The sequence below is a fragment of the Ziziphus jujuba genome, chromosome 1 (genome assembly GCF_031755915.1).
Source record: "Ziziphus jujuba cultivar Dongzao chromosome 1, ASM3175591v1".
NCBI classification, from domain to species: domain Eukaryota; kingdom Viridiplantae; phylum Streptophyta; class Magnoliopsida; order Rosales; family Rhamnaceae; genus Ziziphus; species Ziziphus jujuba.
In genome coordinates, this window is record NC_083379.1 from 3,162,533 (window position 1) to 3,232,796 (window position 70,264).

The window sequence follows — 70,264 nt, forward strand, 5'->3', positions numbered from 1 at the left end:
TATATATATATATATGTATATCGTCATGAAAGTTGTATTAGCTCGCTTGATGGTCGTAGAAGATAGTGGGATGGCCAGGGACGTTTCTATCCTTGCTATCCTCCGTAGCCTCCTTCACAGGCAAGGTGCTATTGTTTGACTCAGCAACACCTTCTAAAATATATATTACAGGGAGTATATAGTTTTACATAACAACTTCACCTTGATTTTCAAGAAGGTAATGAAAAATACGTTTTTATATTTTCAACAATAAATTAATAAAATAAATGTTTTATTACCACTTTCAGTGATGTATACTGGTGGATTCTTGTATCTATGCTTTTTATATATTAAAAGCTCTTCAATTCCTCCCGGGATTTGTAACGCCAATTGACGTTAGTCTATAATACCATTCAACTAAATATCAATAAAATTGCATATATATATATATATATATATATGTAATTTTTCGCTAAATTAAAAGATGAGAGTATAATACATACACACTGATAGAGATTGCGGCTCCATTTTTTTCTCCTGTGGTGAAAAAATGAAAGTGATTATAATTATATATATGCTTGCATTGGATTAAACTATTTTAAATTCAAGTCAATCAACTTAAATCATTTTAGGGGCCAAATGAAGGTAAAAGCTGTATATGAAGTTGTGATGAATAGGGTAACATTATATACGTGATAGATTCTTTGTTTTCCGAATTATTTAATAACTAATTAGGAAATGTCTTTAAAATTTGTATTAGCAAAGCTATTATTTTCTTGTATAATGATCCCAGTTGATTTAAAAAAATAAAAAATAAAAAAATAAAGTAAGATGAATATTTTATTTAGTTCTGTCTAGCTCAAAAACTCAAAAGTTAGATCGATCACACCATTCAAACACTCATAGTTTTGTGCGTGGTATAGTGTGGGATCCACAGAATGAGTTGCCAACCACGCTAAAAATTTGGACTATATTGAAATTTTTATAAGTCATTGTTGGCCCTTTTTTTGTCGTTGACAATCGTTTATATAGATTAATACAATAAAAAAAAAATGTAAAACATAAAATAAGTAAAAGAGTAAATGTGAAGATTCTCTTATTTTTAATAAAAAGAGAGGTTTTTTTTTTTTTTTTTTTTTTTGTGGCAAAGTAAACAAATTCTATAAAAATTCACCTGTATTGAATGGCAACAACACACATGAAGAAATTGGGCTGAGTTACGGAGAGTGTCTGGCAACAAGGAGGAGTGACACAGTAGCATCAAAATGAACAAAACTTTTTTTTTTCAGGCCCAAAGTTTTGGAAAGCCCATGCATGTCTAAGACTTCGGGTAAGGAAACCAATTTTATTTATTTCTTTTTCATATTAAGAGTGGTGAATTAAAAAACAGCTTTCCTGCACGACATAGCAGATGAACTACGTTTTTTTTTTCTTCTCTTTCTTTTTGAGTAAATGAGAAAGCAGAAGACTTCGATACTGAATAGGATTATACAAGGTGTCTATCTTAATTAATAAATTATTAACGATAATCGACTACCAGTCAAACTCACCACCATCATCATACACCAATGAAGTTCTATTACAATAGATTTGGTAAAATCTCAAATAACGAAACATAAAAACTGCATACTAATTTATGTATTTAGGTTAATGATATTATATTAGATTTATATTAGTATTATCTAATAAAATTTAATAAATTAATTGTTCTTAATTGGTAAAATATGATGAACATATTATAAGCCTATTAAGGAGGAATATTATTTATAAGTATGTAAGTTTTATAATATTAAAAATACTTAGTTAAGTATTTAAAAATTCATTAATTTAATTTTTTTAAAAAATCAACTTGCAACATTTAAAAAACTTCATTTTATTATTTGAAATATAGCTAAATTTGAATTTTTTAATTTGTATATATTTTTAATGGATGAACGAATCGAACGATAGATTAGACAATAATTTAACAAATGAATTCATGTTTATTTATTTATCCATGAATACTTAACGAATCGCATTTAAATAAACTAAATTTTATGTGGATATAATAAGAATATGATTCAACAATATAGGTTGCTCCATCTAATTATTACGTTTCACTAATTAATTGTTGTATTAACCATAGTTTCTCATAAATTATTGTTCAAATAAATGTAAAATAGGTGTTCACGGGGACAACATGTAGCTTTTCTAGTGCAATGATATTCTTAATTCAAATATTCCCATCTCGTACATAAAAATATAAAATAGAAATATCGTCTTAATTAAAAGATTAATAATACCGCAGAAATATTATCAAACATTTAAACATTCCGCTTATTCATTTTACAAACGAGGCGGGGCAGGCCGGGTGGATCAAATATTACAAATGTTATTTCAGTTGAGGAGGAATATTTTCAACCAATAAGATGAATACTTGAGGTATCTTTTCAAATTGTTTTTAAAGTCTATGTAAGTGAGGCCAAACCGAATAGTATAGCCAGAAGCCCATTCAAAATTGTCATGGAATGCCCATGCATAATATCCTTTCACATTTACACCCTCCCTGTATTCAAAAATTAATAAAAATGTTAAAATCCATTCTTTAATTTGGATAAATAGATTTCACAACTAAAAAATATTAATCTTTTAATTATCAACCTTTGCCTCATATTTAATTAGAATAATAATTGTAGCGCAAAAAAAAAAAAAAAGAAATTAGAATAATAATTATGCACTCACTTGATGGATTTTGAAAGATATAGGAGATGGCCATGAGGTATTTTATCCTTCTACTATCCTTGAGGGCCTCCTTCACAGGCAGTGTGCTATTATTTGCCTCAGAAAACCTGCAACATTATTCAATGTTCTTTTAAAGGCACAACAAATTGTTCTTTTAGAATATATATAATTATTTAAAATTTTCTTTAAAAAAAAACAACTTTTAAATTAAAAATATATATATTAGTATTTGCGTAATATTGGTTCATATATGAATAATGATTGGTTTACCATTTTCAGTAATATAGACTGGCGGATTCTTGTAGTTATTCTTTATATACAACATGAGCTCTCTAATTCCTCTTGGATAATCAAAAAGCAAACTCACAGCAGTCTGTGACACAATTTCAAACATAGTCTTCGTGTTAATAAAATGGGAATTTATGCTAGGTTACATAAATTACCAAAATGAAGTTATGAGGAACTGATTTACATTTATAACATATTTCTATTTTTAGCAGCTAAACGAACACTCTTTACACCAATTAATGAAGGAGATAAGAGATCTTTTCAAACAATTACTAACAGAGTCTATTATTTTTCAAATAAAGAGTTTGAATTCGAATTTTCTACTTCCAATGTCAGTAAAATAAAATAAAAGAGAAAAGAGGAAATAGCCATACCGGTCCACCAATAGAGACTCCATCTTTGTGGGCTGTGGCAAGAATGTGGAAATTATTTTTGAGTAAAACAGGAGAGAGAGAGAGAGAGAGAGAGAGAGAGAGAGAGAATCATATATGATTTAGAGCATACTCGTAATAGTAGCTTGAATATCAGTGAAATAGCTATGGTTGACTGGATTGGAATTTGTGTGTTGAACATAATTTGCAGTGTAATAATTCATGCCAAGAAAATCGATCGAGCCTTTCAGAGTGATAGATTGGGCCTTAGTGAACTTGGGCAGCCGACTTCCCAATAAGGATCTCATGGTTGGGGGATAGTCGCCATATGTAATAGGATGCAAAAACCTACCAAATTAATCACTTTTTGAATAAATTCAATTAAGCGCTTGGAATAATTAAAACAAAAGAAATAATTCTTTACATTGTTCATAATATTAATTAGAGATTTTCAGATTAATTCTTTTAGGTATATTATACATAATCTATGTTTACTCAGCATCCTAAATTGAATTCCAGGGCTCTAGAGACTGCCTTGCGGTTGGCATCAGTATTATATTTGGGTTCAAACCATCTCGTCACTAATGTAATTCCAATTCTTCCCTTTTGAGATACCTGCACCAAGTTTTAATACAAATTTCTCTATTAATTATATTAATAGTACCAAATATTAATATATGTTGCCAAAAACAAGAAAAATATTTGCAGTGTCTAAAAGTGCTTACTTTTTGTAACTAAAGGTATTAGTCACAATTATAAATATAGGAACCTCATACTTTTCTCTGTACAACTTCACAGTAGCTGCATGAGCAAAAAGTAAATGATGGCCAACAATGTAGGGCTCTTTGGCAGAATCTCCGGCGGTACAATTTCCGACGTAGTTTGAACATCTGCCAGGTGCAAAATTACCTCCATTGTATCCGTACACTGTAAAAATACTTGGTTCATTTATAGTGACCCAATGCTTGACCCGATCACCAAATGTTTTGAAGATAAAATCTGCATATTCTCGATAATCTTCCCTGTTATTTAAAATTTCTCATCAAATTTTTTTGGATAATTTATACATGGGATAAATTGATTTTGATTGGTCATGATAAACTTACACAATCTTCTCACTTAGAAATCCACCATATTCATCTTCAAGAGCTTGTGGCAAATCCCAATGAAAGAGTGTCACAAAGGGTATTATTCCTGCCCCAAAAAAAAAACAAAGGAGTATAGTTAGAGACATTAAGGCCTTAATCATTCAAATTGGACCAGATTTGGTTTTAAAAAAATCAATGGGCTTGTGTGATTTTAGGGAAAAGTTGAATTAGTTGTACCATTCGAAAGGAGCTCATTGATTAGATTATTATAGAATCGAACCCCTTGTTGGTTCACTCCCTCTTTAACTTTTCCAGCTGCAGAACAAAGAATTTGACCAAAAAGTCTCAATATTCACAGTAAAGTTAGGTGGCTGCAATTATCAAATTAGATTTTAGACATCCAAATGGGTCGCAACGAAAATATTTCGCACGTGGAGCTTAATTATAGGAAATTTGTTAATTTTATTTCACCAAAAAAAAAAATATATATATATATATACACGGTAATCTTATTAGGCAGTACTCTGGACCACGAAATGGAGAATCTGAAAATGTTTAGACCAATCTTTTTCATTAGTTTAATGTCCTCCTGTATGTTATATTATGGCATTAGTTCTAAATTGCAATATATCATTATATATAAAAATCATGATTTATCCAATGATCATATGATATATACAAAATAACAATGATTTTCAAATCGAATCCTATATATATATATATATATATCATGATTTACATATATGTTATATGTAATATAATTAAGGAATTTGATTAAGAAATTTAATTACTTTGTAACGATGATAAAAATCATCAGCTTTGACCCCTGAGCTTCCGTCTGAAATTTTTTCTGCCATGCCATCATAAAATATGTCATATACATGGGATTTAATTACTTTGTACAGCATTTTCAACCAAATTGCTGAAGAAGGAAAATCCAAGAAAATCCATCAACTATTGTGGATAATGACATTAATAAAGATCTTAATTAGACAACAAACAAAACGATAAATTGCATATATATGCTTTTTTTATATTCTGATATCCATTTATTTTAAATTAGAAAGCTTTAATTTAAGAATTTATGTCAGATGGCCAATGCATCGTATTTTGATAATCAATCTAAAGTTCTCGAAAAAAAATAGCTAGCCATATGGATTGAATAGAATACTGTAGGTGGTACTTATAATATTAAATTACTATAAAGCTTTTGGTAATAGAAAAGTATGTCTTGAAGCATAAAGATTAACAGCTGGAATTGCAATAGCATATGTAATATTATAAACTATAGGAAAAAAAAAAAAAAAAGTTTCAACCTTTTCTATACCTGGATGTTTTTTAGTGAAAGTATCCCATATACTTGGTCCTCTTCCATAAAGAAGTGCTGCTCCTTCACACTGAAAATTTGTATATGTCGAAAACAAAACAAAGTAGAGACGATAATATATATTATTGACAGTTAAAAAGCAACGGTTTGCTCTCTGTCTGCATATATAATGCGACGTCCAACTTAATGATGAATAAATATTAATGAGAAACTCCAATTCATGACATTGAAGGTTCATACCTGGTAAGCTGAAGAACCAGCTCCGAATACGAAATCGGCCGGAAAACTGCTTCTGTTAAATGGCATTGAATAATGACTCGGCTTCACAGCTTCAGTAGTGCTTGCCAAGGCAAAGGCTAGGAAGAAGACGGCGAAGAAGAATAAAGGACCTTCAATCGCCATGGTTTGCTACTTTTCTGCTTGCACAATCTCCTTAATCCTTCATTTATAGAGCCAAGAGTTAGCTAGAGTTAAATTACCAATATTTTATTTATTTTTTATTTTTTTTTTTATAATATTCCTCTTAAATGTAGGCCAGATTTCTTTTGGATCTTTTATATATTTTTTTATTTTTGAATGCACTGTTGAATTCTGAATCTATGATTTATAATCATCATTTGTTTTAAAAAATTTAAATTCATAAAAAATGGTTCAAATTAATTGCCATTCATTTATTTCTTTTATAATTTTCTTTAATAGTTAGTAGGCATAGGGAGAGACATTCATATTATATACTGTGACAATGTTAGTAGGACCAAAAGTCTCCATAGTTTTTTTTTTTATTTTATTTTTAAAAAAATTCTCCTTAAGCTCGTGTTTAACACATGGGCCAAAAAATAATAATAATAATAATAATAATAATAATAATAATTATTATTATTATTATTATTATTAGGAAACGTTAAAGTAAACCATCTATTGTACTAATTTAGCAGCTTTGTATTTTCTGAAATTATATAAATCCTACAAATTTAATTTTTGTTGCAAGGTCACCCCTCCATATATTATACACGTAGTTTTATGAAATTTTCACATGTAAATCATGTGAGTAAAAATATTTTAAAGTTAATTATAATTTAATTGTATTTATATGAAAATATGAGTATTTGTAGGTGAAGAATTATTCAAAATTTTGAATATATATAAATGTACAAAAAAGATGTGATATTGTAAAAGAAAGAACATAATTATTAAAGGGTTTTATTGTAATTTACCAAAATATAGATACATTTCTGATAAAATAAAGGTGCCACTATAGTTTGCCCTCATTATTATGGATTTTTGTGCGCATAGTACATAAAGAATATTAGATATAGAGATTTATTTTGTAAATTTTTAAAACTTTATAGACCGAGTACAATGATTTTTTTTATTTTTTTTTGGAGCTATAAGAGTACAATGAATTTATATTACGAATGTTTGTGTACATAAAACTTTTTAATACATGATACAATAGTATATATATATATATATTTCATAATTTTTTATTAATCATAAAAGAAGAATGTCATTTAGTTATTAAAAAAAAAAAAAGGGAAGTTCCTTAACCAATACCTGGATTTTTAAAAAAAAAAAAATAGAGGACCAAAGAAGAAGAACACAAGTATACTTCATAAATAACATAAATATTTAAGCCAAAAAAAAAAAAAAAAACCATAAATAGAATAGATTAGCCCAACAAAGAAAAAAAAAAACTAATTTCTCGAACTTCATAATTGTGTATCTTCTTTTTAAACGTACCTCTCACTGATGGTACGTTAGGTGCAAGGCCTAATAAAGGCGCACAGAACAACTTGTACGCCTTTAACAAGGGGAATTTGGCCCTTTGCCCTCACGGGCAGGGCTTTAACTGAATATACCCCCTCTTTTTTTATTTTTTTTATTTTACCTTTCTATTTTTCAATAATTCTAAAATACTCTTATATCAAAATTAAATATTTTTACCTTTTTTTTTTTTTTTTTCCTTCACCGGCCTTTCTCTTCTCCTTCATCACCTTTCTCCCAAAGCTGGCTCACCTCTTCTCATTCATGAAGATTTCTTCACTTAGTTGCCTTTTTTTCCAAACAACCTGATTTTATCTCTCAGGTCACTAAAATTCCATACATACCTGTTCAATTTGATAGTTCGGAATTCGAAATTAGGGTATTGTGAAGAAAGAGAATTTTAAAAGAATTAGGGTATTGCGTTGCCACCTCGTTACAAAAAATTCCTTTTTCTTCCACGCAATCCAATACCCAATAGCCCAAACCCCTCTCCATCATCTTTTCGTTTCCTCTACCTTTTGTTTTTTTAAGAAAAAAAAACATTACATTACTCAAAAATTTAATTTAATATCCTTTTTCAACCTTCTCGTTGTTATTTCTTTTTGTTCCTTTGGTGTTTCTTCAACCCTTGTTTTATGTTTCCGCGAACTAGAGAATCAGCCAAACTGTTTTTCTAGATTGTTAAGGCTTCAGAAGAAGCTGCGTACGTCAGAGACCTCTCAGATGATTTGCTGCAGCCAACTACAAAACGGTCTCACAATGTCTCAACCAAGGAAGTCATATTCTGGAAAATTTTTAAGTGCCAACAATTGAAGTGTTCCCTGCAGCTGCTCTAACACCTGCACTAGCAGCACCAGAGATGAGAATGAATGAGTGGTCCTGAACCTCCTTTCATTTTGTCGCTTTCCATCATTTTTTGGGTAGAAAATTTGTTAGTATATGCAGACTTTCAATTGTTGCAGTAATTATGATGTAGTATCAAGTCTGTATGCAACTATAATTAGTGCCAGATTAATAAATTCCATAAGCAAGGAAATTTATCTTGTTCTATTGCTTTCTTTAAGTACTCATCAGAAAATCTGTCTTCAATATTGCAGACTGAGGGAGGAATCAGAAGCCCTTTGTTGGAGAACCCGAATATATCCCCCTAGAAAGGTAACCATGCCGAGTAGATATTGGTAAAATGCATTAGAAGGTTCTTAAACAGTCATGACATGAAGGGGTTAAAAAAAAAAAAGTTTAGAGAAGAAAGAACAAACTTCTGAACAATAATAATTATAATTAATTTCTCAATACCTTTGTCCAAATTTTGTGTTCATCTTTGGTCATAATGAAGGACCTCTGTTTGTGTTAGGAAATCACTCTAGATTTTTTGAATAATTTCTTAGATGCTATATACATAATTTTAAATGTTTTGAGTTTCAGGCCAAGGTGTTATTACTCTTTGTACTGACTATTTCGAATGTGTTAATGGATGATGCAGGCTTGCCAGACAAGGCATCAACAACAAGATTTGCATTTGGTTGGGTAGGTTCTTCCCTGTGGTACTGTCAAATAGCTGGTGAAAATCTGAGAGTTTTGATATGTTTGCCTGCATTTGGGAAGCTTCACAAAAAAGTATTGCAGATGCCTTCTGTGGGTTTGGGTTATCAAATGTTGAACTAAGCGAGCTTGTCTTGTCCTGTGCTCCCTTTTTGCTTTGTATAAACATTCTTTTTGGAAAAAGGAATATATATATTTAGGAATCAATTTCTAAAATGATTAATAGGAAGAGTAACTCTTGGAATCCGTCATTTCTATTACAATAGGTATGACTCAAAATTTGATATGCAGCAATATTTGGTGGTGATTATACTGAATGTATCATTTTTTTAGGACAATGACCAAGATTTTTTCTTGCAGTCTTGATATTACAGATAATAAAATTCAAACCATGCCATGGGCAGCGACTCTTGAAAAGGTTGTCCAGTTACAAAGTTTGCAACAGCTTTGTGTGGTTAAGGATCTTTCTGCTCATGATGTGGTGATGCAATTGATGCAGAAGGAAAACTACTTGATCGGAATGCTTAAAAAGGGAGTACTTGCATTTCCAATCTCAAAATGGGTCCCTGGTGCTGGTCCAACTGTCAAATCTGGTTCAAAGGGAAAGTGCCGTCGTTTGATACTGACTAAAACCCTTGAGTGGACCTTAAATTGGTGCATACTATAGAGCATGTTTGATAGGTATGTTAAACTTGACCGTGCATTTCTTGTCATGGATTTCTGTTCATATTTAAGATACATATTTTGATTGGTGCGTACAGTTGGACATATGTCAATATGTAATATGTAAAATGTCCATTTCATATTTTTGAGACAATATGTAGAAGACAAGAAGTTATTTTTAAATTTGGCAGTTCTTACAAGTTTGTTCTTTTCAAGGGATGGTTTCTTCTTATCATAGATGCTTTATTGAACTTTATACCTTGCCTTTTAAAAGACAAGGTGGCAATGCAAATTAGAGATAGCCCTCAAATAGTCAGACAACCCTTTATAACAAGGAAATTTAAAATATTTAAAAACTTGATATAATTAAACCTGTGATTTTATCCAAAGATTTGACTTTTGTTCATTTTCCAGTAAAAACATGTCACGTTTAATTTTCTGTTTGCAATTTGATATCTTAGAATGAATAAATTTTTTGCAATCAATTTATTTAGTTTGAATTCTGATTTTTCCTTATCTTATTTACAACTGATAATTTAAAAACTTGGAACCCAGTGGAGTTGGAAGGTTTGAAAAAAGCACACATTCGAGATGGCATTGCAGTGGTGCAATATCTTGTCTGGTTGGATAAGCAAGTAATCCATGAAACTTGTGCATTTGTTTATTTCTTGGACAAGTAGTCAATATACCCTTTTTTGAGGAAAAGCTTTTTATGAAAACAATAAAACTAAAAAATAAAAATAAAAAGATGTCTAAGCTTTTAGTGCATATACGGATGTAGGAGATATATGGGGTTTCTGGTTACTTCTTGGAAGGAGACGAAGTGACTAAGAAAAAGCAATTGTAAGTTCATTTTTTGTTTTTCGTTTTTTTTTTTTTTTTTTTGGTTTTTTTAGGTTGTTATGCAACATCTAACATTTGATTGAGATACCAGTTGAGATGTATTGTGGCCTAAATATTTCCTGAAAGAGGAATGTAAAAAGACATAAACCGTATCAGACAATTTGTCAGTACACAACTTGTGTATATTTCTATGTGTTTGCATGCAATGCTCTGCTTGTGCAGTTTCAATACACACTAATCAAATAATGATGGAATGATTGCAAGCATGGCAAATTTCACCATATAAAGATAAATAAAGTGTTTTCCAATTTCAAATGAACTTTGACATGGATATGCTAATTCCTACTTTAGCAACCACTTTCAAAAGCTAGCATGACATTCGATGCATAACAAATTCCAATATATCAAGAGAAATAAAGGGTTGTCCACTTTTAAAATGAACTTTGACATGGATATGTTAATTCCTACTTTATTAACTACTTTCAAATGTTCTTGTTAAAAAGTGATATAGTTGAAAATGCTATACTGCAGTAAGTGCTAATCTATTTTGTTTTTCCTTTTTATTATCATTATTATTATTATATTTTTTTGAGTCTTGCAAAGTAATTTTGTTTGCTTTATTTTGCAAGTCCTCAAGGGTCATATTGAACTTGGGAATGCTCAATTTCCTAATGGAACCAATGGTATTTTATTTTATTTTTTAAATTATGTATTTCATTTTAAGTGAAATGTATTGACTATATTCTTGTAAGTGAAATGTATTGACTATATTTCATTTTAAGTGAAATGTATTGACTATATTCTATCCATTTATTGTTGATGTGTTATCCAGGGTTCCAAAGAGTATTAATACTGCTGGATGTGTTGTGAATAGGATACCTACAAGTTCAGGATTTATGACTAATGCCCCACTATCTGCAGTTCCTGCGATAGCTACTTGTACCTCTAATGCCAACATGCAGTCCCCAGCGACCAAACTTCATGTGCCAGAAACTCAACCTGGATTCTCTGAAAATCAAATTTGTGAAAACAATGTGCAATCTGTGGAACATGATCATGATAATGAGCACTTCGACATTAATGATATGAATGAATATCGTGGACATGATTATGATCAAGATGAACAATTTGAGGTTGAGGTCAACACTGATCGTAGTGAAGATGGGTTACGAGACATTTGTTGGACCCAACATTCTGGACTTTCAGCTGGTGATAGTCGACATGGTGAGTCTCCTTATGGTAGTAGTCCAATTGATAATGTGAATGATGATGGGCTTGCCTCTCCTTGTACCGAAAACCATTTGGACATTCGACAGGATTCTACCGCAACCATGGTTGAACTTAGGGTTAACCATCGCTTCTCATCCGTCAATGCCCATGAAATCATTCGAATCAACCAAATCTTTGCGAGTAAGAATGCGCTACAGAAGAAGATTAGTCTTTATGCACTAAGGAGAAATTTTGAATTCAAGGTCAAGAAGTCGGATAGAGTCCGATATAAGGTTGTATGTGCAAACGACAATTGCATGTGGCGAATGCGTGCTACCAAACTACATGGTGATAATACAGATGCCTTCATGATTAGGGCCTTCAAGGATGAGCATATTTGCTCTTTAAATATCATGAAAAGGGATCATCGTCAAGCAACAAGTTCAGTTATCGGAGACATCATCCAGCCAATGTTTGATGGGATTTCAAGGCAATACAAACCTCGAGATATCGTGCATGACATTCGCTCTAATTACGGAGTAAACATAAGCTACAACAAAGCATGGGCCGCTAAGGAAGTTGCACTATCAGGTTTGTGGGGCACGCCAGAAGATTCATATGCAAAATTTCCTTTATGGAGTCACGTTTTGAAGAGCAAAAATCCGGGCATGTTTACTCGAATTGAAACTGATGATCAAAACAGATTTTTATATTTTTTCATGGCACTTGGAGCTAGCATTAGAGGGTTCCAGCATATGCGGAGAGTCGTAGCTGTCGATGGAACTACACTGAAGAATAGATATAGAGGTTTGTTATATATTGCATCATGTTTAGATGGGAACAATCAAATTTATCCACTTGCTTATGGAATAGGCCCTGGGGAGACGGATGCGGCTTACACGTGGTTTTTTGAGAGCTTTAAAGAAGCGTTTGGGGATGATCCAAATATAGCTTTTATATCGAATAGACACAAGAGTATTGCAAAAGCAATACATACAGTTTTCCCTAATAATCACCATGGCCACTGCACATATCATCTTGGTACAAATTTACGTGCTAAGAAGTTTAAAGGTAATGTCAACGCGATTATATCAACTTTTAATGATGCAGCTAGAGCATATATTGTTGAGGATTTTGATAAGGCCATGCTTCTTTTAGAAGGGGTTAGTATTGAAGCTGTACAATATCTCAAGGATGCAAGTCCTTCAAAATGGGCTAGATCACATTTTCCAGGCAATAGATACAACATAATGACAACTAACATTGCAGAGAGCATGAACTCTGTGCTTATTGATGCTAGGGATAAACCTGTTTTGCCATTACTAGATCACATTCGTGATGTCTTGCAAAGGTGGTGGTATGAACGTCGAACTAACGCTGCTGCAATGCAAACTCCTGTTACTAATTGGTTGGAAAAAATCATGCAGGACCGCTCAAATAATGGCAGAGGCTTACGTGTTATGCCAATGAACTTATATGAGTTTCAAGTTGTTGGCCATGGCATGTTCGTTGGAGTTGTTAACTTAGAAAATAAGATGTGCTCATGCAAGGAATTTGACATTGATGGATTTCCTTATGTCCATGCAATTGCAGCATGTAAGCATCGACATATCTCTCCATATTTCCTTTGCTCGGCGCATTACTCAGTTGACTCACTCCGTGATGCATATTCGGAAACCATATATCCACTTGGAGATAAAAGTCAGTGGCATGCTCCAGATGATATCATAAACCAGGTTGTACTTCCACCTCAAATTGACAAACAGTAAGGAAGACCAAGAAAGAAGAGGATTCAATCTCAAGGAGAGGAGCGTCATCAATATAGATGCGGGAGGTGAAAACAGGTTGGTCACAGCAGCCGATCATGCTCCGCCGCCATACCTCTTGATAGCACTAACAACCAACAACACCACTGAAACGAACGCCCATCAATCGCATGATGCTATATTCAGACAATGAGGCCATGTTATGTGGTATGCGTGTGTATGAAATGTAGTCAAGAATGCAATTAGTTGGTCAACCGCGTAACATGTGTTTTGGCGTAATAGACGTTGGCTTTATGTATTCTTTTATTGTCAAATTCATCTGTCGTATTATTTGATAACATATCATTCCGTCTTCAGTTTTTGGTTCAGTTGTTTGTATGTTTCTTACTATTGCATGGATGATATTACTGCCCAATGGTAATGACCAATGCATCATCGGTAATTGACATTTGTACACCATCGTAAAAGACTCACAACAATTCCATCCAGCAACTTCAATCATGTGTGTTCCAACCAATAACATGCTAAATGTAGCATTATTAATGATAAATTCTGGCAAAGTAAGTGATCAAACGGCATTAAAAAATGAAAACGTTCAATTTGTTTTTTATTCAAAAATTACCGAAGGTTTCGTCGGTAATTACCAAAACCCTATGGCAATCACATTTTACCAATTTTTTGGGGCCCCACAAGTCCCATAACGTGTGTTGAATGCAAAAACATGCCAAATAGGGATTCTAAAATTATACTAAGGAGAGAAAATCCCAAAATTTCATAAAAGTGTCGCAAATTTTGCAAAAAAATTGGATGACTGTTCACCCTCGGTAATTCTCGAGGAAATCGTCAGTAACCAACAAATACCATCTGGAAAAATTACCGACGGTTTCGTCGGTAATTCCCGAGGGTGTACAGTCCATAACATTTTACCAATTTTTTGGGCCCCACAAATCCCATAACGTGTGTTGAATGCAAAAACATGGTAAATAGGCATTCTAAAATTATGCTAAGTAGAGAAAATCCAAAAATTTCATAAAAGTGTATCAAATTTTACAAAAAATTTGGATGACTGTTCACCCTCGGTAATTCCCGAGGAAATCGTCGGTAACCAACACATACCCTCTGGAAAAATTACCGACGGTTTCATCGGTAATTCCCGAGGGTGTACAGTCCATAATATTTTACCAATTTTTTGGGCCCCACAAGTCCCATAACGTGTGTTGAATGCAAAAACATGGCAAATAGGGATTCTAAAATTATGCTAAGTAGAGAAAATCCCAAAATTTCATAAAAGTGTATCAAATTTTGCAAAAAATTTGGATGACTGTTCACCCTCGGTAATTCCCGAGGAAATCGTCGGTAACCAACACATACCCTCTGGAAAAATTACCGACGATTTCGTCGGTAATTACCGAGGGTGTACAGTCAATCACATTTTACCAATTTTTTTAGGCCCCACGAGTCCCATAACGTGTGTTGAATGCAAAAAAATGAAAAATATGGATTCTAAAATTATCCTAAGGAGAGAAAATCCCAAAATTGCTTAAAAAGTTCTCAAATTTTGTAAAAATATTGGATGACTGTATTCCCTCGGTAATTCCCGAGGAAATCGTCGGTAACCAACACATACCCTCTGGAAAAAGTACCGACGGTTTCGTCGGTAATTACCGAGGGTGTACAGTCCATCACATTTTATATGTTTTTTGGGCCCCACAAGTCCCATAACGTGTGTTGAATGCAAAAACAAGCAAAATAGGGATTCTAAAATTATGCTAAGGAGAGAAAATCCCAAAATTTCATAAACGTGTCTCAAATTTTACAAAAAAATTGGATGACTGTACCCCCTCGGTAATTCCCGAGGAAACCGTCGGTAACCAACCACATACCCTCTGGAAAAATTACCAATGGTTTCATCGGTATTTACCGAGGGTGAACAGTCATCATATTTTTTTGCAAAATTTGAGACACGTTTAGGAAATTTTGGGATTTTCTCTCCTTAGCATAATTTTAGAATCCCTATTTTACATGTTTTTGCATTCAACAAACGTTATGGGACTTGTGGGGCCAAAAAAACTTGTAAAATGTGATGGACTGTAAACCGTCGGTAATTACCGACGAAACCGTCATTAATTTTTCCAGAGGGTATGTGGTGGTTACTGACGATTTCCTCGGGAATTACCGAGGGTGAACAGTCATCCAATTGTTTTGCAAAATTTGATACACTTTTATGAAATTTTGGGATTTTCTCTACTTAGTATAATTTTAGAATCCTTATTTGCCATGTTTTTGCATTCAACACGTTATGGGACTTATGGGGCCCAAAAAATTGGTAAGATGTTATGGACTGTAAACCCTCGGGAATTACCGATGAAACCGTTGGTAATTTTTCCAGAGGGTATTTGTTGGTTACCGACGATTTTCTCGGGAATTACCAAGGGTGAACAGTCATCCAATTTTTTTGCAAAAGTTAAGACACTTTTATGAAATTTTGGGATTTTCTCTCCTTAGTATAATTTTAGAATCCCTATTTTGCATGTTTTTGCATTCAACACACGTTATGGGACTTGTGGGGCCAAAAAAATAGGTAAAATGTTATGGATTGTACACCCTCGGGAATTACCGACGAAACCGTCGGTAATTTTTCCAGAGGGTATGTGTTGGTTACCGACGATTTCCTCGGGAATTACCGAGGGTGAACAGTCATCCAAATTTGTTGCAAAAGTTGATACACTTTTATGAAATTTTGGGATTTTCTCTACTTAGCATAATTTCAGAATCCCTATTTGCCATGTTTTTGCATTCAACACACGTTATGGGACTTGTGGGGCCCAAAAAATTGGTAAAATGTTATGGACTGTACACCCTTGGGAATTACTGACGAAACCGTTGGTAATTTTTCCAGAGGGTATTTGTTGGTTACCAACGATTTCCTCGGGAATTACCGAGTGTGAACAGTCATCCAATATTTTTGCAAAAATTGAGACACTTTTATGAAATTTTGGGATTTTCATGTATTTGTGTGTTTGTGTAAAGCCGTTTGTTTGGTTTTTTGTATTTGTGTGTTCGTGTAAAGACGTTTAGAAAAAGTTGATTTTTGTTTGGTTTAAAATATAATAAGATATGTAAGTAATTGTTTTTTTTTTTTGAAGGTTACAATGGATATTGAGAGGTAGAACAAAAAAGATATCAAGTGAGGGGGCAAAAATCATTAACCTCGATCCTATGAGGGTATTGGGCCAAATTCCCCCTTTAACAAATTTCCTGGGCCCACCATTTTAGTCCACTTTTAAAAGCCCAAATTGATCTAACGAGCCACCCCGACACAAACTCTTCCCCCCCCCCCCCTTAAAACAAGGTTTTTAATTTATTTATTTTTTAGGCTTTTGCTTGGCCGACTTGATGTTAGTATTTATTTGTTTTGACTTTTAAATTTTTTTATTCTTTTAATATTATATTACTCTAGATAATGTAATCATTTGCAAAAGTGCTATATTTCATTTTTTATATATTTGTGCTTGGTTATTTAATGAAATTTATTTAATAACTCTTTTAAAAATATTATTAATTTTTTAAAGTTCTAACGTTAAAATTTTTAATTATTTTAATATTTTAGATAACATAATTATTATCATGAATAGAAATTAAAACATAATTCAGTATATTATGAAAAATATAATTATGTATATATATATTTATATTACTAAAATTTATAGTGCAACCAATACATTCGTATACCAAATATATTGTACAATATCAATACAAAACTAGGCAATACAATTCAATTCAATATAGGTGACTACAACAGATGTAATAAAGCACAATAAATTGATAAAAAACTTTGCAAGGAGTTAAAAAAGGAAAAACTTGCTTGGAAACCACAGAAGAGAGATAGAGTTAGAGATACAAGCTGGATGATTCGTGGTGGAAGTGTGCCATACGCTGGGTTCCTTTCTATATATGGTAGAGCTGCTACTTCAGAGTGAGAAATCAAGTACAGATTATATGAAATGGAAATGAAGAATTTATTAACTTCATATATAATGTTTGCAAAATTGCGAGTATATACACAACTGATTTCTATCCATGGAAGAGATTGAGCTCTAATAGCTATAGCATGAGGTATTTACATATATATATATATATATATATATATATATGTTGGAAAATTTAAATTATATTAATTATTTTTTCAATATTGAATGGAAGTATCAAATGGTACCTTTTCATTTTATATAAGTTTCATAGCTTCATAATGGTTGCTATCTTTTACAAGATATTAATTCATAATCGATGCTACATTTAGAAATGTATCATTTTATTATTTAAAGGTGCTTTTACATAAAATATATATATATATATATATATCTTTATATTTAAAGGTATCTTTATTAATATATATTTCATTGATTATATACTTTTTAAAACTCTATAAATAGATATATTTCATTTCAATTATTATTGAGTTTCAAAATTCAATACAATTTATATATCCATAACATTTAGAGAATTAAGTGTTGCATATGTGGGGAGTTCAAGTCAAATTTAATTCGTTGATTTTGATAATTCGAAGTGCTACTATCATCAAGAGAGATCGTTATTTCTTGGGAAATGATTACCATAAAACCATAAGCACTTGAGTAGGGCAATTCATCTTAAGAACATAAAATTCAACTCTAACCTCGACCTAAACTGATTTTCTATAAACTCTATTTATTATAATATGTAATTATTTTATTCGTTTAATCACATTTATGTTTAATTATTTTTTAATTTAATACTTAGTTTTTACATACTAATTTCCCCAACAATATATACCTAGTAAGCTACAAAAGCAGCGCCGTGTAAGAAATGAGTTGAAAACTGGATCTATTGAAGGGCATTGAATTATGACTGAGTTTCACAGCTTCACCACTACTAGTACTAGTAAACACCACGAAGGCCATGAGGTAGAAGATCAAACCTCCACCTTCAATTGCCATGTCTCACTCGACTTCTCTAGCTGCTTAAACTGAGATCGATGTTACCTTGTTCCCACTTAGTTGGGTAGAGATAGGAACAAAAATAAATAAAATAGATTATTTTAATTTTGGAGTCCTTTGTTTGGTAATTTACTCATGGATGTCAGATTCAATAACATTAGACTTCATGTAAAAATAATAATAATAAAATAGAAAAAAGAAAAAAGAAAAAAAGAAGAAGCTGTAGTGAAACGGCTTCAGCTGCTCATGGCATGTGGCACCAGTTGTTGTAAGTTTGTAACCGGCATAGCGCCAGGTAAAAAGGTCATTCTCACGGGTGGACCACATTTTACCATCTAAAATGAAAAATTGATTTGGCAGGTTTTACTTTCTATGTTAACTTTATATTGATATATATATATATATATATATATTTTTTTTTTTTCTTCTTCTCTACAGATTTTTTTTTGGGGGTAATATTTACTGATATTTCTTTGGTAAAGTATCCATAGATATAATAAATGAAACTTTCCATTAACAACAAAGATGCAACATACAATTATAGTAGAATCCATCTAGTTGGATATTGATTGGTGGATAAAGAAGATGTTTATCTCCACCTTATTTTAAGAAAGAAAAGAGGGTGTCTGAATTATTATTATTTATTATCATTTCAGTTGAGGAGGAACATCTTCAACCAATAAGCAGAGTACTTGAGATGTCTCTTCAAATTGTTTTTGAAATCAATGTATGTGAGGCCAAATCGAATAGTGTAACCAGAACTCCATTCGAAATCGTCAAAAAATGACCATACATAATATCCTTTCACATTCGCACCCTCCCTACAAAAAATCACACATTAAAATTATTTAATGCTTTCACCATGCATAGCATATATGGTCCAATCACTTTTTTTATTTTATTTTTTTGACCTTGTAGGCAGAAACACTGACATCAAAATTGTTAAAATTAATGTTTCTTTGATTTCCCTCTACTTTCTAATAAGAATATTATGAAGAAGTTTATTCTAGAATTAATATATTATTAAATGGTATATATATGTATATATGCATATATATATATATAGATAGTCATGAAAGTTGTATTAACTCACTTGATGGATTGTAGAAGATAGGTGAGACGGCCATGCAGGTATCTTATCCTTGTACCATCCTTGATAGCCTTCTTTACAGGCACGGTACTAGTATTTGCCTCGGCAACACCTTCGAAAATATGTATTATACATAGTATACTTTAAAATAATAACTTCACCTTAATTTTTAAGAAAGTAATAAAAAAATATTTCTATCTATTTTCAACAATAGGTTAATGAAATTAATGTTTGATTACCGTTTTCATTGACGTATACTGGTGGATTCTTGTATTTATGCTTTATATATATCAGAAGCTCACGAATTCCTCTCGGATATATGTAAAGCCAGCCGACATCAGTCTGTGATACCATTCAATTAAATATCAATAAAAATGCATATATATAATTTTTTGCTCAATGAAAAAAAAAAAAAAATTGGTAAAAATGTGAGTGTAGTACATACACGTTGACCGATTGATACCCCATTTTTCTCCGCTGTGGCAAGAAAATGAAAGTGATTATAATTATAAATGCTAGTAACATAATTTCATTGATCTAATTAGATAATGAGATATAATTTTGATCAGCATACCTGTGAGAGTAGCTTGCATATCTACGAAGAAACTGTGGTTGACAGTAGCAGGGGTTGTAGCATCCGCGTAATTGGTAGTATAATAATTCACGCCAAGAAAATCTATTGACCCTTTTAGAGCGACCGATTGAGCCTTTGTGAATTTGGGCAGCCTACTTCCCAACAACGATTTCATGATTTTCGGATAATCACCATATGTAATAGGATCAAGGAACCTACAAAATCATTGATAAACAAATGTTAATGACAATAAGTAATTGATCCAACTTTAATTTACTCTAATTTTTATGAGATATATTGCACGGAAACATTGGCAACACTATTTTTTTGGATTATGATTTAGAATTTGAATCCTCAAACGTATAGTATAAGAAAGAATAAAATAAAAATAATAAAAATAAAGAAAGAAAATCATGAGACATAAAGATTAATAATATACATGATTTTGTAGGCATTTAAACAACATTGACTCACCATCCCAGAACAAAGTCCAAGGCTCTAGAGGCAGCTTTGCGGCTGGACTCTGTTTTGAGTTTTGGTTGATACCAGTTGGTAACTAATGTAATTCCTATTTTTCCCTTTTGAGACGCCTGCATGTACTCAAATCTTGTAATTAAGCTCTGGGTCTCCATAAGAAAAATATTATGATATATATTAAAAAAAATGTTAATTAGAAGTGAGAATATAACATTATTCGATTATTTGTTTCTTTTTGCATAGTTTGGAGGTAAAAATTAAATGTGTCATCAATAAAATTTTATCAATCAACAAATTAACGTATAAAATTCAATCAGAAAGAGATTTTGAATATGATTGATGAATGATGTAAACTAGCATACACAAACCTTGTACTTTGGCTTATACAGTTTGACAGCCTATGCATGAGCAAGGAGGAGATGATGGCCCACAATATTAGGCTCCGTGGCAGAGTTTCCGGCCTTACAATTTGCCACGTAGTCTGAACACCGACCAGGAGCTGACGCACCACCATTATACCCATTTATGCAATAAGCACTGGGCTCGTTCAGGGTGGCCCAATTCTTGACCCGATCTCCAAATGTTTTAAACGCAAGCTGTGCATATTCTCTAAAATCTTCTCTGTTTTAAATTAGTGATAAAAACACAAATTCAAAATGGTGGAGTGTTAATCAATTAATTTATGGTGTTACATTAACTTGATTTGTAATCTTATGTGACTTACACAATCTTAGGGCTTAGAAATCCACCATATTCATCTTCAAGAGCTTGTGATAAATCCCAATGGAAGAGTAGGGATGTCAACGGGGCGGGGCGGGGCCGGTTTTTAAAATTCTGTCCCCGTCCCCGCGGGGAATTTTACATCCCATCCCCGCGATTTTCCCCGTTTCTTTAGGTGCGGGGCGGGATCGGGGATTTTGCGGGGCGGGGACGGGGCGGGACGGTTTTCCCCGTTTTGTTTTTTAATTGATAGTTTTAAAAAAAATTTATATAAAAAAATTATTTTATGATTAAAATATAAAGAAAATGACTATAATGCAATAAAAATATAATAAAATACATCAAGGAACAAATTTACAATTATAATAAAATACATATTTAGAAAAATAAATATAAAAAAAATAAGAAAATGATTTTACATAAATAAAATTTTATAAAAAAAATAATAAATAAATATATATATATCGGGGCGGGTTCGGGGCGGGGTTATTATTCCCCGTCCCCGGCCCGTCCCCGACTCGGTTTTTAGATATTTGCCCCGAGCCCGCCCCGCATCCCCGAATTTTCGGGGAAAAACCGCCCCATTAGGGGCGGTGCACTACGGTTTCGGGGATGGGCGGGGCAAATTGACATCCCTAGGAAGAGTGTCACAAAGGGCACTATTCCTGTTTAAGAGTATAACCAATTAATTAGAGACATATACTTAATAGCATCATTTTTGTGAAAAAAATTTTAGATGCAATGAAATTGAATATGACCATTAGAAAGGAGCTCATTGATGACGTTGTTATAGAATTGAATTCCTTGTTTGTTAACTCCACCTTTAACTTTTCCAGCTGCACATAAAAATGTTAAAATTTATTTGTCACATTTAATTACAGGGTGAATTGGGTTGGGCGTAATTAACCATTTTAGATATACAAATGGTCTAAAAATTAAGGTTTATAGGAAATGTAATCTTACTAGGTAATAGCCTGGGCCATGATATGGAGAATCTGAAGGAGTCCAGACCAATTTTTTTCATAAGTTTTATATCCTCCTGTGTAACATTAATTTGATTTATTCGTGAACTTATTTGTAGATAATTTTCTGGCAACATTTCGTGTTTAATTATCATAGACTATAAGGCAGGGCAATACCTTGTAATGATGATAAAAATCATCAGCTACAATCCCTGAGCTTCTATCCTCAATCTTTTCTGCATATCACCATTAAATTTGTCCAAAGACTTGCATAATCAACTGAACAGTATATTAATTAATAGGAAATTTTAGTAATTGGATTATCATTATTGTTGTTGTTGTTGTTGTTGTTATTATTATTATTATTATAATCAAGCTTAGCTTCTTCTTTTTTTGTTTTTTTTCCTTTTCAATTTCTATAAATATTCTTTCAAAATGCTATTTGTTACCATTTATGACAATCATTAGTTGAATATTTATATGTTATTTGATAATTTAAATAAATGATTGTATGTAAAAGTTTATTTTTCTAAATTAGATTTTTAAAATAAAAAATCAATACATAATTAAAAACAAACAACAAGCAATAAGCATGTTAGCAATGGTCCTATTGGTAACAAAATTATCACTTGTGATAAATGTAAGACTCAACATCCTCATTCATTGAGCTTAACAACCAACTACATTAATGATTACCAAAAAAAAAAAAAAAAAAATTCTTAATTTCCTCAAACATTTTTGTTGACTCATCATTGTCATATAAAAAAATATTATTTATCATTAGTAATGAACGATAACTAATGAAACTTACATATTATATGACAATTTAAATCATAACTATTAAATAGTTTAGTCTTTAAATTTTAATATAAAAATAATAGATTAAATACCCGCACTTAACTGCGACAAATAGCAAAACTGTTCACATATAAAAATTTTGGTTTTTATTTATATTTTTTTGTACATTAATTATTCACAAATATGCCATCATCTGTCATTGGTTTTTATCTTAAGCTTCGCTGGCTGAGTAGATTTAAATTTTATAATGCTTCCGGCAGGAGTTTTACTAAAAGTGTTTTAAATTTTGCAAAGATAAGATTACCAAAAAGTTGTGTTTAAACATATTACTATTCATGAAAAACATGTCCAACAATTATTAGAAAATTTTGAAGTACCAGAATTATTCAGAAATGTCCAAAAAGTTGTGTTTTGACAAATTACTATTCATAGAATTATTCATGGAAAACATGTCCGAATTAGAAAATGTTCAAGTAATAGAATAAACTCAGAGAAAATAATATTAAAATGGTTTGAAAACGTTTACCTTCTTACCTTATTTTCTTTTAATTTTTTTAAGTAGATCGGTAAACAAAATGACATACCCAAAGTATTTTGTGCCTTCCGACTATTCAACTAAAAACTTTAATACATGTTTCGTTTAATTAGTAAGCACGCCAGTGAAACGACAACGACAAATAATAATAAAAAATAAAAATAAAAAACAAACAAAAGGGTAAGGATCACTCTTTTAATAGTTGTTTTTAAATTTTTATTATTATTATTTTTTTTTTTGACAATGTAGATTCCTTAATTTGATAAAAATTAATCTTTTGATAAATTACTTTGTATTACAATTTACTGGTAATGTATTATAAGATCATTAGACACTATCAAAATAGTCAGTAGGCAATGTGTCAACCAGCAAAGCAAAGCGACTGTCCTACCTAGCAGAAAAAAGCAAGACTGACGAAGCACCTGCCTTAATTTTGATTTTAGGCTACGAGCATCCAATGTCATTTCCAAATTTTGGCATTATTTTTCCATTGGATGTCCACAATGAAAAATTTGAGGTCAAATTTAGCAGCACATTTGGCACCATTAAATTAAAGTACGTGGGTCCGATAACTATATTCTACTTTCAACATGACGATTTGCTTTTGGTTGGCAAAACGTGGATCCTATTTCAATAAAATAGAATTGATAATTTAACAATAATATCTGTTAGCATTTGTTATTGGAAGTTAAAATATTAAAATTTTAACGTTGTCGTTGCATTTAAATGTTCAATAATCCATGCAAATGTTGAATTCTAAAAGTGATATCTACCATTAAAATGCCTTTTTATTTTCAATAAATCAACTATTGAAGAAAAAAAAAAAAAAAAAGAATGACTGGCTGTCACTCGAAACTTACCTATTCAACTATTAATTCGCCCCCCCCCCCCCCCCGAAAAAAAAAAAAAAAGAAAATCACTTTCTTTCACGTTATGCATAATTGTGTATAAAGAGACATTAATTGAATGGATTAGAGAAGGAAATACTTTCAGATAGAAGAGAGACAAAGAGAGAGAGAACCTGGATGATTTCTAGTAAAAGTATCCCAAACGCTTGGTCCCTTTCCATATTGAAGAGCTGCTCCTTCAGACTGAGAAATCAAATTCAAGATCTCAATATATAAATTATAAATGAAGAACTTATTAAATTTTATCCCAAAAAAAAAAGAAAAGAAAAAGAACTTATTAAATATTATTATTTACTTTGAGATATATATAATTCCCTGCAACTGCATGTATATATGTATATCCACTGGAAGAAATTGAGCTGCAATATGTGTACAACATATAGCGTGAAGATGAAGATTTATATACCTGGTAAGCAGCAGAACCAGCTCCAAATATGAAATGGGGTGGAAAACTAGTTCTGTTAAAGGGCATTGAGTAATGACTGGGTTTCACTGCTTCTCCACTGCTTGTAGTGCTGGGAAACACCACTAAGGCCATCAGCCAGAACACCGAAACACCACCTTCAATTGCCATGTCTTACTTCTCTAGCTAGTTGCTGAACGGATGTCACCTTGTTCCGTCATATATAGACTTTAAAGCTGGAAAGAGAGGAAAAAAAAAGAAAAAAAAGAAAAAATGCTTTAGGTGTCGGGTTCAATAATATTAAAGTTCAATTTGACAAAATTTCTGATAAAAGTAATTTTTAAGGTCTAAACCTTTTAGTATTTTTGAAAATGTTTAGACAATTTTTTTTAGATTTTTAAAATAATTTTTAACTAAAATCATAAAAAAAACTATTTATGAAAAATAGAAATAAAAACAAAAATTATTTGAAATAGAAATTAATAATAAAAATAATTTTACGGTACAAATCGATCCGAATACAAATTACATCAAAATTATTTTTTTTAAAAAAATATTAATTTTTATTATATATATTTATATTATTTTTTAAAAAATATCAATTTTAAAGTTTGTACAATAAAATATTTTCTAATTATAATTTTTATGAAAAGTTTAAAAGTCGTTTGCTTTTTCGTTCATTTTTGTTTGATAGCACGTTGCCCGTGTCAGGCCATTTGGGTGGACTTTGTGCATTCTTCATCTATCGTTTTCTTTATCTATTTAACTTTACATATATAGATATACATATATATAGATATATGGCCAACGTGCTATGCACGTGTGTACTCATAACGTTATAAGTCTAAGCCAACTCCTGTAACTGTGTATACAAAAACCCTAATAAAATAAAAAAATAAAAATAATCATTTTTTGAATTCGAGAAGATAGAGATAAAGAACAAAGCCAGTATTGGAATTCATAGAACCTAATTAACCAAGCAAATCCACCATATAAGGTAAAATTGTGAAATCCTTACTTGGTACGGTTTTGATGGGCCACAAATTTTAAATGTGGCATATAAGGTAATGCTATCAGAACAAACCCAAGGCTAGTATTGAAAAAATGGTAACAAAATGAATTAGCCTTGAAATCAGTAAAATAGTCAAAGAATTAAAAGATTAAATAGCAAACACAGGTTATAGAAGGCAATTTTCATTCATAGATTACATATATTATGCTACATCACCGGCTCTAAACCAATTTCTCCTTTTTATTCCATTTCCTTGCCAAAAGTTTCCCTTTACATTTTATTAACCCAAGGCTAGTATTGAAAAAATGGTAACATAATGAATTAGTCTTGAAATCAGTAAAATGGTCAAAGAATTAAAAGATATAAATAGCAAACACAGGTTATAGGAGGCAATTTGCATCCATAGATTGCATATATTATGCTACATCACCACCGGCTTGAAACCAATTTCTCCTTTTTATTCCATTTCCTTGCCAAAAGTTTCCCTTTACATTTTATTACCAAATAAATGCCTAATTATAAATAAACACTCTTTTATAGTCTCACTCTTGCTTTCTGTCGCTGAAAAGCTGAAAAAACACATAAATCTTTCATTAGTTTCACCACTTTGGTCCATAAACATTTTCTGTTAGATTACTTAACAATATGAAAACTTTGTTTATTTTTCAATGTTTTTTGGTTTGTGTTTCTCTGTAGTCTTGCCCCTAGCAGCTGTACAACGAGGCTATATCGCAAAATTGCAAACGGGCAATTGGATACGTCTCTCCCATTTCACAAGGTCTAAAATTGCTTTCCTTTCTCTTTCTTTGCTTGTTTTTCAATGCATTTTTTTTGGCTGACATATTAAATATAAAAATACAAAAACAAACATGTAAATTTTTTGTTAGCATTGATTAGGAAAAAAAAAAAAATGGCTTCCTCTCAGGTTGAAATGGCTTCGTGTGCACCATTTGGTTGTGTTTTGAGGGATCACAACCGGCGAGATCGATGCAGAGCAGAGAGTAATGCCAGAGCCACGCAAACAGCATTGCAAAAGAACTTGAAGAACTTGGTCAGAAACCACCTCCAGACTTGCGTTTCAATCTCTCTTGAAACCTCACAGAACCAACAACAAATCAACGATCCAGATTCTTCATGGATTAGCTCAAGACAGGCACGGATTCTCGGAAGGTCGGGTGCAAGAGATGCTAAAGAAATGGTGCCGACCATTGAAGCACCACCAACAAACGACGTCAACACCTTGGGGTTGGCAAATTCGCCAACTTCATCACCAGGGCCATCAACTTCTAGGAGAGAAGATAACAATGTTCTGGTTAGATCAGATAGTCTCGGTGAAATCTCAAGCCTTAGGGCTTCTTCTCTTGTACAAATATGGGAGAGAAGGCTAAGCAAGTCTCATAGTATGAACTCCAATGCAAGCAGGTGTGATTCTGGCACTAGTTGTAATGAGATTGCATCCTCTGCAGCTTCATCTGTTGATGAAAGATTCGATGTTTGCCCCGCGAATGAGGATTCTTTTTCGGCTTGGAATGGCGAAAGGAATGCCCAAAGCGATCAACCATGTTGTTCTTCGTCTCAAGAACAAAGTCTGGATTCAGGAGAAAGTGAAAGGGTAAGAGTGGCAGATATTATTAGGAGATTCACAGCTGCTAATCAGGTACAGAGTTCATTATCTTCTTTGAGTGATGATAACTCTAGCACCAATGCATCACCGTCTGGCGAGCACGAATGTTCCTCTACTCCGGATCAATTAGAGCACAGAGGCTTTTCTCCTGTTAGATATTCACCTCGGATCAGAGGGAGACAGGCTTTTAATGATTTGCCTATGCAAATAGAGCGTGACAGGAATGGAGAGCTTGAAAAATTGGTCGATCGCAGACTGGTTTCGAGATTCCCACAAAAAGATCAAATTCAGGTAATGCAGTCTCGTTTGTACCAACACTTTTAAGGGAACCACAACAACTCAAGTGGCAATGATTGTCCTGACTTTCATATCGAATAACATTCCATTTATTGATTGCTATTGAATTTAGTACTATTTCTAAGAACATAGCATGCTCTGTTTTTGCTTATTTGTGTGCAGTCTTTATTGCGGCATAGATTGCTACAGAGCAACATTGCAATTCACGAGCAAGAAGGCCCAGAATCAAGATCATCTCAATTCAATAAACAACCACAAAGTTCTACCATCATGCATTTGAGGTAAATCCTTTTTTCACTAAAATCTTGTATTTTGAGAATGTGCATTTCATTAAAGGTTTGAATGCATTATTTGTAACAAACATGTGTGTGTATTTGTATCATATGCATTATTTTTGTACCATTACTAACATAAATTATCCCTCCATCAAGAAGGCCTCAAAGGGAGATAGCAAACGACACCATAGATTCGGACAATTCTTCCATCCCCATTACACCTAATGAAGGTGCACACAATCATGAAGCTAATTGCACTGAGCAGCAAAGTCCAGTGCTTGAACAAAATTCATTGTCGTATGCAAGTGAAGATCTTCAAGAAAATTTGAATCCAAGTTCTGATGTTACATGGAAAGGAACAATTTCAGAGACCGGAAACCTTGAGTCGCAAAAAACAACAGATTCAACCACGTTGTTTGATGGTTGGTATACAAATGATGCAGCAGAAGAAGTCTGCAATTCAGAGAATGAGATGTGTCGGTTACGCGAAAGGTAAAACTTCCTCCACCCTTTTCCCATTCCCTTATTTTAAACTTCAAGATAGGTCTAAGTATAGTGAATTCAAAAATAGGTAGCATGGGTGGATTCACATATGAACACTGATCATCTAATCTACAATTTCATGACTCATAATTAGAAAAATATTTATAGAATATGTGTTTTTATACATTCCATCACTGAGATGAGTTTGTGATCTGCGTATGCATCCATTGCAGAAGAACAGTATCAAATATTCTTTGCAGTGCCTTTAGAGACAGAATCGACAGATTAATGGTGACTCACTTAGAAAGACAAGTACGTCAAGAAAATGAAGAAGAAGATGAGGAACAAAACAATGAACAATTGATGACTTTCCTGCAAAGGCGCGTGCATCTGGCAGAAACTCAACAACAACATCAACAAGAATTGGAGGAGGAGGAACAAGAACAACAGCAACAACAACATCTACAAGAGGAAGAGAAGGAGAAGAATGATGAGGAAGAGGAAGAGGAAGAAGAAGAAGAAATCGTAATTAGTGGTCAATATCAAGAGGGCAGTGATTATATTAACCAATCCACTTCTTCACTGCAAATCCCTCCATCATCTCTACTTGGTTCATGGGGATACCAGGACAACGAAGTGGGTGATGAGTCTGATCTGGCTACATCCACATCTCCAACTCCATCTCCACACCAACATTTACCTTCTCAAACTTACTATCATGGTACTACGCAATGCTCTCCGGCCAGAATTACTTCTTCAATTGTAAGTACTTTTTAATTTTTCTTTTTAAATCTGTTTCAGTATGATTCTCAATTTTATGTTGAAATTAACAAAATTCTATTGGATTTTTGTTAACTGGATATAGGAACTGGAAGCGATATACGATTTGAGAAGGCATATGGAGCAACTGTCTCATGAAATGTCTGAGCTGAGAAAATCAATGAAGGTTTGCATGGACATGCAGATGACCATGCAACAATCCATTAAACAGGAAGTTAATTCAGGTTTGTACATTTAGTTCTATTAATTTCTTCTAATTATGAAATAGGCTCATTGTTAATCTTTCTTCTTCCATTCATTTATACTCCAATAATTCAACAATTAAAAACTGTGTTCTTTTTGGTACGTAATTATTATATAAAAAGTATATATGGAAACTGAATATTGCAGCTCAAGGAGAAGGAACATCACGTGAAGGGGCACCAAAGAAAGGCAATTGTTGTATATGCTACGAGGTGAAAGTTGACTCACTTTTGTATAGGTACTTGCTTAATTTTGAAGTTTACAAACTTTTTTCCTTGATTAAACATTCAAAATATATTTGGATATATATATATATATATATTTGTATGTATGTATAAAATTTTGTTGTATTGTTTCAGATGTGGGCATATGTGCACTTGTCTAAAGTGTGCACATGAGTTGCAGCGGAGCAGTGGAAAATGCCCAATTTGTCGAGCTCCAATAGTGGATGTTGTGCGGGCCTATATGGATACAAATTATCCCTCCATCGAATCCAGGGAGCGATTCGATAATGGTGTCGATCAGCAGGGTGCAACAGCTCACAGTGATAATCAGACTGATTCAAGAAGCCCTCAAAGGGAGATAGCAAATGACACCATAGATTCGGACAATTCTTCCATCCCCATTACACCTAATGAAGGTGCACACATTCATGAAGCTAATTGCACTGAGCAGCAAAGTCCAGTGCTTGAACAAAATTCAGTGTCGTATGCAATTGAAGATCTTCAAGAAAATTTGAATCCAAGTTCTGATGTTATACGGCAAGGAACAATTTCAGAGACCGGAAACGTTGAGTCGCAAAAAACAACAGATTCAACCACGTTGTCTGATGGTTGGGATACAAATGATGCAGTAGAAGAAGTCGAAGACAATTACCAGCAATATTCAGAAACCAACTATGATTGGATTAGTGATATCTCACGTCCAAGGAGCCACTGGGAAGATCGTAGGAAAGCATGGTACCAAAAGATGCTTAACTGCAATTCAGAGAATGAGATATGTCGGTTACTCGAAAGGTAAAACTTCCTCCACCCTTTTCCCATTCCCTTATTTTAAACTCGAATATAGGTCTAAGTATAGTGAATTCAAAAATAGGTAGCATGGGTGGATTCACATATGAGCACTGATTATCTAATCTACAATTTCATGACTCATAATTACAAAAATATTTATATAGAATGTGTTTTTATACATTCCATCAACGTGATGAGTTTGTGATCTATGTACGCATCCATTGCAGAAGAACAGTATCAAATTTTCATTGCAGTGCCTTTAGAGAAAAAATAGAGAGATTAATGGTGACTCACTTGGAAAGACAAGTACGTCAAGAAAACGAAGAAGAAGATGAGGAACAAAACCATGAACAATTGATGACTTTCCTGCAAAGGCGCATGCATCTAGCAGAAACTCAACAACAACATCAACAAGAATTGGAGAAGGAGGAGGAACAAGAACAACAGCAACAACAAAATCTACAAGAGGAAGAGAAGGAGGAGAATGATGAGGAAGAGGAAGAGGAAGAAGAAGAAGAAATCGTAATTAGTGGTCAATATCAAGAGGGCAGTGATTATATTAACCAATCCACTTCTTCACTGCAAATCCCTCCATCATCTCTACTTGGTTCATGGGGATACCAGGACAACGAAGTGGGTGATGAGTCTGATCTGGCTACATCCACATCTCCAACTCCATCTCCACACCAACATTTACCTTCTCAAACTTACTATCATGGTACTACGCAATGCTCTCCGGCCAGAATTACTTCTTCAATTGTAAGTACTTTTTAATTTTTCTTTTTAAATCTGTTTCAGTTGCTTTCTGTCTATGATTCTCAATTTTATGTTGAAATTAACAAAATTCTATTGGATTTTTGTTAACTGGATATAGGAACTGGAAGCGATATACGATTTGAGAAGGCATATGGAGCAACTGTCTCATGAAATGTCTGAGCTGAAAAAGTCAATAAAGGTTTGCATGGACATGCAGATGACCATGCAACAATCCATTAAACAGGAAGTTAATTCAGGTTTGTACATTTAGTTCTATTAATTTCTTCTAATTATGAAATAGGCTCATTGTTAAGCATTCTTCTTCCATTCATTTATACTCCAATAATTCAACAATTAAAAACTGTGTTCTTTTTGGTACATAATTATTATATAAAAAGTACATATGGAAATTGAATATTGCAGTTCAAGCAGAAGGAACATCACGTGAAGTGGCACCAAAGAAAGGCAATTGTTGTATATGCTACGAGGTGTTCACTTTTGTATAGGTACTTGCTTAATTTTGAAGTTTACAAACTTTTTTCCTTGATTAAACATTCAAAATATATTTGGATATATATATATATATGTATGTATGTATAAAATTTTGTTGTATTGTTTCAGATGTGGGCATATGTGCACTTGTCTAAAGTGTGCACATGAGTTGCAATGGAGCAGTGGAAAATGCCCAATTTGTGGAGCTCCAATAGTGGATGTTGTGCGGGCCTATAAGGATACATAGAAGACAAATTTTGAACGAGTTCTTGCACTAGAGGACCGTCTGCTTTTTATTAAGAAAATGTTAGAGTGAAGCGCATACATATTCAAGGAAAAAAGAAGAAGTTTAATTTGTTTGTTAACATCATATATATAAGTCTACTTTGCTCTATACATGACTTCTTTTTGTGCATGTCTAATCAGTATTACAACCATCAGAAATGGTTTCTCTTTTCTGCACACATATATGTTTTTGTAATGTGTTTTTTGAAGAGAAACCCACATTAGCAAGCCCGGTTATTCTCTATTTATATAGTTTGAGAAAAGACAAATCTCGTGGTTGTTATCTTACACATGTTTTGTCTTGCTTCAAAAATTATTGAATGAATGTCATGGTTTAAATAACAATATATATAATGTTACATCTCATTACACTATGGATAGGGGTTCCCCCCCCCCCCCCCCCCCCCCCCCCCCAATCTTTTGTACTTAAATGTTTGATAATTTGAGAAAATCTTTCATATGTGTTTGTTTTTTAATTTTTCTATGCAAATCTACTTTCATTTTCTCTTTAAACCTAAGTTAGAATGCAACTTTCATTTGCCTTCAAATACAGGTGTATTATTATTGTATGGTGGTAATAATTTTAAAATTATTTTTCGCAGAAAGGAAAAAAATAAAAAGGATAAATAAAATAAGAAGGATGGAAAGTGAGAATTAAGGAGAAATACATTTTGATTTCTTATGTTGTTTGGTACGTTAGAAAGAAAGAAAAGTATCATCTCGGTTGTTTTGTATTTGAGGTAAAATTAATATATCAGGAATGAGTAGATTTATTTTTAGAGCTAATTCTATAATTCTCCATTTAACTGACCAAAAAAAAAAAGGAAATTGAAGCAAATTTTCTTAGCATTTCTCTCTCCTCACTCTGACTCAAACAAGCTTTTACTTGAAATATTTTGGTTTTAGAAGCAACACTAATTAAAGTACATTAAAATGTATCTACCCTTTCAGGTGTATATTTTGCAAATACCTAACTAATACACAGACACATTAACTCCGTGATACTATTTTTTTTCTCTCTCTAATTTTTTTTTTTCATGCCAATAAGACTTGAGGTACTAAATAGAAGCTAGCTTATAAATATTTGGTTGCTAAAATGCGAATGACCAATTTTGTATTGTAAAATTGGCAGGTTTATACGTAAAATTGACCAATTTTCTCTTTATATATATTAGTAATTTTTTTTCTTTTTTTTTAGGCCATAAAGCAATTACATTTGTGAAATAATAAGATTATGTTTCAAAAGATAAAATTTCATAAAAGATAAAACTGCTTTGTGAAATAATATATTAGAGAATCATAACTTTTTTTATTATTTTTTAAAGTACATTATAATTTGGCCTACAAATGTTTACCTAAATAGAGAAATGAAAAAGAAAATAAAAAAAAAATCTGATTCTATATAATTATATACTAAATTAAGTGCTATAGGTCTATGTTCTTTTTTTTTTTTTTTCTCCATTGGAACGAATTGTAGTTTAAAAAAAAAGAAAAGAAAAAAAACACAAGTTGCAAATGATGAAAAAAAATGATCAGAAACAGAATCTCACTTTTAAAAAATATAACAAAAAAAGAAATTTTCTTTTTATTCGGGTTGTTGATTAACATAAAGAAATAAAACAAATGGGTAACTTTTCTTTTTTTGTACAAGGTCTATTATTTGGGTTTTTTATCATTGATAATTGTTAAAGGTAAACTAATTATTTCATACACTTTTGTGTTCTTACTCTAAGGTCAAATCAGCAATTGCACCGATCAAAACAGTCAAATTTATTTTGTGTTAAAGATTGATAATGGATGCACAGTCCCAAAAAAAAAAGCAAGAATGAAAAGAATACAGATTAGATCTCAAAAGCGCCAAAGATCACATTGTACATATGATGATTAGTTTATTTTTCATTATTTCTTTATTAATCCAATCTTTAAATTCTTGGAAGCTTTTGTTAAATAGATATAAATATATATATATATATATATATATATATATATATATATATATATATATATATATATATATATATATATATTTTATTATATACTTTGTAATTTTATATTTAGACTATTATTTTGTATTTTAAATGTTCATCATTATTCTTATTATTAGAATTTATTATGTAACATAAATAATTAGTCAAAAAATTGAGAATACAATTTAGTAGAAAAATAGAAGAAATGCTTGGAGCATGGCTTTAGCTTTATAGTATATTCTAAAATTATATTTGTAAAATATTTTTGTAAAAAGGGCAAATAAATTTGTAATTTTTTTTTTCTTTTAAGGAAGACTATGTTATGCAAATACAAAAAGAATATACATGTTGTATACAATGATTTACAATTTCTCTTTGTAACATGCTCATAGTAACTATATTTGGTCAACATACAGAAAATATACCGTCTCAAACAAGAGCATTAGATGGTTGTTTTGTTTCACCAAACACAAAGGCTATTTGTCAAAGTCAAGATTTGTTAAGAAGCTCACAAAGTTGCTCAAGAACCCTTTTTGAGTGATGCCACATATGGTATGATTATTTATTTATTTATTTAATTTACATTTTAGCAGTTTCAAAAGATAAAGATTTACTAATAGAAAATATCAATTTTGTGGCACTTTTGCAAAGAGAAGGAGGGCATTGCACATTTGTCAATAATACCAACTTCTCTCAAGGGAGTTTTGGATATGATAAATGCAACAAAGCATCTACACCATTAAATGCACTATCTTTTGGGAAGCACATAATAATAATGGATCTACCGTTGAAGGTTTTAATGCAATGTCAAATACTTCTTCAGATAAATATGTTTCTCAAGGTTTTTCAGAAAACACATGCAACTTAAATAATGGTACGGCGCTTTATAAAAAAAAAAAATTCAGTTATTTAAATTAATACTATTAATTTACTTTTTTAGTTAAATCCATAATTATTGTTCCAGAAGTGATCATGGAAATAGATTTGCCAGTACATAATATTCAATCAAATATTATTGGTGTATTCTAACCTTTTAAAGTACATTAGTTAATTATTTTAATTTTTTTAATTTAAAACTATATGATTATTTATTTAGTCTCATTAGTTTGCTATGTTGTAGGTAATGAAAATCCTATCAATTCTGATTTCACAAGGAGTGGTGATTGCGGATATGATGGTACAATTATTGTTATACAGAATTCCAATTGTCATAAGCAAATGTACTATTATAATTTGATTATTTACTAATTGTTTTATCTTTTTTTCGGGGATGAAGTGGAATGCGGTGACTTCTCAACTATGGGTATATTTTTAGGATTTTATTGTTTTTATTTCAAAATTGCTTATATTGCTTATATGTGAATTTTAATAGTATTCACCCTTTATGAATTTAATGCAGACTATTAGGATATCGGAGATCCTTGCAATAAATGTGAATTTTGTGGTGCATTATTTTGGTATGATGAAAGGGTTAGAAAGGATTACAATTCATCAAAACCAAAATTCTGTTTGTGTTGTATGCAAGGGAAAGTGGAGCTTCCAATGATGCAAGACCCTCCTTAAATTCTTAAGTATCTACTTTATGGTGCAGACGACAAAAGCAAGCATTTTCTTGAAAATATTCGGTCATACAACAGCATCTTTTCTTTTACATCCATGGGAGGAAAGATCGATTCAAGTGTAAATCGTGGATGAGGGCCTCCTGTATTTAGGTTACATGGTTAAAATTACCATAAGATTGGAATTTTATTGCCGCCAAAAGGTTCACTGCCAAAGTTTGCGCAATTGTATATTTATGACACTAAAAATGAAATATCAAATAGAATACAAGCTGTCAGGTAATCAGTGTTTTCCGAAATTTTTGTTTTGCATACTAATATATATAACTACTTATGCTAACAATGATTGTTATTTTTATATATGTATCAGCCAAAATTTCGACATCAAAAAACTGCACACTGAGATTGTTCATGACTTGAAGATGATGCTTGATGAGCATAATGTTTTAGTTAAGTCATTTAGAATGGTAAGGGATACAATTCGACAACATGGCTCCTCAAATTTGAAGTTCAGACTCATTGCAAGGAGAGAAGGAAACGGAAGGATGTACAATTTACCAACTATAGCAGAAGTTGCAGCTTTGGTAGTTGGCGACTTTGAAACATCTCCGGCTGATAGAGACATTATAGTTGAAACTCAAACTGAAGAGTTGAAACGGATCAACGAATTAAACGCTTCATATCTTGGACCTCAATTACCCTTTGGTTTTTCCATATGGCCAGGATGGATATCGAGAGGATGTTCCACTAAAGCAGTCAGACACAAAATCATCTGCTAGAAGGAAATGGTTAAGCATGAGAGAATTCTTTGTCTATAGATTGCAAGAAAGAGATAATGAGTCCCCAAATATTTTATTCTTAAAAAGATTGTTCCAGTAATTTTTAGTTGATGCATATACGATGGTTGAATCATCGCGTCTATCATATATACGTACCATAAAAAAGAATTGAGATCCGAAATGTATAGAGGTTTGGCGGAAGCAATTTTAAGAGGAGAAACAGATGTTTCTTCACAAAGAAAACGTGTTAAATTGCCTTCTTCTTTTTATCACACTTACATGTAGACCAAAATGGCCAGAGGTTGTTCGTTTTGTAGAAAGTAGAGGTTTAAAACCTGAAGACTGGCTAGATATACTTTGTAGGATATTCAAAGTCAAGCAAGATCAGTTGGTAAAAGATCTTAGACAAAACAAGATATTTGGAAAAGTCAAAGCACGTAATTTTTCATATTTATTTGATGAATGTTTTTTTATAAATTGCATCCTTTAAATAATATTATTTAACTAACATAAATATAATCTTACAACAATATATATATATAATTGATGATATATGTTTGCTATCATAATTTTAATATTAAAATACGTTGCTCCAATAATATACACCGTTGAGTTCCAAAAACATGGATTGCCACATGCACATACACTGCTTTTTTTATATCAAGAAGACAAATGTCCAACAGGTGAAGATATTGATAAGATCATTTCAGTCGAAATTCCCGATGAAGCAAATGATCCAGAATACTATGTTGTAATTAAAAATTTGATGATGCATGGCCATGCGGAAGCTTAAGAAAAAATTCTCCATGTATATTGGATGGAAGATGTACAAAATATTTCCCCAAAAGGTATGTTGATTGCACTACAATTGATGAATATGGATATCCAATATATAGAAGGAGAGACAACGGAAGAAAAATTGAAAAGAATGGAATTGCCTTGGATAATAGATATGTCGTTCCGCATAATCGTTACTTACTTTTGAAGTATGGTGCTCATATGAATGTTGAGTGGTGTAATCAGTCAAGATCTATTAAGTATGTTTTTAAATATGTCAATAAAAGACATGATTGGGTCGCCGCAACTTTTTATGGAAGCGCTAATGACAGTAATGTGCATGGTCACATGGATGAAATAATATGTACTATGATTGCAGGTATATTTCACCATGCGAGGCAGATTGGAGAATTTTTGGTTTTGATATTCATTATAGAGATCCTGCGGTTGAGCGATTGAATTTCCATCTTCCCAATGAGAAAAACATAATATTTCTAGACACTAATTCGATTGATGCTATCATAAATCGAAATACCGTGAGCAAATTGATGTTTTCAGCTTTGATGATGCAAATAAAAAATATGTTGAAGCGAGGGAGTTGACTTATGCAGAGTTTCCTACTAGATTTGTATGGAAGAGTTCAGAAAGGGAGTGGCATCCAAGGAAGCGTGGATTTGCAATTGGATGAATGTTTTTTGTGCCTCCAAGATGCGGTGACATGTACTATTTGAGAATACTTCTTAACATAGTTCGGGGATCAAGAAATTTTGAAGAAATAGTGAATATAAATGGCATTCAATATAATTCTTTGAGAGATGCTTACTATGCACTTGGTTTGTTAGATGATGATAAAGAATATTTTGATGGTATAGCTGAAGCAAGCCATTGAGGATCTGCATATTATTTGAGAAATCTATTTGCAACTTTGTTGCTGTCAGATTCGTTAACGAGGCCTGAATTTGTTTGGGAACAAAGTTGGCGGTATCTATCAGATGATATACTCTACAGACAATGCAACATGCTCCATCATCAAGGTTTTATATGTTCTTTAATGTTTTTATTTACATAATAATAATGATTAGTATAATTTAATTGTTTATTTATTCTACTTGACAGATTTGCATCTAACTAACGAAGAGATAAAAAATTACACTTTTCTAGAGATTGAGAAGATCTTACGGAGCAGTGGAAAAAGTCTTCGTGATTTTCCAATGATGCATTTCCTTGGTACCATTGATGTTTCTTGCTGCCAAAATAGGCTTATACAGGACGAGCTGCGTTATGATAGAATTGCTTTGGCTGAAGACCATAATAAGTTTGTATCAAATCTCACAGTTGAATAAAAAAGTGTTTATGAAACAATTATGGGTGCTGTTGAAGGTATCAAATCTGGTATATTCTTTGTGTATGGATATAGAGGTACTGGGAAAACTTTTATCTAGAAAACTCTATCAGTAGCATTGAGATCAAAGGGAAAAATTGTGTTGACTGTAGCATCGAGTGGTATAGCATTTCTTTTTCTAACAGGAGGTAGGACAGCACATTCAAGGTTTGCTATACCTTTTGCTCCAAATGAAGATTCAACTTGCAACATTAAACAAGGTAGTCCACTTGCTGAGTTGATTGTCAAAACCGAACTTATCATTTGGTGTAACACCCCGTCCCAAAGTACAACGGAAATTTTCCAACTTTGACCGAGGTTGACCGTTGACCGAAGGGGTCAAAAGTTGACTTTTTGACTCGGATGGAATTCTAGGATGAATGAGGTACCGTTACGAAGTACACATTGGCACAAGTTTGTAGACTAGTAGTACGTCGAAAACGGAGCTACGGTTTGAAAGTTATGGGCAAAACAAGTCGGGATTCAAACTGTCGAAAAGGTGCCTAGAGTTGACTTTTTATGGTTGTAGAATTTTGTTTTGACTTTCACGTGGTTGTAAAGTACTCGTCGATATGAGTTCCTAGACTAGCGGCACTCTTAAATTGGACATCTGGTTAAAAAGTTATGGACGTGTGAAGTTTCCGACTACCGAATATTTTAATATTTTTGAATCGGTGAACAGTGAAATGCCACGTGTCGACGTCTGAGAGGTCCACGTGGGTGAACAGTGTCACCCATGGTGGCTTTTATTTTGGCAAAATGGTGGGTGGCCACATGTGCCAGCCACCCCTCACCACCTCCTCAATTCCGACCGACCACCCAAATTTCACGGCCAACAGGCCGGCGATGGCCATTTTTCCCCTCCACCACCGGCCACCCCAAGCCACACGCAGCGGCCACCGATGAAGCCCAGTTCCCGGCGACCCTGAACTCCAAGTTTCCCGGCCAGACGCCACCGGATGCGCCCAAATCGGGCCGGTGAAGTCGGCAACGGCGGGTTAAGTTTTTCCGGCGATTCTCGCCGTTTTCGGCTAACCCAGCTCACTCCATACCTCTATCCCACCATTTTCGACCCTTCTGAGTCCATTTCAGGGGCTAGGTTGCCTAAAATCCCCACCGTTTGAGAGATCCCTCAAGTTTAAATTCGGCCGAAGCTTTCCGGCCAAATTCCTGCCACCGCCGGTTGAATTGAGCTCAATGGAGGTCGGTAATGTGATCCTTATCTCACAAGCTTTCCATAGACTTATAATTTGTCAATTTTGGTTAACGTTTGTATTTAACCCCCGGGTACCGAATATTATTTTATAAGTACGTATATGTTTATTTGTGCCAAACGGAATTTTGGGTTGTTAAGAAATCCTTGATTTTTATTATTGTGATTTAATTGTATTTATTACACATGAGCAAAGTATTTTCATTAATTAATTGTGTTTGGATTTTTATATTATTTTTTTTGGGCACAATTGGTTTAAATATTTTAAGGAAAATATTTGTTTGGATTGGTGGTTTTAAATATGATAATTATGCCCGTGGAATATTATTTGATGGACTTTGTGCTACGAGAAAAATTATTTGTATATCGTTATCGATGGTTTCGTACCGGAAATGTTAAAGGAAAATGTGGGATGGTGAATTTGAAAACTGGTATATTTCCCGCGGTGATTTTTGGAAAATCGGTACGGTAATAATTAATTTAGTAGTTGGTTTTAGACGCACTCATACAGTATTGGTGTTCTGGTTGTATATGTGGATTAGCGCGCAAGTTATTATGTCTCCCGTGAGTTGCCATTGGATCAAGAGCAGGCAAGTCTTATATATTGCGCATCAGCTGTCCCCCTCCGTGGCCGGGATGACGGTTTCAGCAGCGGCGCTGTCGGGACGCCGAAGCACCGTATGCAAGTTTCTCTCTTTAACCTCCTCACCAGTCGGTGCTCGGGACGCTGGATATCGGAGGGCATCACTGGTATATGGTGTGGTGCGTCAAGTATAAAATTTCGGATAGAAATTTCAAACCCTAAAGTGTTCAAAAATTATTTATTATATTTTATTACATTTTATTTATATTTGGGTTATTTAATTATTATTTATTAAATTAATTGATCTCTTGGTTTTCGGGAAATACAAATAACGGGTTTTGTGAAAATGTTTTAAAAGGGAAACATTTCCAACGGAGTGAATAGTGAGGGTTTTGAGAGAAAATATTACTTTCAAATGTTTATCATTTATTTATTTATTTAATTGTTGGTATTGAGTAATTAAATTCCTTTTATTGTTATAATATTAATATTAAAAGTGTACAGTAGATAGGGCACTCACTGAGATGATTAGCATCTCATATTTTTAAATGTCGTTCCCCTAGGTCCAGGTTGGGAGACGTTGATCGTCCGGAGAGAGCCCGACGTCTCGGTTCAGTGCCGAAAGTCCAAGAAGTATTTCTTCCCTTTTTCCTCTTCATCTTGTATTACTTCTTTATCTGTCATCGTATTAATTTCATATTTATTTGTATAATGCTCTGCATATTGTATTGGACATTTATTATTAATTATGCACTGATTACTGTTATTCATTTGTAGTGCTGTAAAGTTGTGGAATCAAATTGTAGTAACGTGGTAGGAATAAGGAGATGTTTACAGAAGTGTGTTTTCAGTGCAGGAAATTTTTGGTTAGTCCTACCCTTAGGGGAGGTGCTACCAGATTTTCCGTTGGAAGGTTCGGTGGTATTTCCCTGGGATCAGGGCTTGTCTAGGGTTCCGGTGAGGAATTTTAGATGGGTCCTGACATTTGGGATGAAGCACCTATGATGAATAGATATTGTTTTGAAGTGTTGGACAGGACTATGAGGGATATTTTAAGATTTAGCAATCCACTAAGTTTGGAGCAATCTTTCGGAGGTAAAACGGTTGTGTTTGGAGGAGATTTCAGACAAATTTGCCTGTTATCCCAAAAAGAAGTAGGCAAGACATTGTTCTTGCAACTTTAAACTCATCATATTTGTGGAAATATTGTAAAGTTTTGAAGTTGACAAAGAACATGAGACTTCAAAGTATTGACTCGGACATTGACAAGGATGAATTGAAGGCTTTTTCAGAATGGATATCAAGTAGTGGAGATGGAACAACTGGCGGTCTGAATGATGGTCATGCAATGATTGATATACCTGATGATCTTTTGATAAAGGATACAGAAGATTCAGCTGCATCTATTGTAAATAGCACGTATCCTTCTTTCTTAGAGAATATTAATGACCCATCATATTTGCAAGAAAGAGCCATACTTGCTCCGACTCTTGACATTGTTGAATCCATAAATAACTATGTAAGTTCCCTTAATCGAACTGAGGAAAATACATATTTAAGTTCTTATGCAACTTGTAGATCTGATTCGAACATTGATCTTATAGGAGATCTTCATACACTTGAATTTTTGAATGCTATAAAATACTCCGGGATGCTTAATCATCAGTTGAAATTGAAGGTCGATGTCCCCGTTATGCTATTAAGAAATGTCGATCATTCTTTGGGGTTGTGCAATGGGACTAGATTGGTCATTACAAGGCTTGGCAATCATGTTCTCAAAGGAAAAGTTATTTCAGGAAGCAATGCCGGGGTTTAAAGTTTTTATTCCAAAAATGACTTTAACTTCATCGGACCCAAGGTTGCCTTTTAAGTTTAAAATAAGACAATATCCTTTGGTTGTATCACATGCTATGACTATTAATAAGAGCCAAGGTCAACCTTTTTCGCATGTCAAAGTTTTTCCTAAAAAACCAGTTTTCAGTCATGGACAGTTATATGTTGTAGTCTCCAGAGTTATTTTGTGTTCTTACTCTAAGGTCAAATCAGTAATTGCACCGATCAAAACAGTCAAATTTATTTTGTGTTAAAGATTGATAATGGATGCACAGTCCAAAAAAGAAGCAAGAATGAAAAGAATATAGATCAGATCTCAAAAGCGCCAAAGATCACATTGTACATATGATGGTTAGTTTTTTTTTTCATTATTTTTTTATTAATCCAATCTTTAAATTCTTGGAAGCTTTTGTTAAATAGATATACATATATATATATATATATATATATATATATATATATTTATTATATACTTTGTAATTTTATATTTAGACTATTATTTTGTATTTTAAATATTCATCATTATTATTATTATTAGAATTTATTATGTAACATAAATAATTAGTCAAAAAAATGAGAATACAATTTAGTAGAAAAATAGAAGAAATGCTTGGAGCATGGCTTTAGCTTTATAGTATATTCCAAAATTATATTTAACAAATACTTTTGTAAGAAGGATAAATAAATTTGTAATTTTTTTTTTCTTTTAAGGAAGACTATGTTATGCAAATACAAAAAGAATATACATGTTGTATACAATGATTTACAATTTCTCCTTGTAACATGCTCATAGTAACTATATTTGGACAACATACAGAAAATATACCATCTCAAACAAGAGCATAAGATGGTCGTTTTGTTTCACCAAACACAAAGGCTATTTGTCAAAGTCAAGATTTGTTAAGAAGCTCACAAAGTTGCCCAAGAACCCCTTTAAGTGATGTCACATATGGTATTTTTATTTATTTATTTATTTATTTAATTTACATTTTAGCAGTTTCAAAAGATAAAGATTTACTAATAGAAAATATCAATTTTGTGGCACTTTTGCAAAGAGAAGGAGGGCATTGCACATTTGTCAATAATACCAACTTCTCTCAAGGGAGTTTTGGATATGATAAATGCAACAAAGCATCTACACCATTAAATGCACTACCTTCTGGGAAGCACATAGTAATAATGGATACCGTTGAAGGTTTTACTGCAATGTCAAATACTTCTTTAGATAAACATGTTTCTAAAGGTTTTTCAAAAAACGCATGCAACTTAAATAATGGTACGGTGCTTTATGAAAAAAAAAATCGGTTATTTAAATTAATACTATTAATTGACTTTTTTAGTCAAATCCATAATTATTGTTTCAGAAGTGATCATGGAAATAGATTTGCCAGTACATAATATTCAATCGAATATTATTGGTGTATTCTAACCTTTTAAAGTACATTAGTTACTTATTTTAATTTTTTTAATTTAAAACTATATGATTATTTATTTAGTCTCATTAGTTTGCTATGTTGTAGGTAATGAAAATCCTATAAATTCTGATGTCGCAAGGAGTGGTGATTGCAAATATGATGGTACAATTATTATTATACAGAATTCCAATTGTCATAAGCAAATGTACTATTATAATTTGATTACTTACTAATTGTTGTACCTTTTTTTAGGGGATGAAGTGGAATGCGGTGACTTCTCAACTATGGGTATGTTTTTAGGATTTTATTGTTTTTATTTCAAAATTGCTTATATGTGAATTTTAATAGTATTTACCCTTTATGAATTTAATGCAGACCATTGAGATATCGGAGATCCTTGCAATAAATGTGAATTTTGTGGTGCATTATTTTGGTATGATGAAAGAGTTAGAAAGGATTACAATTCATCAAAATCAAAATTCTCTTTGTGTTGTATGCAAGGGAAAGGGGAGCTTCCAATGTTGCAAGACCCTCCTTAAATTCTTAAGTATCAACTTTATGGTGCAGACGACAAAAGCAAGCATTTGCTTGAAAATATTCGGTCATACAACAGCATGTTTTCTTTTACATCCATGGGAGAAAAGATCGATTTGAGTGTAAATCGTGGGTGCTGTTGAAGGTGTCAAATCCGGTATATTCTTTGTGTATGGATATAGAGGTACTAGGAAAAATTTTATCTAGAAAACTCTATCAGCAGCATTGAGATCGAAGGGGAAAATTGTGTTGACTGTAGCATCGAGTGGTATAGCATCTCCTCTTCTGCCAGCAGGTAGGACAGCACATTCAAGGTTTGCTATGCCTCTTGCTCTAAATGAAGATTCAACTTGCAACATTAAGGAAGGTAGTCCACTTGCTGAGTTAATTGTCAAAACCGAACTTATCATTTGGGATGAAGCACCTATGATGAATAGATATTATTTTGAAGCGTTGGATAGGACTATGAGAGATATTTTAAGATTTAGCAATCTAATAAGTTTGGAGCAACCTTTTGTAGGTAAAACTGTTGTGTTTGGAGGAGATTTCAAACAAATTTTGCCTGTTATCCCAAAAGGAAGTAGGCAAGACATTAGTCTCCCAACTTTAAACTCATCATATTCGTGAAAATATTGTAAGGTTTTGAAGTTGACAAAGAACATGAGACTTCAAAGTATTGACTCGGACATTGACAAGGATGAATTGAAGGCTTTTTCAGAATGGATATCAAGTAGTGGAGATGGAATAATTGGCAGTCCGAATGATGGTCATGCAATGATTGATATACCTGATGATCTTTTGATAAAGGATACAGATGATTCAGCTGCATCTATTGTAAATAGCACATATCATTCTTTCTCAGAGAATATTAATGACCCATCATATTTGCAAGAAAGAGCCATACTTGCTCCAACCCTTGACATTGTTGAATCCATAAATGACTACGTGAGTTCCTTAATCGAACTGAGGAAAATACATATTTATGTTCTGATGCAACTTGTAGATCTGATTCGAACATTGATCTTATAGGAGATCTTCATACACCTGAATTTTTGAATGCTATAAAATGCTCCGAGATACCTAATCATCAGTTGAAATTGAAGGTCGATGTCCCCGTTATGCTATTAAGAAGTGTCAATCATTCTTTGAGGTTGTGTAATGGGACTAGATTGGTCATTACAAGGCTTGGCAATCATGTTCTCGAAGTGAAAAGTTATTTTAGGAAGCAATGCTGAGGTTTAAAGTTTTTATTCCAAAAATGACTTTAACTCCATCGGATCCAAGGTTGCCTTTTAAGTTTGAAAGAAGACAATATCCTTTGGTTGTATCACATGTTATGACTATTAATAAGAGCCAAGGTTGACCTCTTTTGCATCTCAAACTTTTTCTTAAAAGACCAGTTTTCAGTCATGGACAGTTATATGTTGTAGTCTCCAGAGTTACAACTAGAAAAGGATTGAAGATATTAATTTGTGATAAAGATGGAAAACCTACCAATTCAACCACTAATGTGGTCTTTGAAAAAGTTTTTGAAAATTTAAATTAATTATGTTGAATTGAAAATTTTAGTTTAATATTATTTTTATGATACTTTATATATGATTTGATTATAATTCATTTTTACATTTACTATCAAAATAATATATAACAATTGTATATACCGTGCATCGTACGGGTACGTATCTAGTTGAAATTCATAGAACCTAATTAAGCAAGCAAATCCACCACTTGCCCCTTAACCCCACCCCCCCAAAAAAAACAAAAAAACAAAAATCTTTCTACTTAGGATCAATTCCAGGACAATGCTCAAAAGGGAAAAAATAAATGGAATAACAAAGATTGACCTTAGGGGGCAAAAAAAAAAAAAAAAAAAAGAGAATGAACATACTAAAGACAAAAATTCAAAAAATCAAAAATCAAAAATCAAAAAAGATTTTTAGCTATGATTTTTTGAAAAATCATCATCAAAAGGGAAAAAAGCCAACACTAGAATCTATAAGCCTTCATTTAGAACATTCCAAGGACAAGTAAAGAAACACGAAAAGGAAGTTTGTTTTATGAAAGTAAAATCCACTTATAGGAAATTCTTATTTGTATATTCTTATTCTAAAATTATATTTCTATGTTTGGTCTAACCAAACCTCTATATTTGGAGTCTAGAATCCAATAAAGTTAAAAAATTTATAAAAATTAAAAGTCCTCGTACATTTTTCATGAAGATGAATATATATATATATATATATATATATATTTTAACAAGACAATGTTAAATATTTTCCTTAACCTTATAATATTATTTTTGATGTTTTCCACCTAATGCATGTTTACCTTGCATTGGCCATATATGTTTACCCTATATAAACACACGATGTTACAGCAAGAAAAATTTCGCTCCATTTGTTTAGTTTATTAGCGCGCACAGTGATTACTGCATCCACCAGCTTACATCATTCAAGCATCTTTTATGTGTAGCAAAATTTATAAAATGAAGGGGGGGGGGGGGGGGGGGGGGGGGGGAATGAGGTCTCTAATGCGTTACAAACAGATGAACTAATTTGAAGCAAACAAGCGCCCACAACTTTCAGGACCGTCATTCTCGCAAAAAATGAAAATGTTCCCTGAAAATCCCGCAATCATTAGCGACACAAGCTAAGCATCATCTTCATCTGCATGTTATTGAAATTATTAAACTCTCAATGCTTGAGAGAACATTTTATTCCAAATGTATCAAATAAACAAATAATTTCATACATATATATGAAGCAAATATGTAACACATTAAATATAAATAGCATTTATATGAACAAACATACATCTCTAATTAATATAGACAAGTATTCTTACCAACGTAAAGTGGGATAGAGTAAATAGAACATTGTGTAAAGAGTCTTAATAAAGGGTAGAGTCAAATTATTAGACAATATACCAATTTGACACAGCAAAAAGAAAAATCTTTCCAATTAACAATTTTAATAATTGGCAAAGATGAGATGCTAGAAAGAACACTTAACAATAACGAATAAATAAATAATAAATAGCAAAACAAGGAAAAAGATTCAAGTTAGAGCAAATATGCTTGAGTTCTGGGTTCAAGATAACCGAAAAATAGCGTCCAAATCTTAAAGACCACCTACTCTGGCAATCCACTCATCTTAAAACCATTAGTGTTGCATCTGTTATGTTTTTCAACTTGCACAATACCACATGCTAAAATCCAACCTCTAAAATGGAAAAACACCTTAGTGTTATCCCCCATAGTTTCATACAAGCAAAGAGGATTTGAAAGCAACCATGGAAACCACAAGTATTGCCAGACACAATACTACATGGCAAGCCCATCAAGTACTCGAGCAGAGACCACTTTAACCTCATATCATCACATGCTAATAGGATACTCCTACATCAAGAGTATTGGATCCTTACCAATGTGGCAAGGTCAAATCAAGGATAGAATCCCCTTGATCCACTTTATAGTGAAAGATCCATAGACATTGGGTGAGACAAAGGGAAGAAGGTGAAGAGGAATAAGAAGATTGAATTGAAGAAGTAAACATTTTATAGAGAAAACAACTGGCATGTACTCAAAACATGTTCTCTAGTTTAAAACCACAATAATGTAGTTTAAAAAGTTTTTAAAAATAAAGGGAAAAAAAGAAAGTACAAAGCCAAACAAGAGCTAAATAACCTATAAAAAATAAATATTAAAAATTAGTATAATCAACTTCATTTTTGTAACTTGGAAAGCATGGTGGAACATGTCCACTTCATACATTAGGTTTCCAGAATATTAAAACGACACCAAGTGAGAACCACCAAAAGAATATAGTTACAGTTTCCCAGAGAACTTCCTGCAATAAAACCAGCATGATGGACAGCAGACTAGCTTACTAAGAGCAAGTCTCAGAAGATCGCACCAGCAGCAACCAGGCAAAATTCCCAATCACACTAGCAGCAACCAGCATTGCCATCCTTGCAAACCCACTAGATCGCACCACCATTGCCACAGCATTGCCATCTTGCAAATGCACTAGCTCGCACCACGATTGCCACCCTTCTCTGTACCCATCAGCTCATAATCTTCTACTCTACATGTCTGTATTCTGGCTCTTCGTATCTGTGAGTGAGTGAGTTTATGTTTTGTAAGTTTTTTTTTTCGTTCTGTTTTTTATGTTGGTGATTTTATGTAGTCTTGCATAGTTGAAATTGTTAAATGTGGGATTGTGATTTGGGTTGAGAAATAACTTGAACGAAGGCCAATCTTCATGATGATTTTCGAAAATTTAGAAAATGATACTTTTCGCAGAAAAAGCATGAATGTATGCATGTTGTTTTTCTTTCCTGGTGTATAAATACCACTGTTCACGCGTACTGTTCATTGTGTAATAATCAATTCACTTAGTCTATCATAATACTAACACAAAAGAGATATTTACACCACTTGTTTTTGGAGTATACGAATGGCCAATCCATGCATGCTGTACAAGAGAAAATAAGTTTGTTATAATTGGAACACAAAGTAATTTTATTCTGTAATTCCTATATCTACACACACACACACACACAAAGACATATGTATATATATCCTATTGTGTTCCGTTTCCAAAACTGCTTAGTTTAGTCTTGAATAAGAACTTTGAATAATTATAATCCCCTTAATATGCATAAAACATAGAGTTAATAGATTAAATTGATATCATTGCTTTCTATTTTTATTCTTTTAATAGCCTTTGCATAGATTAATGTTTATACACAGGTATTTTAGCCAAAAAAAAAATCTAAAAAAAAAAAAGGATGTTTAACCACAGGTGAACAGTGTATATGAACAGTGCACGTAAACAGTATCTCGGCAGCAACATAGTTCGGCAGCAACACAGTAGCTCGGCAACAGCATCAGCAGCAACACAGCAAGCTCGGCAGCAGTACCAGGAGCAATACAGCAGCACCAGCGACAGCACAAGCAGCAACACAACAAGCTCAGCAGCACCAGCAGCAATACAGGAGCACCAGCAACAGCACCAGCAGCAACACAGCAATCTCGGCAGCAGCAACAACAAGCTCGGCAGCACCAGCAACAGCACCAACAGCAATACAGGAGCACCAGCAACAGCACCAGCAGTAACACAGCAAGCTCAGCAGCACCAGCAACAGCACCAGCAGCAATACAGCAGCACCAGCAACAGCAACAGCAGCAACACAGCAAGCTCGGCAGCACCAGCAATAGCCATGCAAGCTGTAACAATGAATAAACTAAACTAAGATTATTTGCTTTTTCCAAAGCCATGCAAGCTGTAATGAATTATGGAAAGAGAGAGAGAGAGGGAGGCATGGCTGTACGGCAAGAGGTACAGATAAAGCTTCACCAAAATAGGAATCTGAACATCAACATAATAGAAACAAAACATACAGCGAGCTTAACAGGATACATATGTTGCTACATAATTAGTTTACCAACTGAAAAAACATATATAATGCTTGACTACATTACTAGGCTAACATTTTAAAGAAAATAAATAATTAAAGTACAAGAAATATGACAGTCTTAATGTCATATTGGTCGCTCCTCTTGGTATTTTTCTGAATTGCTTCAAGCATATTATTAGATTTCTCCACTTGCAAAGATAAACGACGAAATTCACCGATAAGTACATCTATTTTTTCTAGTTTAGCTTCCCCTTCTTTTGCCCAAATGAATTTACCACTCTCGATAGTGGAAACAGTTGAAAATTAAGGGCAGGGCTGGCCGGTAGAAGCAGCCAAGTTTGAACTTTCAACAAGCCTATTTATTGATAAATCATATCTGGATGTTGAGGGAACAAAAAGCTCTTCTCAATATGAAAAACAAATTAAACCATTTCGACACAGACCTTATCAATATTCATAGGGAACCAAAAAAAAAAAGTCAAAATAATTTAAATATTTTCCTCCACTGTTCTGGTAACCGATCTGAAACTATAGTAACACAGATTGCTGAATTTCATTTATAAAGAACAAAAACAAAGATAAGCAAAAGGAAAATGATGAAAATCTGGGGTAGGGCTGGCCGATGATCGATGGAAGCAGCAAAGAAGTTGCAGATTTTATCTGGGGTAGGGCTGGCATGGGTGGGGCTGAACGGCTATCCCAAGATTTGGAGATCGGTGGCTTGCAACGTCACTGGAATGGAGAAGAGAAACGAAGCTGCGAATGGGAGGAGAAGAGAAGGGAATTTACAAATGGGAAATGGGAGATCTGGCCAGAGAAACAAAGCTGCGAATGGGAGAAGACAAGAGAATTCTCAAGTGAGACTAGCTTTTGTCCAGGACTGTTGATGCCAAATGTGCAGATCGGAGGGCCCAATTTTAATCACATTTTTGGACCACACGTAAGGCATGCGGTCAGTCCTCAGGCTAGCCTCTCTGTATGGTGGTGCAATCTGATGGGTTTGCAAGGATGGCAATGCTGGTTGCTGCTGGTGCGATTGGAAATTTTGGCAAAGTCCTTTCGAGCTGGTGAGAGCGGGAATGTGAGCGGGAAGGGCTCAGGGGAAATTTGGCCAGCCATTCTCACGTGAGAGTTGCTTTGAAGTTGGGCCATAGATGCCAGCAGTGCAAATCGAAGGGCAGGAAATTTCATCACATGTTTGGTCCGCATATAACCCATGCGGTCGGTCCTCAGGCTAGCCTCTCTGTATATATATATATAGGGAAAGTCTAGAGTAAGGACCGACCGCATGCATTCTTTACGGACCAAAAACGTGAGAGAATAAAGACCATTGGATTTTCATAAATATCTTACCATGTCATTTATGTGTATATATATATACAGTCCGTCTATGGTGCGGACGGTCCTCATGCGGACCGTAGTATTGGTGACAGTTTTTCATAGTATTGGTGACGATTTTCTAAAAATCCATCGTTAATACTATGAAAAACCGTCACTAATATTGCGGTCCTTATGCGGACCGTCCTCACCATAGAATTTCCATATATATATATATAAATATATGTGTTAAGAATGGCTTTGGCACACCATATAAAAGGCAGGATTGTACTAAATACCCCAATTCCGTGTTTGGCAACGCTAACATTGTAACACCCCGTCCCGAACCATGTCGGAATTTTTGCACGTTGACCGAAGGGGTTAAAAGTTGACTTTTTGACCCGATTGGAATTCTAGGTTGACTGAGGTACCGTTACGAAGTAGACGTTGGCACGAGTTCGTAGACTAGTAGCATGTTGAAAACGGAGCTATGGTTTGAAAGTTATGAGCAAAACAAGTTAAGGTCCAAACTGTCCAAGGGGTGCCGGAGTTGACTTTTTATTCATGTAAAGTTGAGCTTTGACTCATGCATGGTTGTAAAGTGCTCGTCGATATGAGACCGTAGACTAGCGGCACGTCCGATTTGGACATGTGGTTTGAAAGTTATGGACCTGTAGAGTTTTTCAAATACTGTATTATTTTAATATTATTTTTGAACGTGTAATGATGTGCCACGTGTGACTTAATGAAGGTGACCATGTGTCACCATGTTGAGAAGCCACATGTCAACCATGCTTGTTACCAAATTATTTTATTATTGTTAATTGATATAATAATATTATTTAATTAAATTATTTTATTTTCTTTTATTTCTTTTTCTTTCTTTTTCTTTTCTTTTTTCTTTTTTTTCTTTTTCCCCATGTGGGAAAAAAGGGGAGCCCGCCCCGTTCTCCTTCTTCTTCTTCTTCTTCTTCTTCCTTCTTCTTCTTTTCTTCTTCATTTCCTTTCCTTTCTCCCTCTCTGCCTCACCGGTAATGCGATCCTCGTTCCACAAGCTTCGATTCGGTATATTATTTGACCATTTTGGTTAACGTTTGTGTTTGACCCCCCGGGTACCGGGTATTATTTATTCGAATAAAATATTAATTTATTTGACTGTGCGTGAATTGTGTTCTAGGAGCACCAGTGAGTCATGGAATTGATCCCATCGTGGATCATGGTTTAATTGCGTGCTCCAGGTGAGTGACCCACCTTTAAAAATATTTTGGGCAATTAATTATGTTTAATTGGTATTTAAATTATGCTCATGTGGTACTAATTAGTTATGGTTTTATTGTGATTTAATTTATTTCGGTAATAATCGTACGTGGTTTAAGTATTATTTTTGGGCATAATTGGTTTAAATATTTTATGAAAATATTTGTTTAAATTGATGATTTAATTTTATAATTATGCCAACGGTATTTTATTTGTTGAACATCGTATTACGAGAAAAATTATGGTTTGTTGGTAATCGATGTTTTCGTACCGGTTTGTTAAATAAAAATATGTGGGATGGTAAGTGTGAAAATTTAATATATTTCCCACGGTAATTTTGGAAAACGGTACAGTTGGTTTAATAATTATTTTAGACGCACTCATATAGTATTGGTGTTCTGGTGTATGTACACGTGGTTTACCGCGCAAGTATTATGTGGTTTAGCGCGCAAGTATTATGTCTCCCGTGGTTGCTATTGGACCGTGGGCAGGCAAGTTTGATATTGGCCACAGCCGCCCCTCCCTTGGCCGGGATGACGGTTTCAGCAACGGTACTATTGGGACGCCGAAGTGCCGTTTGCAAGTTTCTCTCTTTAATCTCCTCGCTAGTCGGTGCTCGGGATGCTGGGTATCGGAGGTCATCACTGGTATATGGTGTGGTGCATCAAGTGAAATTTTCAGATAAAGTTTCAAACCCCAAAAGTGTTCAAAAATTATTTATTATGATTTATTACATTTTAATTATATATTGGGATATTTATTTATTTATTGTTTATCAAATGGTTTGATCCCTTGGTTTTCGGGAGGTACGAATATCGGGTTTTGTGAAAATATTTTAAAAGGGGAACTTTTCCAATGGAGTGAATAGTGAGGGTTTTGAGAGAAAATATTACTTCAATTGTTTATTTATTTATTCATTTAATTGTTCGGTATTGATTAATTAAATCCCTTTATTTGGTATATTGTAAATATTAAAGGTGTTCAGTAGATAGGGTCACTCACTGAGATGATTAGCATCTCACGTTTTTAAATTCCGTTCCCCTAGGTCCAGGTTGGAGACATTGATTGTCCGGGGCGAGCCCAACGTCTCAGTTCGTTGCCGAAAGTCCAAGAAGTATTTCTTCCCTTTTTTCCTCTCCATCCTGTATTACTTCTTATCTGTCATTGTATAAATTCCACAATTGTTGTATAATGCTCTGTATACTGTATTGGACATGTAGTTATTATTTATGCACTGGGCTGTTGTTATTGTTGTGAAGTGTTGTAAATTGTGGAAACAACTTGTAGTTTTGCGGAAGGAATAAGGGGATGTTTATAGAAGTGTGTTTTCAGTGCAGGTAATTGTTGGTTAGTCCTACCCTTAGGGGAGGTGCTGCCGGATTTTCCGTTGGAAGGTTCGGTGGTATTTTCCTGGGATCAGGGCTTGTGTAGAATTCTGGGGAAGAATTCTGGACGGGTCCTGACAAACATGATTGTCTGGGCACACAAAATGTTGTAGGCTTCACTATTTAAGTGGATTAAAGTGCACGAAATAAATTCATGGGTTTGGGTTAATACCTAAGCGACTATTTCATTTTTTTTTTATTTTTAAGAATAATGTAATTATTTTTTAAAAGTTACATGAGTAACATTAAAAAATGAATTTATTTTTCTAATTTATAAAAAAATTTATATGGATATTAATAATAAATTAGTTTTTCTATTTTGAGTAATATTACTATTAAGAGAATTAAATGAATAATAGCAATCAATTTCAGTTTGACAAAGATATATTTTTTTTTTTTTGCAAAATAAATTAAAGTATAATATACTCCTACACAAAATGTTGTACAGTATTAATACAGTTATATTAAACTTTGTACAGTATTGCTATAAAGTTCAATCCAGTTCGACAAAATTAATATAGTATAGTATTATGTATCAAACGTACTAGTTGCTTCTTTCTTGTTATATACCGTTAAAATAATTTTCAGAATCATACCATATTAATAGCTTTGATGTGGTTGTTTGTGATGTTAAACTCTTAATTCGCGCTAGTCGTCCACTATGGTGAGCCTCCTCGCTTCGTTCAACTTCGATATAAAATAATTTAATTTCTTTAGTTTACCATAAATAAAGAGATGTGGAATAAACTGATTGAAATGAGAATAAAAATAATGGACTTCAAGAAAATAAAGTGTGCAAGGAAGAAAAAGAAGAAAAGAAAATTCCATTATTCTTTGAGATTAATAAAAAACTTTCAAAAAAAAAAAATTGTTGAAACTTTTGGAAAAACTTAAAAATAACTTCGAATTTTTTAAAAAATAAATACAAATTTCCCATATTATTAACTTTTTTTTTTTTGGGGGGGGGGGGGGGGGGGGGGGGGGGGGGGGGGGGGGGGGGGGGAACAAATTAACAATCATTTTAACTATTAGGTGCTATTTAATCCGACCAAATATAAGGATAACACTAGTATAGCTTTTAGAAGTTCTATGCACTACCAAACGGGGCGTATCAACTTTAAGAGCACATCACATCCATAAAATTATAGCTTTTAATTAATTTAAATCAGCATTGATCTTTATAAACAGAGTCAGCCAAGGACTACGAGAACCGACCATTAGTATTGTGCTTAATTATGAGATCTTTAATTAAGAGAATATCCATGAAATTGTTCCTTTTTATTATTTAAAGATTTTTTTTATTCAATTAAGCATTCTTCTTTTAGAAAGAAATCCACGAACACAGTAGATTAGAAATTGCAATCAGTATTATCGTGTTCAATTAAGTGTCTAAAAGTTCTATGGCCCATTTCTTCATGTTTCACGTTAAAATTAATTATGCTAGACTTTCATGATAAAAAGAAAACATCTTTAAAAAAATAAAAAATAAATAAAAAATAAAAACTTTAGAAAAAGGTAAAACAACACAATACATTCAAATAGACCCCATATGTGGGTCTCATATAGAAGATGTATCTTGGGAGTTTATTTATGAGAGCACTAGAAATTTGCTAAAAAACAGAGCAAAAGCAGACGTACGTACATAATTGTACACAATAAATTACCCCATCAAAACATCTTCATAATTTAAAAGTAGAACCTTATTTACAGCCTCCGTATTACTAGAAAGGTGAAATTTCAAAATAATTTTAAATATATTAGTAGTTTTTATAAGTACATTAAACTTCTAAAACTCTTTTATATAAATAATTACTAATTCTTTCAACACCAATTAAATGTTAAAGAAAAAAAAACAAAAAAAGTAGGATCAAATCTTAATTTAGCTAGCTCTAAACTCAATGCATGAACTAAATTTAGATGAGTAGGTAGATGATATCGAATCCAAAGTTTAGTTAGCCTGGTTAAGGTCAAGCGACCAGTAATTATTTGTTCAAATTTGAAGAAATTTTATGAAGAAAAGAATATTGGAGAAGCTAGTTTTCTAGAGCATGTATGTTTTAGAGTTTTTTTTTTAATATATATATATATATATAATATATAAAATACATAGATAAAAACTGACATATTAACATTGTTGAATAGACATCCTAGCTGTTAGTGATGAAATTTATTGTTAAATGAGATGTTTAAAAACATGTGAAAATATCTAATGACCATAATCAATTGCAAACACCTTCCAAGTAATGTTTTAGGGAACCATCAATTAATGTCAAAAGAAGGATCACATGGGTTGTCAGGACCCGTCCAGAATTCCTTCCCGGAACCCTAGATAAGCCCTGATCCCAGGAAAATACCACCGAACTTTCCAATGGAAAATTCGACAGCACCTCCCCTAAGGGTATGATTTACCAAAAATTTCCTGCACTGAAAACACACTTCTAAAAGCATCCCCTTATTCCTCCCACAATACTACAAATTGATTCCACAAATTTACAGCACTTCAAAGAATAACAGCAACTCAGTGCATAAATAACAACTACATGTCCAATACAGTATACAGAGCATTATACAAATAAATATAAAATTAATACGATGACAGATAAGAAGTAATACAGGATGGAGAGGAAAAAGGGAAGAAATACTTCTTGGACTTTCGGCAACGAACTGAGACGTTGGGCTCGCCCCAGACAATCAACGTCTCCCAACCTGGACCTAGGGGAACGGAATTTAAAAACGTGAGATGCTAATCATCTCAGTGAATGACCCTATCTACTGAACACCTTTAATATTAATAATATACCAAATAAAGGAATTTTATTACTCAATACCGAACAATTAAATAAATAAATAAATAATTGGAGTAATACTTTCTCTCAAAACCCTCACTATTTACTCCGTTGGAAATGTTCCCCTTTTAAAACATTTTCACAAAACCCGATATTCGTACTTCCCGAAAACCAAGGGATTAAACAACTTAATAAACAATAATTAAATACCCCAAAAATAAATAAAATGTAATAAATTATAATAAATACTTTTTGTACTCTTTGGGGTTTGAAATTTCTATCCGAAAAATTTATACTTGACGCACCACACCATATACCAGTGATGCCCTCCGATACCCAGCGTCCCGAGCATCGACTGGCGGGGAGATTAAAGAGAGAAACTTGCAAACGGTACTTCGGCGTCCCGACAGTACCGCTGCTGAAACCGTCATCCTGGCCAAGGAGGGGGGCGGCTATGTGCACTATATCAAACCTGCCTGCCCACGGTCCAATGGCAACTCACGGGAGACATAATACTTGCGCGCTAAACCACATATATACCAGAACACCAATACTGTATGAGTGCGTCTAAAATAATTATTAAATTAATTATAACCGTACCGTTTTTCCAAAATCACCGTGGAAAATATACAAATTTTCACATTTACCATCCCACATATTTTCATTTAACAACTCAGTACGAAAACATCGATAACAGTAAAACAATAATTTTTCTCATAATACGAGGTTCAACAAATAATATACCAAGGGCATAATTATAAAATTAAACCACCAAATTAAACAAATATTTTCACAAAATATTTAAACCAATTATGCCCGAAAATAATATTAAAATCCAGACACAATTAATTGCTAAAAATACTTGCTCATGTGTAATAAATACCATTTAATCACAATAAAATAATAATCGGGAATTTCTTAATGACCCCAAAATTCCATATAGCACCAACGGGTAAATATATATAAAATAATATTTTTCCCGATTATATTTAAAATACACCACATGAGCATAACTGCAGATATCAAATTAACACGACATAAATATAATTAATTACCCCAAAACTATTTTCAAAGGTGGGTCACTCACCCAGAGCACGCAATTAATCCAAGATCCACCATGGGATCAATTCCATGACTCACCCATGCTCCTAGAACACAATTCACACACAGCCAAATAAATTAATATTTTATTCGGGTAAATAATACCCAATACCCGGGGGGTCAAACACAAACGTTATCCAAAATTGACAAATTATATATTTATGGAAAGCTTGTGAGATGAGAATCACATTACCCACCTCCATTGAGTTCAATTCGACCGGCGGTGATCGGAATTTGGCCGGAAAGCTTCGGCCGGTTTTGATTCCTTCGCATCTCACAAACCATATCGAATTTTGGAAATTGAAGGCCATATTTGAACTCAAAGGATCCAAAATAGGGGGAGAGGGGTGGCAATTTGGACTGGGCTGGCCGGAATACGGCTGAATCGCCGGAAAAAATTCAACCCGCCGCCGCGACTTCACAGGCCCAATCTAGGCGCGTCCGGCGGCCGGTGACAGTGAGATTTTACGGCCGAGCTCGCCTCCTCCCTCCGCTCATTACTGGCCGACGCGTGTAGCAAGGTGGTAGCCGGAATTAAAAAAGATGGCAAGACCCGAGAGGGAGAAAGGAAGGGAAAGGAAGAAGGAGAAGGAAGAAGAAGAAGAAGAAGAAGAAGAAGAAATTCGGGCTGGGTCCCCTTTTTTCCCACGTGGGGGAAAAGAAAAGAAAAAAAAAGAAAAAGAAAAAGAAAAAAAGAAAATAAAAGAAAATAAAAATAATTAAATAATATTAAAAATAATATTATTATATAAAATAACAATAAAATAATTTGGTATTAAGCATGGTTGACATGTGGCATCTCACCATGGTGACACATGGTCACATTTATTAAGTCACACGTGGCACATCGTTACGCGTTTAAAAATAATATTAAAATAATATTGTATTTGAAAAACTCTACAGGTCCATAACTTTCAAACCACATGTCTAAATCGGACGTGCCGCTAGTCTACGGACTCGTATCAACTAGTACTTCACAACCATGCATGAATCAAAGCTCAACTTTGCATGAATAAAAAGTCAACTCCGGCACCCCTTGGACAGTTTTGGACCTCCACTTGTTTTGCTCATAACTTTCAAACCGTAGCTCCGTTTTCAATGTGCTACTAGTCTTTGAACTCGTGCCAACGTGTACTTCGTAACGGTATCTCAGTCAACCTATAATTCCATCCAAGTCAAAAAGTCAACTTTTGACCCTTTCAGTCAACGATCAAAGTCAAAATCAACGGTGAACCTCGATCAACGTGCAAAAATTCCGACATGGTTCGGGACGGGGTGTTACATGGGTTCTCTTATCGATTAAAATAAAAAGATATTATAGATACGTATTATTTCTTTCACATATATATAATCTTAGGCGATCGACAAGTCCACTTGCACACCTACCTCCATAGAAAACCTCCGGATTTGCTTTCAACCAAAACGTGCTTCTGCCTTTTTCTTTAATTAATTACCCTAGTCAACTACATATATTTGATCTATAATTAATAATTCTCTTGTTTTTCATTTGAAATATAATAAATTTAATTTTGTTTGCTTTGAAAATGCATTTATAATATTTGTTACTTTGGAGTTATTTTCTTCTTCTTCTTCTTCTTCTTCTTAATTCCTCTATTTTTTTTTTCCTTAAAAAAATGTTGTTGCGCAGAATAAATTTTACATTCTTTTGGTGAAAAGTATTGGATATAAACAAAAACAAATTTATGTCACTTAAATAATAAATAATAAATAATTGTGAGAAGCGTTAATAATAAAAATTAATAAATTATAATTGATAATAAAATAGCATTTTCAAAATTTAAAATGGATTCAAGATCAAGCTGAATTTACGGTCGAGAGAAAAAACCCAAAAAAAAAAAAAAAAAGAGTGAGAAATTGATTTTTGTTTTTTTTAAGAAGAAGAAGAAATGGGGGCTGTACTTGTAACGTTGTGATGTATTTTTGCATGCAGAGAATGACTCGACGACAAATATGGATTGATGGAATTATTCGCATAAAGTGATAGGTTTATTTTTACGTGGCCACATGGGCATACAAATTTCCCTTAAAAAAAGTGAATAATTATTTTATTTTGACGATTTTTCAGTATAGATTATTTTGATGATTTTAATGCTATTAATCTGAAGAAGAAAATCAAATTATTTTTATTTTTTTAAGTGGGTCCATTACAATTTGCTTTCCAGACTTTTTGTTCCCCAATTATTTGTTTCTTTTTCGATAAATTCTCTAAATATTTGTTGTTTGAAAAAGCAAAAAAGTTGGGTCAGAGATGAGAGCGTTTATTTTTTTATTTGGTGAAAAGGAGAGCCTTTATTTATTTTTCTTCTGCAATGGAGGACATAATGATCTGCCCAACTCTGAAAATTAGCTACTTTATGCAGGTTAAAATAACTAATAAATTATTATTATTTATAGGCTCAAGATTTGCAATGTGGAGTAATTTCAAAAGTAGATTATTCAGATTAAACAATACACATATGAAACTGTTTTATTCTGATTAATTGTAATATGATAGTTTTTCTTCCGATTTAATCTTAATTATTAGTGGACTCTATATTTTAATAGAAAAATACAATATTAATTTTTGCTAAAAATTGATAAGATGATTTTGGTCTTAATGTTGTCGCCTAATGTTATCGTATGTAAATATATATATATAGAGTAGAAAGGTATAAAAATGAAATTAGATAAAAGACTAGATAGATTTTAGAAGAAAGAATATCTCATTGAGCCTAATCTCATGTGAATTTTTATCTTCATATATATAGTGCATCGTATTTATCAAAAAAAAAAAAAAAAAAAACTGTTTACAGATTCTAACTATATAAAATACCACAATAATGAATACAATATTGTTGCTCTGGAGTCAAATAACAATCATATAGCCAAAAACATAAATCTGATCGATCGTCAGAATTAGCATATGGTGAGTCTTATACTGGAAAAAGCAAGCTCGATCAAATGTTCCTATTTTGTGCGTCGGTGAACCTAGAGCCAAACATGCCCAGACAAATAAATTTCCTCTTTTGGCAATAAAAAAATATTGTTATGAAATGTAACACCCCATCCCGAACTATGTCGGAATTTTTGCACGTTGATCGAGGTTGACTGTTGACTGTTGACTTTGACCATTGACCAAGGGATCAAAAGTTGACTTTTTGACCCGGATGGAATTCTAGGTTGACTGAGGTACCGTTACGAAGTACACGTTGGCACGCGTTCGTAGACTAGTAGTATGTTGAAAACGGAGCTACGGTTTGAAAGTTATGAGCAAAACAAGTTGAGGTCCAAACTGTCCAAGAGGTGCCCGAGGTGACTCTTTATTTATGGGGAAATGAGCTTTGACTCATGCATGGTTGTGAAGTGCTCGTCGATACGAGTTCACAGACTAGCGGCACGCTTAAAACGGACATCCGGTTAAAAAGTTATGGACGCGTGAAGTTTGCCGGATACCGTAATATTTTAATGTTTTTGAGTCGATGAACAGTTAAATGCCATGTGTCATCACCTGATTGGTCCACGTGGATGAACAGTGTCACCACTGTGGCTTTTATTTGACAAAAATCTCGGGGAAGAGAGAGAAAGAGAGAGAGGAGAGAGAGAGAGAGAGAGAGAGAGAAACCTACCGGCCGTCGGATTCCGACCAATTTTTCGGCCGATTCTCGTTACACGCGCCGGCCAGACGGAAGCCTCTCCTCATTTCCAGCCAAACCCCAAAATCTCACGACCGTTGGCCGCCGGACGCGCCCGGATCGAGGCAGCGAAGTTCGGCGGCGATTTTTCCCTCCACCGCCGGCCACCGCCGTTTGACCCCTTTCCGGCCGTTTTCCGGCCACACGTGCCAGCCACCCCTCACCACCTCCTCATTTCCGACCAGCCCACCAAATTTCACGGCCACCGGACCTCCGACACGCCGGGATCAGAGTGTTTTCCGGCGAGGGGCCAAAAATCTTCAAACCCTGATTTCTCAGCCGTTCGGCCTCCGTTTGCCTCATCGCCGGTCCCGTTGGAATCCTCTCCCCTCGATCTACAAATATGCAAAAAATCTCAGCCAACGGCCACTGCACCCGCCGCCGCCGGCGACGGTTGCCGATGACCTCGGCGGCTCGCCAGAAGTTACTGTTCCGGCGAGTATCCAGTCGCACCGCCGGTCTTTGTCCACTGTGTTCGACCTCCTGAACCCGAATCCGGCATCCTTTTTCGCCAATTCGTGACGGTTTGGGAGAATTGAGGAGTCGAAACCCAAAAGCTTTCCGGCGAGATTCCAACCACCTCGGGTCCGATCACAGGAAAGTAAGACCGAATCCGTGATCCTCATCACTCGAGCTTCGATTCGGTATATAACTCGTAACTTTTAGTTGCTGTTGTGTTCGCTCCCCGGGTACCCATTTGGGAATTATCCAAATAAAATATTAATATATTTGGTTGGTATACTGTGGATGTTTTAGGTGCGCGTACGAGTAGTGGAGTTGATCCCGCGGAGGATCTTAGCTGATTTACGCGCTTAAGGTGAGTGACCCACCTTCAAAAATATTTTGGGCAATTAATTATGTTTAATTGGTATTTAAATTATGCTCATGTGGTACAATTTAGTTATGGTTTTATTGTGGTTTAATTTATTTATTATGCATGAGCAAAGTATATTTCGGTAATAGTCATACGTGGTTTTAACTATTATTTTGGGCATAATTGGTTTAAATATTTTATGAAAATATTTGTTAAATTGGTGGTTTAATTTTATAATTATGCCCACGGTATTTTATCTGTTGAACCTTGTATTACGAGAAAATTTTGGTTTTATTTGTTATCAATGTTTTCGTACCGGTTTGTTAAATAAAAATATGTGGGATGGTAAGTGTGAAATTTTGATATATTTCTCACGGTAATTTTGGAAAACGGTACAGTTGGTTTAATAATTATTTTAGACGCATTCATACAGTATTGGTGTTCTGGTATATGTATATGTGGTTCAGCGCGCAAGTATTATTATTTCTCCCGTGAGTTGCCATTGGACCGTGGGCAGGCAAGTTTGTTATTGGCCACAGCCGCCCCCCTCCTTGGCCGGGATGATGGTTTCAGCAGCGGTACTGTCGGGACGCCGAAGTGCCGTTTGCAAGTTTCTCTCTTTAATCTCCCTGCCAGTCGGTGCTCAGGACGCTGGGTATCAGAGGGCATCGCCGGTATATGGTGTGGTGTGTCAAGTGTAATTTTTTTCAGATAAAGTTTAAAACCCCAAAAGTGTTCAAAAATTGTTTATTATAATTTATTACATTTTAATTATATATTGGGGTATTTATTTATTTATTGTTTATCAAATGGTTTGATCCCTTGGTTTTCGGGAAGTACGAATATCGGGTTTTGTGAAATCGTTTTAAAAAGGGAACATTTCCAACGGAGTGATTGGTGAGAGTTTTGAGGGAAAATTTTCATTTCCAACTGTTATTATTTATTTATTAATTGTTGGTATTAATTCAATTCCTTTATTTGTAATATTATTATTATTATTATTATTAAAAGTGTTCAGTAGTTAGGGTCACTCATTGAGATGATTAGCATCTCACGTTTTTAAGTTCCGTTCCCTTAGGTGCAAGGGGTGGTAGACGTTCTTCCGGAGCGAACCAATTTTCCGCTGCTATCGTGTTTCGAGAAGTACCTTTGTACTCATTCATTTCAGTTGTATTATTTCTTTCATCTTTGTTGTATTTCTGTTGATTAGCACTTCATAAAGCTCTGTATACTATTTGGACACTTATGTTTTATTTATGCACTGGACTGTTGTTATTGTCATGAAGTGCTGTAAATTGTGGAATCAATTTGTAGTTTTGCGGGAGGAATAAGGGGATGAGTATAGAAGTGTGTTTTCAGTGCAGGTAATTTTTGGTAAGTCTTACCCTTAGGGGAGGTGCTGCCGGATTTTCCGTTGGAAGGTTCGGTGGTATTTCCCTGGGATCAGGGCTTATCTAGGATTCCGGAGAGGAATTCTGGACGAGTCCTGACATGAAATCTCTCTTTGCCAATAAAAGATATTGGTATAATTTTATTTTTTATTTTTTGGGTGAATATGAATGATAGACTAAAGAACACATTGAGTTGCAAAATTTATTCATATTGGATTAAACTATTTTAAATTCAATCAATAAAATTAGATTATTTTAAATCATTAGATAAAGGTAAAAGACATGATTTCTAAATTACTAAATTTTTTTCGATTTCTGAATTATTTAGCAAGTAATTAATATAAATTAAAATTCATCTCTCTCTTAATAGATTTTGAAAACAGAATGACATGAACAATAAAAATAAGACTCATAGTAATTAATTTATTTGGTTTTACACATTATTTTTTTTATTGAAAATGAAGTTTTAAGGATAACTATTTTAATTTCTACAAATTTATTAAGGTTCAATTTTTAATATATTTATTGACATATATCTTCCAAAAGAAATTTAAATATTAAAATAAACTAGATAATTCCTAACAATTCAATATTACGAACTCTTTATACTACCAAAATTACTTTTATCTTGTATAATGACAGCAAGCAAATCTTTGACTTCATTGCCAAAAAAAGGTGAATCTTTGACTTCTAAATTTAATGATTTGAAAAGGAAAAAAAAATAAAAACATTAAAGTAAAATGAATATTTTATTTATTTTTGTCTAGACAAGGAAAGTTTACAGCTAATAGCTAAAGCCTAAAGGTCTCATAAACTCGTAGTTGCAGCTAACACTCAGAGTCATGTACGTGGTGTAGCGTGGGATCCACAAAATGTGTTGCCAACCACCGTAAAAATTTGAAATTTTTGTCAAGTCTTTGTTGGCCGTCTCTCCAACATTCACATTATCCTTTTTGCTACAGTCTACTTGGCAGATCCACAAAATGTGTTGCCAACCACCGTAAAAATTTGAAATTTTCTATCGAGTCCTTGTTGGCCGTCTCTCTAACATTCACATTATCCTTTTTGCTATAGTGTACTTGGCATTGCAAAGCAATCTTTAGTTTGAGCACCAATACAAATTAAACCAGACAACGTTTTTTGTTCATAATTTCTATTGATTGGCTTCCCTTTGCTCTCATATATTCTTATCTCTTATGTGATAAGGCTTTTCTTGTTTATATTGAGTGTGGAGAATTAAAATATGGCTTTTCTGCATGAAAAAGCAAAAGATTTTGATACTGTATAAATTGTCTATGAAGGCTGAACGGATTATACAAGATGTCTATATTAATTCATAAATCATCAACGGTAACGAACTACTAGCCAAACTCATCATCATCATCATTTATGTGTTATTAATTCATCGTGTCGCTAATTAATTGCTATATTATTAACTATAGTTTCTCATCAATTATTTTCAAATAAAAAGAAAATATGTCTTCACAGGGGCAACCCCAACACCCCAATAATTTTTCTTATGCAAAGGTATTCTTAATTCAAATATTCCCATCTTCCGTATCAAAATTGTAAAATAGAAATATATTCTTGATTAAAAAATTGATAATATTAGAGAAATATCAAATATATAAGTAAATGTTCCGGTGATTTGATTTTACAGAAGAGGTAGAGCGGGTGGACTATTACAAATATTAATTAATTGAAGAGGAACAGCTTCAACAAATAAGCAGAGTATTTGAGGTATCTTTTTAAATTGTTTTTGAAATCTACGTAAGTGAGGCCAAACCGAATGCTGTAGCCTTCTACCCATTCGAAACTGTCATGAAATGCTCATACGTAATATCCTTTTATATTACACCCTCCCTGAAACCAAAAATTACTAATATTGAAATCCATTCTTTTTTTTGGATAAATAGACTTAAAAATATTATTTGCTTAATTATCTTCCTTTTCCCCATATAAAAAAAATAATTGAACACTCACTATTGAACACTCACATGATTGATTTTGAAAGATATAGGAGATGGTCATGGAGGTATCTTATCCTCATAGTACCCTTGGGTGCTTCCTTCACTGGCAATGTGCTATTATTTGCCTCGGGAAAACCTGCAACATCGTTAAATGTTTTTTTAAAGGCACAACAAATTGTTCTTTTAGAATATATATATTTATATATCTATATAGTTCTTTTAAAAAAATAAAAAAATAGCAACTTTTAAATAGCAAAATATTATTATTTACATATTAATAGATCATATATAAGAAACGATTGGTTTACCATTTTCAGTAATATATCATACATAAGAAATGATTGGTTAACCATTTTCAGTAATATAAACTGGCAGATTCCTGCAGTTATCCTTTACATACAATACGAGCTCTCTGATTTCTCATGGATAGTCAAGAAGCCAAGGTAAATTTTATTTAAATTCTTTTAATTTTACTATAATTATATTTATGATTTTAATTCTAAAAATTAATTAAAAAAACTAATAGATGAGTTTTATTATGATTTTTCTTAAGCATAGATCTAATAGTATTGAAACAAAAATGAAGAAATTTAAATTTAAATTTTCCTTTTAATTAAAAAAATGTTGCAGGTTGTGGATAAAGAACTTGGGCTTATTTTAAATGTATTGTCTGGTGGATAAAGAAGATTTTATCTCCAGCTTATTTTAAGATATTAAAGAGGGCTAATGTGGGTCTAAATTATTATTATTATTATTGAGATTATTAGACTGGTTGTAGATTTAAACAAAAAATAAAAAATAAAAAATTTATCGTGTCAAGGTATCAAATTGTTTACCAACCATTCATCGGTCGGGTTGGGTTCCGAAGCTCTTCGGTGGCTAGCCAGGTTGTCAGGAACCCAAGAATGTTCGGTAAGGAATTGTATGTAGCTACTAACCATGAATTGGACTTTGCGCGTTATCTTTACTCTCCCTACTAAATTAGACATTGCAATTGGAAAATACTTGGGCTTCGTGGGTTTACCTATTTGATTGTCAAATTTTTAGCAATATTTCTATTTTAGTTAAGGGTGTCGTGTTGTAATTGTAAATTACAACACTAGGCCTTTATGAATGTCTATTAAAAGTTACAAAACCAGAAAGCAGAAAAATGTAGCAATTCCTCAAAAGGAAGGAATCACCAAACCAAGTTATCTATTTTGAATTAAAGGGAGAGAGAGAGAATTAAATCCAATCCTCCAAACCACACCCTTCAACTTTTATTAGTTCTACCAAAACTAGTGCTAGTGTTGAAACTGTACACAACTATTGTGTAGCCAATATCCTGGTCCCTTTACCCTAAAAGATTTACTTCTTGTTAACTTGATTTAAAAAATTCGGTGATTGATGAAAATTTTGAAAAATATGACTCTTTTTCTTTCTTAATTTTATTTTAGAATTGCGGATTCCATTTTAGTTTGACAGTAGATTAAACAAAACAATAATGTTATAGATTAAACAAAACAACAATGTTATAGATATCAGACCTCCACCTTCAATTGCCATGTCTCACTTGACTTAATAGAGATGTCACGTTATTCCTTTCTAATTTGACTTACAGATGGGGAGAGGTGGGAACAAAGTAAACAAGTGAAATAGATTGTTTTTTGGGAAAAAAAAAAAAATTTAAAGTAGTGAGCCAGCTTCAATTGCACATGACAAGTGACACTAGTTTGTAAGTTCCCAAACCGGTATAGCGCCTGGTAAAAAGGTTCTTCTCACGGGTATTAAAATTCTAATCTCAATATGGATGCTAGAACCCATTTTACCATTTAATACGAAAATTTGATTTATTTATTTATCTTTTTTTTTTTTCCTTCATTGATATTCCTTTTGTAAAATATACATATATGTCTATAATCATATAATAAATGAAACTTTGCATTCATAAGGAAGATGCAACATGCAATTATAGTAGAATCTGTCTAGTAAGATACTGATTTGTACGTAGGCAAGGAAGATTTTCATCTCCAGCTTATGTAAGAAAGAAAGGAGCGCAAATATGGGCTTGAAAGCATCTTCAACCAACAAGCAGAGTATTTGAGATATTTACAAAAAAAAAAAAAAAAAAAAGGCAGAGTATTTGAGATGTCTTTTCAAATTGTTTTTGAAATAAATATTTGTGAGGCCAAAAGGAATGGTGTAAACAGAAACCCATTCCAAATCGTGAAGAAATAACCATAATGGTATCCCTTCACATTCAGTCTTCCTGCCAAAAATCACACATTAAATTTATTTAGTGCATTCATCATACATAGCATATGTTGGTCGAATCACTTTTCTTTTTCTTTTTTGACCTTTTAGGCAGAAATAATAACATTGAATTGTTAAAATTATTATTATTTTTAAAATTTTTCTCTAACTATTAATAAGAATATTATGAAGAATTTATTTTAGAATATATTACTGAATGATATATACGTATATAAAAATGATCTTCTAAAAACTATCTTTCAATTTATATTGGAAGGCATACTAATACATATATTAAAAATGAAATCTATATGATCTCATAAAAATTTAAATATTTACTTTTAAAGGAATACTTTTTTCATATTAGATTTTAAATATTAATTTTTTTATAAAAAAATTAACACATAAAATTAAATGGATTAGTTAATACTATCCTATTTGTATATGTACATATATATATATATATATATATGTATATATATATATATATATATATGTATATGGTCATGAAAGTTGTATTAACTCGCTTGATGGTCGTAGAAGATAGTGGGATGGCCAGGGACGTTTCTATCCTTGCTATCCTCCGTAGCCTCCTTCACAGGCAAGGTGCTATTGTTTGCCTCAGCAACACCTTCTAAAATATATATTACAGGGAGTATATAGTTTTACATAACAACTTCACCTTGATTTTCAAGAAGGTAATGAAAAATACGTTTTTATATTTTCAACAATAAATTAATAAAATAAATATTTTATTACCACTTTCAGTGATGTATACTGGTGGATTCTTGTATCTATGCTTTTTATATATTAAAAGCTCTTCAATTCCTCCCGGGATTTGTAACGCCAATTGACGTCAGTCTATAATACCATTCAATTAAATATCAATAAAATTGCATATATATATATATATATATGTAATTTTTCGCTAAATTAAAAGATGAGAGTATAATACATACACACTGATAGAGATTGCGGCTCCATTTTTTTCTCCTGTGGTGAAAAAATGAAAGTGATTATAATTATATATATGCTTGCATTGGATTAAACTATTTTAAATTCAATTCAATCAACTTAAATCATTTTAGGGGCCAAGTGAAGGTAAAAGCTGTATATGAAGTTGTTATGAATAGGGTAACATTATATACGTGATAGATTCTTTGTTTTCCGAATTATTTAATAACTAATTAGGAAATGTCTTTAAAATTTGTATTAGCAAAGCTATTATTTTCTTGTATAATGATCCCAGTTGAATTAAAAAAATAAAGTAAGATGAATATTTTATTTAGTTCTGTCTAGCTCAAAAACTCAAAAGTTAGATCGATCACACCATTCAAACACTCATAGTTTTGTGCGTGGTATAGTGTGGGATCCACAGAATGAGTTGCCAACCACGCTAAAAATTTGGACTATATTGAAATTTTTATAAGTCATTGTTGGCCGTCTCTTTGTCATTGACAATCGTTTATATAGATTAATACAATAAAGAAAAAAAATGTAAAACATAAAATAAGTAAAAGAGTAAATGTGAAGATTCTCTTATTTTTTAATAAAAAGAGAGGTTTTTTTTTTTTTTTTTTTTTTTTTGTGGCAAAGTAAACAAATTCTATAAAAATTCACTTGTATTGAATGGCAACAACACACATGAAGAAAATGGGCTGAGTTACGGAGAGTGTCTGGCAACAAGGAGGAGTGACACAGTAGCATCAAAATGAACAAAACTTTTTTTTTCAGGCCCAAAGTTTTGGAAAGCCCATGCATGTCTAAGACTTCGGGTAAGGAAACCAATTTTATTTATTTCTTTTTCATATTAAGAGTGGTGAATTAAAAAACAGCTTTCCTGCACGACATAGCAGATGAACTACATTTTTTTTTTTTCTTCTCTTTCTTTTTGAGTAAATGAGAAAGCAGAAGACTTCGATACTGAATAGGATTATACAAGGTGTCTATCTTAATTAATAAATTATTAACGGTAATCGACTACTAGTCAAACTCACCACCATCATCATATACCAATGAAGTTCTATGACAATAAATTTGGTAAAATCTCAAATAACGAAACATAAAAACTGCATACTAATTTATGTATTTAGGTTAATGATATTATATTAGATTTATATTAGTATTATCTAATAAAATTTAATAAATTAATTGTTCTTAATTGGTAAAATATGATGAACATATTATAAGCCTATTAAGGAGGAATATTATTTATAAGTATGTAAGTTTTATAATATTAAAAATACTTAGTTAAGTATTTAAAAATTCATTAATTTAATTTTTTTTAAAAATCAACTTGCAACATTTAAAAAACTTCATTTTATTATTTGAAATATAGCTAAATTTGAATTTTTTAATTTGTATATATTTTTAATGGATGAACGAATCGAACGATAGATTAGACAATAATTTAACAAATGAATTCATGTTTATTTATTTATCCATGAATACTTAACGAATAGCATTTAAATAAACTAAATTTTATGTGGATATAATAAGAATATGATTCAACAATATAGGTTGCTCCATCTAATTATTACGTTTCACTAATTAATTGCTGTATTAACCATAGTTTCTCATAAATTATTGTTCA

General features: G+C 32.9%; 1 long non-coding RNA gene and 4 pseudogenes across 1 annotated transcript; 3 read left to right on the forward strand and 2 right to left on the reverse strand.

The window, feature by feature from the left end:
* Positions 1-2,256: 2,256 nt before the first annotated feature.
* Positions 2,257-6,215, reverse strand: LOC132799565 (vicianin hydrolase-like; annotated as a pseudogene).
* A 1,550-nt stretch (positions 6,216-7,765) lies between these two features.
* On the forward strand, positions 7,766-11,237 carry LOC132803331 (uncharacterized). The gene is made up of 5 exons (XR_009638483.1): positions 7,766-8,414; positions 8,636-8,693; positions 9,022-9,761; positions 10,299-10,378; positions 10,525-11,237. It is a non-coding gene; the product is annotated as an uncharacterized LOC132803331 (long non-coding RNA).
* A 7,794-nt stretch (positions 11,238-19,031) lies between these two features.
* On the reverse strand, positions 19,032-25,306 carry LOC132803408 (vicianin hydrolase-like; annotated as a pseudogene).
* A 1,620-nt stretch (positions 25,307-26,926) lies between these two features.
* LOC107404721 (uncharacterized) lies at positions 26,927-32,427 on the forward strand (annotated as a pseudogene).
* A 3,103-nt stretch (positions 32,428-35,530) lies between these two features.
* On the forward strand, positions 35,531-45,851 carry LOC112489578 (uncharacterized; annotated as a pseudogene).
* Positions 45,852-70,264: the final 24,413 nt, after the last annotated feature.